The 72,089-nt window shown below is 40.9% G+C and overlaps 1 protein-coding gene and 2 long non-coding RNA genes across 3 annotated transcripts; 2 read left to right on the top strand and 1 right to left on the bottom strand.

The window, feature by feature from the left end:
- Positions 1-1,314: 1,314 nt before the first annotated feature.
- On the top strand, positions 1,315-3,375 carry LOC127552460 (uncharacterized). Its single transcript, XR_007951393.1, has 2 exons — positions 1,315-1,626; positions 3,222-3,375. It is a non-coding gene; the product is annotated as an uncharacterized LOC127552460 (long non-coding RNA).
- Positions 3,376-35,395: 32,020 nt separating this feature from the next.
- Positions 35,396-65,610, bottom strand: RBM38 (RNA binding motif protein 38). The gene is made up of 4 exons (XM_051976642.1): positions 65,301-65,610; positions 63,860-63,983; positions 63,026-63,080; positions 35,396-36,841 (listed from the first exon to the last, which is right to left on the bottom strand). The coding sequence occupies exons 1-4, from the start codon at positions 65,523-65,525 to the stop codon at positions 36,541-36,543; spliced, it is 705 nt and encodes a 234-aa protein (XP_051832602.1). The 5' UTR covers positions 65,526-65,610; the 3' UTR covers positions 35,396-36,540.
- A 288-nt stretch (positions 65,611-65,898) lies between these two features.
- LOC127548952 (uncharacterized) lies at positions 65,899-67,775 on the top strand. Its single transcript, XR_007950487.1, has 2 exons — positions 65,899-66,022; positions 66,619-67,775. It is a non-coding gene; the product is annotated as an uncharacterized LOC127548952 (long non-coding RNA).
- The last annotated feature ends 4,314 nt before the right edge of the window (positions 67,776-72,089 follow it).

Genomic DNA, 72,089 nt, shown 5'->3' with positions numbered 1-72,089 from the left:
AGAATATATGTCTTGGACAGACATTTCCCATGAGCAATGAGTTGTGATCAGAATTAAATAGGAGAAGAAGAAAATAAATTGCCTTTGGATATTGATGACCTCTAACTTCTCCCTGATCCAAAAATCCCAATTTAACATATGGCTATAAATTGTGAAATTCTAAAATCTCCAAAAAATTAAGATTTAGAGTTACTAAAAATGCAATGGGGGTATAAATAGGATATGCCACATAAGCAATCATGAATTCCATTAGAAAAAAGGCATAATGTTTTTAGAGAAATATATGACCAAAAATGGTGGACCAATCATAGACCAGTGGTATCCATGTATTATAAAGAGCAGAGGACCATCCAGAGTGCAACCCAAACCAGATTAAAATGTAGTTGGAAAATATTTAACAAAATGAATAAAAATACAATAAATCATGGATAAGATATTTTAAAATTAAATCAATATGCAACTTGCAGAGATCCTTATATAGAAATTAATGGCCTCCATAACTATGAAAGCTTGACATCACCGATAAGGAGAACTAGAGGAAGATTCCCCCAATGTGTTAGGTAAACTCACTGGGGAGGCTTTATAGGTAAAGATAAACAGAGGTCATAGAGGAATAGAAAGGACATATGAGTTAAGATCTGAATGGCTGTAAGGGTAACCACATCAATGACATCACATCTAAAACAACAAATGTTCTCTGCTATAAAATATGATTTGCAAAACCTACCTGTTCTTGTTTCCTCAAGGATATTCTGATATGTGTAGTAATCATTATGATGAAGATTTTTGTAGCAACTAAAAATATAAATTTTGGGGTGTTAGTCACTGTATTTTCTTAATCCATTTTATATGTCTGGAGAATTAACTCCTCTATGTCTCCAAATTGTACTGACTCCTGCATGGACCTTCTCTGTGTTGACTTAATTTTATCTACTTGCTCCTCCTAACTTTGTTTCCTTTCATTCCATTTCTCCTTCCTCTTATAGTACATTGTAGAAGATATTTAAACTGCATCTTTTATAACTGTATCTACTAAAACTTATTACAGTAATCTTTATTTTTTCATCTTTTTATTATTTGCATTGTTCATAGTGAGCAGTGAATGAATGTTTCCGATTAAACAAATGTATCTGGTAGGGTGATTGAGACAGAATTGCCAAGAGTCTTCACAGTTCCTTCACAGACCTGGAATTCTTTTCCCACCTCAGGACTAGTTTCCTGTTGGTATTTATCCTTGCTTTGGAAGAGAACTAATGACATCACAAGGGTCATTGTCTTGACTTGTTTCAAAAATGTCAGTCTCAGGCTCTCTTCCAGAATCCTCCAAGGCCAATGGTGAGAAAAGTCAGCACACCTGATGAGGACCCGGGGTGCGGTAGACGTCCTTGCCATTTTTGATGACTAAGCTCGAAGCACTCCATGGCACCTGCTTCAGTCATCTTCGTTGTAATTGGAACAACTTGTTCTCTTCTGCTCATTCTGCCCCAGGAAGTCTTCACACACTTGCAGCAGACTCCCTCCTAACTCACTGATAGATTTGAGACCTGTTGCTACCCTCAGAGTGATTTAGCTCCTCACACCTTATCGGAGTGTGGCTGCCCTTATTATACTTTCTTGGAGTTACAGGTAAGAGTTGGGTAACAGGTCACCTCAGAGGTAGATGAGTAGCTGGGCAAACCCTCACACCAGAGGTGCTAGTGCTCTTTGAACACTCCATACAAAATTCCCTGTACAGGGAATAGGAAGGCAGCCTCTGAAACCAAGAAGCAGTGAAGTGGGATGAAGAGGTGGGATGATTAGTGTTTCTACTTGCTAGTTCTCATCCAGTGTTGAGGGCCACCACTCACCTGTCACCCCAAGAGCCAAAAATGGCTTTCTCCAATCAAGGATGAATTGTTGAGAGAGAGCAAGGGGAATCCCACGCAAGCTGGCAGCTTACTATTCTCTTGCAGAAAGCATCCTAAAATCTGTCATCATTAGCCACTTGATCAAAGCAGCAGGAGTGGGGAGACAGCAAGCTGCTATTGAGGAGTTTGCCACAGGTCAGCTCCTAGTCTTTGTCCTTGAGTCACCACAACAGCAGCAGCTGCGGCAGGTTCTCCAGCTCCTGCCTCCCCCTTAAAATTGAGGAATGAGACTCATTTGTTATGCAAATGGATCCTAGAAGTTGGCAGCCAACCATAGTATATTTTGCCCAGGGGAGAACTCGTTTTATTTTAAGCAAAAAATGGGTTTAGGAAGATAGGCACTTCTCCCTAGCCAGACCATGGGTCATTTCCTGGGGTACAAGAAAAGGGACCAAAAGAAGGCTTGGGAGTCTGCTGCATTGCCCAGGCCTTGTTCTGTGCCAGTCGTTTGACAGTGATGGTTTCCTGGCAGGGGCTCTGCAGTATTTGAAGACACGCTGCAATAGAAAATAGGATAATTGGGAAAGAATTCTCTGGCAGAAGGTTTAACTTGACAGTAAGCGAGTAAGCAGTCTCTTGGGGCGTTCTCCCAGTTTCAGCAGAGCTCAAAACCTGGTTCATTTTAAAGGTCTCTGGAGCCTACAGAATGAGAATCACTTCCTACTCACAGAGGATCTCTAATAGCTAAAATTAGAGATTAAAAATTAGAAATAAAATTTCATAAAAGATCTATCTCCTCTGAGTAAATTGGTGAGAAGCATTTCTGTTCTTGTCTGCTTTGAAAGGCTCCTTTCTTATTCCCCCTCACTGTTGTGTCTCCTGTCACCCTCCAGAGATAGCATTCTGCACCATAATGGCAGCATCTCTGGGCCAGGGTCCTCTGCATTCATGATTTTCTGGAGAGGTTACACGAATGTAGACATCTCTTCAGTCCTCCAATGCTACTCAGCATCTCCATCCCTTCTTTAACCCTTATTATATATATATATAATATATATATATATATATATATATATATATATATATATTATATATTATATATTATATATATATGTATGTATATATGTGTGTGTTGTATATATAATACATATATTATATATTATATAACATATAATATGTATATTACTGATGATAATGATTCACATTTAAATAGCACTTTACATTTTGTGAGTTTTCTTAATTATGTTATTATTGTCTGTCCTGTGTCCTCAAAGAGAAACATGACATCAGGGAGATGATGCCATGCCATGAAAGTAAATTGGAGTTAAGTGAGGGAGGGCTGGTCAAGGTCACTAACTTTACTTTCTCTTTCAGGGCCATCTGGGTCCAGGGAACAGAACGACTGCAGTCATAATCTATATAATCAGCATCTGAATTGAATGATGGCCTCTGACCCTGATGCCCCAGACAAAAAGAATGATTTAAGACCAAAGCAAGTACAATGAAATAAGAGAAAATACTCAAAATCTCTATGGCTTACTATCTGTCCTTGAGAAAGATATTATCTGATTTTTTTTTGTTCTCCAGAAAAAGATTTTTAATTCTCTGCAATCACTTAGGTTAATAAGACATCAAATATAGACTTGACCAAACACACCCAGAATAGGCCCACATTTGAGTTTTTCAATGATTGGAAAACTCTTTTTCTCCTCCTCAGAAAATAACAAGCAACCCTCCCCCTGCATGGGTCCCACATTCCCTGGAAAAGCATATAAAGTCAGAGGGTTACAGATGCCTTTTGTAAGCCACAGCACCGTATTCACAATACCCTATGATGTAGGGAGTATAAACATCATTCTCTCTGCTTTACATATGAGGAAAATAAATAACCTCCAAATGAAATTACTTGTCCAAAATAGATTAGCTAGTGTCACAGTCACAAGAGACATAAATGTTTATTAATACATAATAATATAATTGTAATGAATATGAGCATAGCTTTAATAAATGCTTACTAAAGTTAAATTAAGTGACAAAAAAAATCTTGACCAGGAACTTGGCTAAGTCATGCCTTAGCCATACAAATTACAGATGCCTTTACCCACTGTCCCAGTATGTATCATCCTCCTGACTTCTTTACCTTTCTGAGCTCAAGCTAGAAAGATTCCATTTCCCTTGTTTCAGAGTCCTGGGAAATGCAGCTCTCCATCAAGGTTTCAGGTTCTTCCCATTCTTCCTGATGTCATCATCTCCCCAAAGCAAAACTCAGGGAAGAGTAAAGCCAACTGGCCCCAGATGGTTCCAGTGCTTAGGCCCAAGTCCCCAGAGCTTTGGGTATTCAGTTTGCAGAATTAGGAACCCAATCCAGTGACCTTTCCTTATATTTTAATTTGGTGCCTCTTGGGACTCACAGGCTTATTCTGTGTGTTTGGATTCAGTATTTCCCTATCTATGGCCTTGACTATTTTAGTTCAGAAGTTCTGAATGTTAGCAGAAATGCCAGCAGCCTCTAAATTTTGAAGGGTGAAAGTGGTGGTAGTAGGATTGTATGGGACTCCATTTTTATAAGCAGAAAGATAAAGAAGCATGATTGGACTCATCCAAAATAAGTGATACATGGGAAGAAGCATATTTGACTACAGAAGACAGTCACATGAATAAATTATAAATGAGTAGGACTTCAAAAATAATTAAGGGCACTTCAAAAAATGGTAGAGAAAGGAACTTGTAGCTGGATCCCAGTCAAAGGACCTTGGTTCATATGCCCCATTTGAAGTTTACTAAATGTGTGAGCTTGAGCACATCTCTTAATCTCCCTGATCAGTTTTCTTTAAAATTAGGATGTTTTAATACATGTTTTATGAGATCCCTTCTCACTCTTCATCTCTGATCCTCAAATGGTGCATTATCACTTGATGCCACAGTATACCTTCTCTAGTAACTAATTTTTTTTTCTGAGGTTAAGTGACTTGCCGAGGGTCTCACAGCTAGGAAGCGTTAAGTGTCCAAGGCAGATTTGAACTCAGGTCCTCCTGACTTCAGGGCTGTGCTCTATCCACTGATCACCTAGATGCCCCTTTAGTAACAATTTACATATAAGCAGTCCAGATTGAGAAGGATTCTGAAGAAACATGACATCATTTGGATTTTTTAAAATTTAAGTAAAAGATGTCTTCTTCCTATACTTCCTCATGGCTCACAGTTTTCCCTGAATCCCCTAAGTCTTTACCAGCAGAGCTCAGGCTCTAGAAGATGCTAAAAGATGGAAAAACTTAACCACTCTGGCTTGTTGATGAATTGTGTATCGGTGATCTGAAGAGGACCAGAGAAAATTTGAGAAAGATACAGAAAGAATTCATTCTAAGCATGGGGAACAACCCATCAAGAAAAATGTAAATCCTATGGGAAATGAAGTCTAACATGTGGGGCACAAGTATGTTGTTCATTTGGCTGAATCACAGATGCATGAAGAGAAGTAATGCACAAAAAGCACGAGAAGTTAGTTTGAAATTAAGTTGTGAAGGTTTAAATGTCAAAGAGAGGGTTTTGTACTGGATCTCAAAGGTAAAAAGGAAATCATTGGATTTTTACTAAGCAATGAAGTGATGTTTAAATGAAAGCTTTTTAAATTGTGGATTGTTTATAAAGATATATATTATACATATATATAAATAGGGTCTTATAACTGAATATAGAGGGGTGTCACAAAACTATGATTTGCTTTCAGTAAATGTTTTGTATGCCTATTTTATACATCAATATATGCAGGGTTGCATAAAATTTCCTGGAAAAAATGGTTTGCAAATGGAAAAAGTTTAAGAAGTCCTAGTCAAAACCAGTGCTTTAGGCATATCAATTTAGCAGTGGTGTGAAAAGCAAATTGGAGAAGGGAAAGACTTGAGTTAGGAAAGATAAGTAGGGGCTGTAGTTCATCCTTTGTCCCCAAAAAGGACCAACTGCATCATGAGGGTGATGTCTTGACTTGTATGTGATTTGGATTTAAGTGAGGCAGAGATGTACAACTCAATCTCTCCTCCACACTCAACGCTATCCAGTGAGAAGACATAAGTCAAGACAATTGGCATTGGTTCAGAGAAGCTATTGAAATAGTCAAAGAAAGAGGTCATAGAAGAGTAGCTAGTTTAAATAGGGAAAAGGGGGTGGAGGTGAGAGATATTGAGATGGAACAAATTAAAGTTAGCAAAAAATTGGATATGTGGGGTGAGAAGATGAGAATTACTCCAAGGTTATGAAGCTGAAAGTTTACAAGGATGGAAGTACCCTCAACAGCAATTAGGGAGATTCAAAAGGAAATAGGGCTTTAGATTTGTTGAGTTTGAGCTGTTTGTGAGATATCCAGTTCAAAATGTTTAGCAGACAGTTGGTGATGTAGGATTGGAGCTCAGGAGAGAGATTGGAGTGAGAGGAAAAGAGTTTAAATCCATTTGCATAGAAATGAAAAAATCATTGGAGCTAATAAAGTCATGAGAGACAAAAAGGAAAGTGAAGAAGGTCCATGTTTGAACCTGGAAATATAGTTACCCTTTGGGGATGGGATGGAATGGGATATGGATAATGATTCATAAGCAGGAGTAGTCAGAAGGAGAACTGAGGGAGAGCACTGTCATGAAAACCCAGATTGGATAGTGTATCTGGGAGAATGTGATTAATTAACAGTGCCACATACTGCAGAGAGATCAAAAAGGATCAAGAGTGATGAAAGCCATCATATCTGACTACTAAAAAATCATTGGTAACTTTGAAGAGAGCAATTTTAGAAGTCAGAAAGCAAATTGCAAAGGGCCAAGAAGTAAGTGAGGGGAAAAAGAGAAAGTAAATGAAAAGAGGGTCCATCTTATTTTTCTGGGAGTTTGGCTGTGAAAGGGATTGTATTGATTTATCATGCAAAATGGCTAAATTGTTTATTCCACAAGTTTGCATAATAGGATATATTTCAGTTTTTCAGGGATCTGTGATTTCATCAGTATTTCATTCACCAGTGCAGATCACAGATCCTCTTTGGATCTATTAATGATTTTTAAGAGATAGTCTTGAAAAATTCCTCACGCAGGATCCAAACTGATGAGCAGTCTCTCAACTTTGGAGACTAAGTTTCAGGTTCTACCATCTTAGGGAGACATGGGAAAGCTTGCATCCCAGGATAATCTCAGAACCAAAAGTCATCTCTATCCACAAGGACACATCAGAATAGGACTTTTGGAGAGAAAATAGTAATAATAACTAATTTTTATAAACTTTTTTGTAGTTAGAAAGCACTTTCACACACATAACCACATACAAGACAGATAGGGCTTATATTAATGTGATATTTTACAAATGGGGGGATTAGGGTCCAAAAATAGTAACAATCAAGCATTTATTAAGTACCTTTTATGTACTAGAGACTGTATTAAGCTCAGGGAATACAAAGAAAGACAAAAATAATCACTGATCTCAATGAATTTATATTCGAATGAGAGAGACAATACATATATACATATACATATGTTGATGAATAGGGACATATAAGATCTATATATGGTATATAGAAAATAATTTCAGAAGGAAGGTACTAGCATCTGGGGAGAATGGAACAGAAGGAGACATTAGGAAAAGCATCTTGGAAAATGGTCATTGTTTTGTTCAGATGTATATGACTCTTTATGACTCTATTTGAGGTTTCCTTGGCAAAGATCTTGGAGTGGTTTGTCATTTCCTCTCTAGCTCATTTTACAGATGAAGAAACTGAGGCAATACAGGATTATATAACTTGCTAGTGTCTGAGATCAGACTTGAACTCAAATCTTCCTCACTCAGATCCAGTACTTGATCCACTGCACCATATAACTGTCCTAGGAAAAAGTAATAGCTAATAATTATAATAGTAATTAGCATTTGTCTAGCACCTTAAAATTTATAGAGTATTTCACATAGGTTAATATATTTAATCCTCACAATAACCCTAACAGGTAGGTGCTCTTATTATCCCCATTTTACACATGAGGAAATTGAGGCAGGAGGGATGAAGTAAATTGTCCAGTGTCACACAGCTAGTAAGTATCTGAGGCTAGCTTTGACCTCCATCTTCCTGGCTCCAGTTTCAAAGATCTATCTGGTTCCACCGAGCTGCCTCATAATAAATACTTGATTGATTGATATGCCAAATACATAAATATGCAGGAGAAAAGATACAAGGGAGCCATCCCCAACCTCCACATGAGGAAAGATTACAGACCTATAATCATTTAGTACTATTGAGCCTTCATTTAAGCACACCTCCCCCACCCTCACCTCCTCTTACTCATCCATCAGGAAGCTTATCTCCAAGACTATTGATAGAGAGGGATTTATGTTAACCTCTTGTCGCGGGAAAACACTGAGTGACAGTGAGAAGTTTAACAGATGTTCTCACTGATAAGACAGAGAGAGATGGGAAAGTGGAGGGGAGGTGAATGTCTTCTGATATTGTCAGCATTTCCACTTACCTCTCTGCTTATTATCTGCCCCCTCCTTTATTGTCTGTGTTTTAACAATTTCAATTCAACACACACTTAATAATTGCCTACTTTATTCAAGGCTCTGTGCTAAGCGAGGGATCTGAAAGGATTATCTTTGCTCTAATAATCAGTGGAGAGAGCTCACTCTGAAATGACTACTTTGTGGGTAGGGGTGGGGGGCTCAAAGCCATGACTATCTTTTCCATGGTACTTCTCCCAAGGACATTCCCTCATAGGAGGGACCCAATGACTTTGTCTCCAGGTCCCTTCCAGATCCTAGAGGGCTATTCCCAGAAACAGAATCACATTCCACTGGGAAATATCGCCTGGATTTTGGAGTGGTTATCACAACAGCTGCAGGCGTTGATCACCCCACACCTTCCTTTCCTTTCTCTCCTCTCATTCCTTTCCTTTACCCTGTGAGCACCCCTCCTCACTTCTCCTGTTCTTGTCACACATAATAAAAATAGCATTGCCCCAGCCCAGATTAAAGGTGAAGTTATAGGGCAGGAATGCGTTCACATGGTGAAGTTTTCGCAAGCAGGAGTGAAAGCCCAGAGCCCCAGCAGGCCTAGAGGAAAAGAGAGCCAGGATTTCAGTTCCTTAAAGGGGGAGACCAGGGTGAAAAGCCCAGATCACAGATCCCTAGACCAGTGTGGGGGACCCTGACAAAGGTTGGGCTGTGATTTGTATGTCTCCACCATATAAGTCAAGGGACTACTACCCCATGTGGAGTGCTAGAGGCTGCATTCACTGACACAGAAAAGGAGACCATGTTGCTGTGGCAACTGCAACTTCACCCCCACATAAAATCAACACTAGAGCCCAAAGCCTAAGGCTAATGCACCCTACAGAGCTCCCTGGCCAACTGAACAGAGAACTTGAGCCTACCCCATCCTGCACTGCCACAAAGGAATTAAATGAAGGGGTGGGAGGCAGCTTAGGGCAAGGAACAATAAATTAACTCTAAAGCAGAGGGTCTTAACCTGGGGTCTGTGGACTCCCAAGGGGGTCAATGGATAGATTTCAAGGGGCCCATAAATTAGGACAGGGGTAAATGGCATTTTTCTTTTCACTATTCTCTCATTGAAGTTTATCATCTCCTTCAGTTACTTAAAAACACTTTTCTGAGAAGTCCACGGAATTTCTAGGTCTTCCAAAGAAGTTCACAAGATAAAAAATGGATTCAGAGCTAGCATTATCTAATGCCAGCAAATTTGTGAGTTTGAGTTCTGCCTCCTACACTTCAACTACAAATCCTCTAACAAATCCCTTATTTCATTGAACCCTCATATTTCCCCATCTATAAAGTTAAGGTGTGGGAGGGGGTAGCTCTGCCATCCTAGGACAGAATATCCAAGAATTTAGGATTCTTCAGGAGCATTGAAGTTTGCTCTGAGAGTCTGAAATTAGAGTTTATAAAATCATGAAAGGATTGGAGAATGGAAATCACCAGCCTGACAGCCCATTCCTAAAGTACCAGAAAGAAGGTTCTCCTTCAAACCTTGAAGAGAGATGCTAGAACAATGGGCAACCACTTGCCAAGTGTGCCTAAGCCCATCACTTCCCTTCTCTAAGCCCATGAAACCAAGATCCCTGGTTCTTATGAGAATCAAATGAAAGCATGAATATACAAGTGCTTCAACATTGTAAAATGTCATTTTAATGAAAGGGATTATAGGCAAAAGTAAAAAGGAAATAAATATATAAATTGATATTCCAAGTGAGCCAAATCAAAAATATAAACATTTCAAAGGGGGTTAAATTAACAAATTTATAAATATAGCTGAAAGGGACTTCAAGAGATTATTATTTAATCCACCTCCTCCCCATTTTTATAGATGAGTAAACTGAAGCCCAGGTGGTCATAGAACTTGCCAAAAAAAATTCATTCATATTGACTTGTTGTTGTTCATTTGTGTCCAACTCTTAGTGAACCCTTAGACTATCACCATCCATGAGGTTTTCTTGGCAAAGATACTGGCGTGGATTCCCATTTCCTTCATCAGTACATAATGAGTAGAGCCTTCTAAAGGTAGAAAGGGCTGCCTCCCGTAACAACCCATCCTTGAAAATCTTCAAACTTAAGTTGGATAATCACCTGTCATGGAACCATAGATTTAGATCTGGAAAGAAATCAAGGTCCGGAGAACAGCATATTACAGAGGAGGCAACATTCAAAGAGATTAACTAGTATATGAGGCGAGATTTGAACCCAGGTGTCTGACTCTAAGCCTGGGGTCTTATCCACTACATCGCACTGCCTCAATATGTCAACGATGTCCAGATCTCATTTGGATTAAATAACATCAGAGTTGCCTCTGAGATTCAGAGTCTCTGCATTTTGGGCCAAGGAAACTCTTCTCTGTTCCTTCATGATCACCCCAGCCTCTGTGCTCCCCCATAATTAGAATGGACTCTCTCTCCCCTCCACCCGATTTCTGAATACTGAAGGCTTCCTTTTCTTCAGGGCTCAAGTTAGACTCTAGCTCCCCCAGTGAAGCCTTCTCCCCACAATGGCTCCCCTCACCTAAAGTCATCCTTCCCTCCTCAAACTTCTTATACAACTTTACCTAGATCTCCCCTCTCTGCTTGCTTTGTGTCACGTGCATTTGTGAACTTGCCCTCCTTTCCTTACTGTCCCCCAAATAATAGGTCATGTTCCTGAACAGGGGGACATCACTCTCACTCATATCTCCCACTGCCCAGCAATGCCTTATTATCATTGGTACTTAGTTAATAAATGACTAATAAATAAATCACACAACTATTGAGGGGTAGGGCTGTGGCTTGGACCCTGGTTTCCAGACTGCTTCTAGGATGGCAGGTCCAACACAGGTTGATAAGGGAAAGAAGAGGAAGCTCAGGTCTAAGGTTAGGCTATCAGTAACAATAGCCTCAAAAGGTTAGGGGAGAGAACCCCACAGCTCTCACAAATGATTCCTCAGCGTGGGCCATCAGAGACACGTGTTGGCAGGGCTGTGGGTCAGTTCTGTGAGGCACTGTTTATGCTGTTAGGAAGATCACGAGGAAAGGCACAGATGCAGCTGTGCTTGCCCTGTTGCCCAGCTCTGTCCTCCAAGGCATCATCCCTGCTGTTCCTTGGGATGCAGAGTGAATATGATACAGCCTTCCTGAAAATAAAAGCAAACAGTACCCAGACTCTACCCAGACTTTGCTGAGTGCCGATCAGTTCCAAAGGAGACAAGGCCTTTGCTGAATAGTCACAGGCAGCACATGAAACCAAGGGATATATTGCCCCCTCCCAGTCCCCAATCCCCCCCATCTGTCTTCATCTTCAGAGATACCCTCCCCCATAAAGGAAATTGGTCTACTGATACCGGATTCTGATTGGAGCTGAAACTAAAAGGAAAGGGTGGCCCTCAAATGCACCTTGAAGCCCTGGTTAGTAGTAACTCATTGTCCAAAGAGGGAGAAATGCACATTTCTATCAAAATCTATCAAAAGATCTATATGGAACACTGAATATTTGGGAGAACAATTATCTCAAAGGAAAACAGGGTATCCTAGGTCTTTAATCACCTTAGTGTAGATAGAGCAATGGATAGACCACCTGGAGTCAAAAAGACCTGGGTTCAACCGTGGTCTCAGAAACTTACTGATTGTGTGATCCTGCACAAGTCATTTCGCCTCTGTCTTCTTCAATTTCCCCATTTGTAAAATGGGGATAATAATAGCACCTATCTTTTATGAGATATCAAGTGAGATAATATTTGTAAAGTGTCTAGCATAGTGCCTGCCACATAGTGAGTACTTGATAAATGTTAGCTATTATTATTATGAATGGAAAGAGCTTTAGATTAGGAAATGAGAAACCTAGGTTCAGGTCCTAGCTCTATTACTCAGAAAAGTCATTTCATTTCTCAAATCCTCAGGTCTCTGCATCTGTAAAATGAATGTAATGGCTGAGATGATCTCTGAGGCCCCTGACACTGTTGATATCCTCCAATTCTAGTAATTATTTTATCTTCACTCATTTAGCAGAATCTGGATTGACCGGAATTCTCTACTGAAATGTTGTTCAAAGAAAAGGGAAGGGCAAAAAGAGAAAAATAGTCTGGGACAAGCTGGGTAGATTTTAGAGTTTCTGCCAGATTCCACTGGGCTGAGCCAATATTTATTGTAGTACTGGTAAAGCTGAAGGCAAGTTGGATATCCAATCCAAAGGGATGGCTTTGTTATAAAGAATTCTGGAGTCAGGAGATCTGGGTTCACATGCTAGAAATGACTCAATTGTGGGACAACAGAAATGTCACGTTAGCTCTCTGAGCTTTACTTTGCTCATATGTAAAATGCAGATACTGGTGTTTGGGATATCTGTAACACAGGGTAATTGGGAATAAAGTGCTTTATAAACCTTTAGTCTTATATAAATGTTAGAAGGGAGAAGGAAGAGGAAGAGAGAAGAAGAAATGAAGAAGAAAAAGAAGAAAAGAAAGAAAGAAAGGTGGAGAGAGAGAGGAAGGGAGGGAGAGAGGGAAGGAGGGAGGAAGAGAAGAAGGAAGGAAGGAAGGAAGGAAGGAAGGAAGGAAGGAAGGAAGGAAGGAAGGAAGGAAGGAAGGAAGGAAGGGAGGGAAAGAAGGAGGAAAAGAAGGAAGGGAAGGAAGGAAAGAGGGAGGAAGGGAGGGAGGGAGGAAGGGAGGGAGGGAGAAAGAGAAAAAGAAAGAAAGAAGAGGAGGAAGAAGGAAGAGGAGGAGGAGGAGGAAGAGGAGAAGGAAAAGGAAGAAGAATTCTGGATTAGGGAGGGAAGATTATTGGAGATATATCTTGTTTGTTCATAATTATTTGCAAATTGTCTCACCCACTACAATGTAAGATCCTTGAGGACAGGGGCTGTTTTGTATCCCAAACACTTAGCACAGAGCCTGGCACACAGTAAGTTCTTAACAAATGCTTGTTGGCTTGTCTTGAGTTACTGCCAATATCTGGTCAGTATTCAGGGGACAACAGCGCATGACTCCTTTTGGCTGATGGGAAGAGGATGGGCAGGTATTTGGGGAAGAGGGAAAAAAGTGTTTCAGCCAGAACAGACAATCTCAGTTGCATGTCGGCCCCAGATACCACTAATGTCTTTCTAAGAGTGTGCTGCAGATTGGAGGACAGACCCAGTAGGGACTATTTTAGTCACCAGGCTGACAACAAGCTTCTCCACCTTCAGTGGCTGTGATAAGGTGGAGCCAAGTCACAATCATCTTTCCTGAGGGCCCCTGAGGGGGTAAAGGGGTGTCTTAACCCTCTCTAATTCACTCATTGAGATAGATTGTCCCAAATGCCTGTTATAGGCTCAGACCACAAGTGTACATGGCACTGAGTAACCCTGGAGATTGCAGCACCTATTGCCTGTAAAAAGCTATTTTTACCCCTCTGGACTGAAAGGAATGCCTGATTAACCAATCCAGGACCAACCACCTTTGCATTTGGTCTAGTACTGTGTGCCCAGAGTCCAAAAGAGGACCTTCCACATGATTACTTATTACATGTTTGTTCATTTAAATCAATCCATTGTTTTCTCAGCAACATTTTAAAGCACAAGAGAATCAGCCTAGAATAGCACCTAGAATAAGGGTCTGAGCATAGTGGGTGCTCAGCAAATAATTGCCACTGATTTGGGAGAGCAGACTCATATACCAGAGTTCTTTCAATATTAAAGTGCCACCTCTTCTAGGAAGTCTTCCCTTGTTCCCTCTCCCTTATTGTTCTTGTGATTGAGTTGTGCTTGATTCGTCATAACCCTGTGGGGTTTTCTTGGCAGAGACAATGGAGTATTTTTGCCATTTCCATCTCCAGCTCATTTTACAGTTGAAGAAGTTGAGGTAAACTGGGTTAAATGATTTACAGCTAGTGAGTTCTGAAGCTACATTTGAACTCAGATCTTTCTGACTTGACTTCAGGCTCAGCACTCTATCTACTGATAGGTACCTAGGTACCTATCACATACTTCATGTGTAATAAAGGATTTGGCACATTATATTCATGTACCAGCATTTTTCCCTGTTGGTAGGGGAATCCAGACTTGAGATTTCATTAATGTAAGTAACTCTTAGTGTGCAAATTTCCTCCCACAATGTAGCTCAGCAAATCATGTGCAGTTTAAAATCTTACAGAATTGCCTGGAGCTCACAGGTGCAAACACACATACCACATTCATACAAGAAATATAGTCTGTAAATAAAGAAGTAGGTTCTTCCAAACCTCATCATACTGACAGCATCCAAGAGAACAACAGGCAGACAAAAATACAGAGCACCTTTTATTAATCATTTGCTATGTGTCAGGAGTGCCTGCAGGAAAGATACAAGCAAATAGGACCCTGGACTCAGAGCTCTCACATTCTAATGGGAGATTATACATAAAGTAAATCTGGAAGGGAGAGAGATGGGTGGAGATAACTGTCTTGGTGGAAAGGGGAGGTAGTTGTAAAGTGTTGTAGAAGAGATTTGGGTCTGGGCAAGATGGTCTAGGGCAATGAGAGCAGCCTATGTCCCCAGGGGTCCCTGACGCATTCTGTCTTCCTCTACCCCTTCTTATCACATAGGATCTTGGAATTTTAGAATCACTGGAGGGAATTTCTACAAGTCACAGGACTGATATTAGGAGTTAGGAGTTGCAGTGTGAAATGGTACAAAGAATGATGGATTTGGAGTCAGAGTACTTGGGTGCAAATTCTGCCCTTGTTATTAAGGTGACTTGGACCTCAATTTCCTCATCTGTAGAATAGTTTGAACCAAGTGTATTCTAAGGTCCCTCCCAGCTCTAAATTTCTGAGTCTAGTTTAATCCCTCATTTTATACCTGAGGTTTAGAGGAATTGATTCTTCCAATGCCTCCCAGGTAATTTATTAGGCTGAATACATCACTCCATTCTTTTCCCTGGCTCCTTTCCTCTTCTATATTTCTTCCCCTTTTCTTTTCCTTTCTTCCCTGCTTATCCCTTGGGCCTGCCAAGGGCCTTCTTTAGTGACCCCTCCCCCAACACCTGACTATTGCACTTGAGGCGGCTCAGACTTGGCCCATGGCCTGGGCACAAAAGGGCTTACTTAAACACACACATGCCAGAGCCCATTCTTAAGGGATTGGCTTTCCCCAGGGGCTGGATTCTCCTGGACACATTTCTTGGACACTTAACTCTCAGGCTTGGAGCAATTTGGGCCTTAAGCACCCTCCCCACAGACAAATGGCAGCTCTGCACTTGAGGGAGCTCCGATATGTGTGTGGGGGAGGGTGGGAGGGAGACAGCAAGGCTCCATGCACTTTGGGTGAAAGCAAGGATACTTTTCTAACACTTCAAAATAAGAACCTATAAAAATCTGTCTACCCCTCTCAAAAAAAATCCTTCCACCCTCTCCACAGCAGCCATTCCACCTCCCCTACTGCTTGTTGAGAGCCCTTTCACAGCAGCTATCCCTCTTTACTACTTGCTGAGGCCCCTTTCAGAAGCCACCCAGCTCCCTTACTGCCTGCTGAGGGCCCCTTTCAGAAGCCACCCAGCTCCCTTACTGGCCCTTCCACAGCAGCTACCCCTCCTTACAGCTTGCTGAGAGTCCCTTCCACAGCAGCTACCCCTCCTTACAGCTTGCTGAGAGTCCCTTCCACAGCCGCTACCCCTCCTTACAGCTTGCTGAGAGTCCCTTCCACAGCAGCTACCCCTCCTTACAGCTTGCTGAGAGTCCCTTCCACAGCAGCTACCCCTCCTTACAGCTTGCTGAGAGTCCCTTCCACAGCAGCTACCCCTCCTTACAGCTTGCTGAGAGTCCCTTCCACAGCAGCTACCCCTCCTTACAGCTTGCTGAGAGTCCCTTCCACAGCAGTTATCCCTCCTTACAGCTTGCTGAGAGTCCCTTCCACAGCAGCTACCCCTCCTTACAGCTTGCTGAGAGTCCCTTCCACAGCAGCTACCCCTCCTTACAGCTTGCTGAGAGTCCCTTCCACAGCAGCTATCCCTCCTTACTGCCTGCTGAGGGCCCCTTTCAGAAGCCACCCAGCTCCCTTACTGGCCCTTCCACAACAGCTACCCTTCCTTACTGCTTGCTGAGAGTCCCTTCCACAGCAGCTACCCCTCCTTACAGCTTGCTGAGAGTCCCTTCCACAGCAGCTACCCCTCCTTACAGCTTGCTGAGAGTCCCTTCCACAGCAGCTACCCCTCCTTACAGCTTGCTGAGAGTCCCTTCCACAGCAGCTACCCCTCCTTACAGCTTGCTGAGAGTCCCTTCCACAGCAGCTACCCCTCCTTACAGCTTGCTGAGAGTCCCTTCCACAGCAGCTATCCCTCCTTACTGCTTGTTGAGGCACCTTCCACAGTAGCAACCCCCTTCCTTAATGCTTGCTGAGGGCCCCTTTAAGTCTCCACCCACCCATGGATTGGGTAGTCTGTGCTTTGTTCAGTCTCAGGGGAATTGGCTGAGTGGCTTGAGGGGAGAGGGGAAGAAGGGAGCTTCTAAGGAGAGATGAGCAGAGCTGTGACAGTGGGTAAGAGCCCACTTACCTCACCTCATCTTGCCTCTACTTTAAAATAAATAATTAAATAAAAATAAAGGAAAGGAAAAAGAAAAAATCAAATATACATGTCCATGTTCTTTCAGAAGGGAGGCCTCAAGTGGGCCTACTTATTTATCTCAGATTTCTTTGCCACACAATTCTAGATTATTTCTTACAATTCTCCACCTTTCTACTGTGTCCTTGTTCTGGAGCACAGAATATGACCAACAAGTTTGAATGGCTGAGAGTTAGTCACTTTGCCTTAATGGGCCTTAATTTCACAATACAGAATGAGGGCACTGGACTAGAATGAGATGATCTGTGATAGAGTGAAAAGCCATTCTGATTTTGGATGTTAACTGCTACTACTAGCTATGTAACTTTGGGCACTCTTATTTCTCAGGTTCTCAGTTTCTTCATTTGTAAAGTAAGGAAAATTGAACTAGAGACTGTTTAGCAGTATGGAAAAAAGCCTTAGCCCTGGATCTGGAGTCCCTAGAGCTGGACTTGAATCTTGGACCTTGCTACTTCTTCCTAGCTGTGTAAATATGGGGTTCTCTTTCTTCCTCTGTAAAATAAGGCACTAGATGAGCTCTAAGACCAGCATTAAGTCCTTTGTTCTCTAGGTTGTGACTCAGAGGGCAGTTCACCTTACACAGGGGATCCAAATGAGAAGAAAAATAAGGAGAAAAAGAGCTTCATAAGTTATCAAGTCACACCCCCATCCCCTCATACCCCACAGCACCCCTCCACTCAAAGGAAAAACAAATCAGCTGGCAGCTCATCTTGCTGAAGTTGCCACCGCAAAACAGTTATTCAAAACTCTGCAGCTGGTGACTCCAGGGCCCTCCCAGAGAGACCTAACCTCCCTTAAGGGCTTTGACCATCCTGCCTGAGAAATGTTAGTCTGGAGGGAACCTCAGTTGTGAAATCAACCATCCTCCTCCAGGCAGCTCAGAGACACAGAGAGGGCCTGTCTAACCTGTAGCCACACACTGATTGTTTTTCTTTCTTTCAGAAAGGTTACCACAACTACTATTTTAGCTGTGGTTTCCTTGCTCAACCCATCGTCCTGAGGGGTCTGTATCAATCATCTGTCCCAGCCCACTTACCTCACCTCATCTTGCCTCTACTTTAAAATAAATAATTAAATAAAAATAAAGGAAAGGAAAGAGAAAAAATCAAATATACATGTCCATGTTCTTTCAGAAGGGAGGCCTCAAGTGGGCCTACTTATTTATCTCAGATTTCTTTGCCACACAATTCTAGATTATTTCTTACAATTCTCCACCTTTCTACTGTGTCCTTGTTCTGGAGCACAGAATATGACCAACAAGTTTGAATCTGACATTATATGGGGAACAGGGGCCCTAAAGTTGGTGTCAAAAGACTTGGATATTACTTCAGAAATAGTACTCAGTAAATACTTGTTTCCAATTGAAAGACTCTTCTTTCAAATCCACTTCCTCCAGGGAATCTTCCCAGGTTAATTCTTGTGTTCTTGCCCATTCCCCAAACAAGATCAGAAAGCTCAGAAAGATCTGGGTTTAATTATTATCTCTCACATTTGCTATGTGACCTTGGTCAAGCCAGTTGACTTCTCTGAGTCTCAGTTTACTTATTTGTAAAAATAGAGATAATAGTGTCCTAGCTATCTTGAGAAGAATCAGGGAAAAGTAGAGTCAAGAACACTGGGGTGGAGTCTAACCTATGCCCTGGGGGGATGTGGTCATGGAAAAATCACCTAACTCTAAAAATTATCTAATCATCTGAGATGAAAAACTATCCCAGTGTTTCCAGAAACTTACAAAGATTTATGAATTACAGTCTGCCTTGGTAAAAGGAATTCCTCACCATGAGTTCCAAATACTGATGAAATCAAATGACTAGACTTTTTTTTAACCTTCTAGAGTCATTGTGAAGATGAAATAAAATAGTGTATATGAAATACTTTGCAAAGTACCTTAAAATTAACATTTTTACATTAAAACTTTAAATTTAAATTTTAAAGCATTATCTAAGCATGTTTATTGGGATGTGACTGGTAACAATTATGTATGTGTCTATGTTTCCATAGCATGTGTGATTTTATGGGTCTGTGTATCTTATCCCTATCATTAGATTGTAAGCTCCCATGGTACAGGGATCCCTATATATTTATAATGAGCTGCACAGAGTGAGTGTGGAATGGTAGTGATTCTCCCCTGCCCTTCTGGGAGCCACAGATGCCTCTAAAAATATAAAGGAAAAAGCAAGGGATTTCAAATTGGGGAATCTAGGTTCTAAAACTTTGCTACCTTGAGCCACTCCATTATCCAAGGAAAGGAAGTAATTTAGCTATTCTCTGCTGTCAAATGTTGGGCCAGATGGTCTTTCAGGTGTCTTACAAGCTGCAACATTCTGAGAAGCAGCCTTGTGGGTTGGAGAGAACTCTAAGCTTGGAAATAAGAAATGTAGGGTTCCATTCCTAGCTTTTCTTATGACTATCTGTATGACTGGACAAATCCCCTTTCTAGATCTCAGTGTCTTTGTCTGTAAAATGTGGGGGTTGGATTAGGACTAGATGGTCTCAATGGTTTTTTATTCATGAGATGTAGTACCATATACTCCTGAACCTGGAGAGAAGATATGGTTTCCTGTCCTGGCTCTGATGCTCAACAACAATGTAAAACTGTAGACAACTATTTGGAGTTTTCATTTCCCCAAGATAAAAGTTTTTAAACAGCTTACCTCCTGTGATTGTTGCTAAAAAGGTACTTTGTAAAACATAAATGTTAGAGAAATGTAAGTGGAATTTGGAATTGAGAGATGTGGATTCAAATCCCTTTTCTTATTTACTACTTCTGTGGACTCAATTTCCACATCTGTAAAATGAGGGGATTACACTAAAGGATCTTTAGGGCCCTTTGTGGCTTTAAATGCTACTGTTCTCAATGAGCTGTGGTTCATACTTTGGGCCTTAATACTGAAGTGTTTCTGGTCTCTTATGAGAACTCTTCTTAGTCTGCTAGAGGCCTTCAAACAACTCAGACAAGAACACTCAAGCAAGGCAAAGTCAGAACTGCCAAGGGTTCCATCCTCCAGTCAAGGATCCCAGAATCTGTGTGCTGCTGGGACTCCCAGAAAAGTTGTTTTTCCCCATACTCAAGAACCCCTTTGTCATAAGAAAAGAGCTTAACAACAACCCTAGATCATAAGAGCATATATGTAATAAATGTTAGCCTGGTCCAGGCCAGCCCACACTGAGAGTTAAGGGTATTGGACCTTATCACTGTCCCACACTGGGTGGCTGGGGCTGAAGATTAGGAGGCTGTGAGCTGGCTAGTTGACAGACCCTCTTGCCAGACCTACTGATCAGTGGCTCTGGAAACCTGAAGCTTCAGTTCTTGGTGGTCTTATTACCAAAAAAAGAAAATAAGTTGTAGAATGAGTCAGGCCAGCCTTTCATTTTCACTCACTGGCTGACTTTTTGGAGGCTGAACCTCCTGACAGGCTCAAAAGCAAGTGAAAGGGGCAGACACTGTGTGTTTGTTTTTATTTGTTTTTTTTTTTTAAAGATACATGTTTGATGGATTTTTTTTTAACTTTGCCATCACTTTCTAATGACATCTTTCCCCCTTTTGTAAAGGCCTTCTCTTGTTTTTTTTTTTTTGTTTTTTTTTTTTTTTTTTTAAAGGGAGAGTTAAAACAAAATCAGCACACTGGCCATATTTGACAATTTATGCCTCATTCCATGCCTATAATCCACAGCCTTCCTATAAAAAGAGGGAGCTATGCTTGCCATGGTGCCTCTGAAGTCACGATTGGTGACTGTTGTGATCAAAATTCTGAAGTCTTTCAATACTGTTTTTCTTTATATATTTGTTGTCATTGTATAAATCATCAGAGGGCCTGGTCACATAGTAAGCACTTAATGTTTTACCTATGACTGACTGACTTTGCTTATTACTCCTTGCATCTTTTCATACAGGTCTCCCTATGTTTCTTTGAATTCTTCACATTCGGAGCAGCTAGATGGTGCAATGGATAGAGCACCAACCCTGAAGTTAGGAGGACCTGAATTCAAATCTGACCTCAGACACTTAACACTTCTTGGCTGTGAGACCCTGGGCAAGTCACTTAATCCCAATTGCCTCAGAGAGGAAAAAAAAATAACTCTTCACATTCACATGAGGTGGTTTGATCATATTCTCTCTCTCTCTGCCCTGAGCTCCCTCAGTTTTGCTGAGCTGCTGATAAACAGATTCATAATTTGCATATCTTAATAGAAGCACACAACATGATGTATCAAGTAGAATACTAGATTTGGAGTTTTGAAAACATGGTTTCAAATCCTGTCTCTGATACCTAAAGTTACTAAGCCTTTTTGCCTTAGTTTCCTCAGATGTAAAAGGAAGGGGTTAGACTAGATGACCTCAAAAGCCCTTTGAAGATCACAATCCATGAACCTATGAAACTAATTAAAACTTTGATTTTCAAAAATATCTAAGTCAAGTTGTCTGCAAAAAAAGAAACACTAGAATCTGTGATTGAAAAAGACCCTAAAAATCACATAATGATCATTGCTTTTTATATTATTATTTTATGGATGATTACTTTTATCTGTGAAATGGGACTATAAGCTATAGTACCTAAGTCCCAGGGCTGATCAAATGATCAAATGTAAAAACACTTTGGAAATCTTAAACGATTATAGGATAATAGATTTAGAACTAGAACAGACCTTCAAGTCATCTGTTCTTCTTAGATCAGCCATTGCTGTGGGCTTAGAAGGAAACATAAATGTCACCTAATCCAAACTCTTCACTTTTGTTGTCGTTAGTTGAGGCATTTAGTGTGTCTGGTTCTTCATGATCCCATTGGAGATTTTCTTAGTGGAGATACTGGAGTGGTTTGCCATTTCCTTTTCCAGTTCAATTTACAGATGAGGAAACATAGGATGGAGTGACTTCGCAGGATCACACAGCTAATGAGTATTATTTTTACAGATTAGGAAACTGAGACCTAGAGAGAAGGGCATGTTCAAGGTCATGCAGTGAGTCAGTGACTATATCAGAGTTAGAATTCAGGTTTCCTGTTTCCCAGTCAAAAACTCTTTACACAATTTATCCTTCCCCATAGTTCCTTGTATCTCCTTCTATCTTCTTTTCCCTACTCTGTTTCCAAAATTTTTATTGAAGCTTGAATTAGAATCACAAAATGTCAGAGCTAGAAAGGAACTTTAGACGACCTCATTTTACTGGCCAGGACAAGTGGCACCAAAAAGGGGCATTTAGTGTACTTGAAAAAATTCTAGGTTTAGAGTCAAATCCCAAAGAGCCCTGCTATTTATTTACTACCTGTTAAGTATTTGGTTTCAGTTTTATCCCCTGTAAAACAGGGATGAACAAGATGATCCAGAAGGACCCAGTTAATTCTAACATTCTATAGTTATGTGACTCCCAAGTCTCTTACTACTAAAGGAATGTTGTACTTACCCAATAGGGTCTAACTAGCCATCTAGGTGTTTTGAGGTTTCATTATGATAGATAGATCCAGAAAGCAGGTCAGTGGTTCAAGAACTGAAGGCAATAGAGCCCTAATACCTATTCCTCTCTCTCCTTAGGGCTTCAGCACAAAAAAGACAAAGCTAGAGGAATGTACACTAATGCTGGGATGTTAAATTGAATGCTTCTCTGAGCACACATTTAGGGCAAAGGTATGACTAAAGGTATGATTCTTGTCCAGGATTTGATGACCAGACAAAGACTACATGGAAATCTTTTTTTTTTTTTTAGTTTTAATTTTTATTTCTTTTTAACATTATTTAAAAAAAATTTTTTTTGAGTTCAAAATTCTTTCCCTCTCTCCAGCCTTTCCCCCTACCCACTTGACAAAGGAAGCAATGTAATATAATGTATCAATTATACATGAGAAGTCATGCAAAACATATTTCCATATTAGCCATGTTACCAAAATAAATGCAAGAAAATAAAGTGAAAAAGTATGTTTCAATCTACACTCAGAATTCATCGATTCTTTTTCTTGAGATAGAGCATTTTTCATTATGGATTCTTTGGAATTAACTTGTATCGTCATATTGATTAGTAACTAAGTCTTTCAAATCTGCTCATGGTTACAATATTGGTGTCACTGTGTACAATATTCTTCTTGTTTTGCTCATTGCACTTTGCATCAGTTCATGTAAGTTTTCCCAAGTTTCTGTAGGGAATTTCTATTGAGAAGTAGAAAAAAAAACTTAGAAGATTTTTTTAATGTCCCGTTTTAGTAGAATACCTGACATATGGCAGATATTTAGTAAACATTTAACCATTGAATGAAAGGCGGGATCATGTCTACATGAAAGCTTCCAAACAAATCTTTTAGATCCATCTGGATATTCAGATTCAGCCCCAAGATTTCCTGCCTTTGTCATTACTTCCTTCATTCATCCCTTCAATGAACACTCATTGATCACCCACTATGTACAAATGACTATACTAGATGCAAAGGGAGAAAAGCTACAAAGATGAGTATGATATATCTATTCCTCACAAAGCTAATAGTCTGTAAAATTTCTTTTCTGTGCAAGTTCTATGTCTCTACCTATTGATGTGATACTGGGCCTCAGTTTCCCCATTTGCACAATAAGTGGGTTGGACTAGATGATTATTAAAGGCCCTTCTCACCCTTTACTTAATATTTACTTAACATCTTGCTTCACTTGGATGACTAGTACTAATTTGAACCCAAAATTATTTTGATTTTGGGGGAGTAAAACAGTATAGACTGGGAAAGTCAGGTGGAGTTGGGGGAAAATCATAAAGAGAAAAACAGAAAATTCACAGTGGGATGAGAAAGATTGAATGTAGCTGAAGATCCCAGACAATAGTTTTCAGAAGACTAGAAAATAGAATACATTTATATCTTCAACATACAAGTAGTCTTTTTCCACAGAGCATGAAACACAAGTATAAAGATGCCTGCTCAATATATATTGGGTGAAACAGTCCAGTTTTTTGGCAAGTAGAAAAGACATTTCAAATAGTAGGGGTGGGGGACAAAAGCAAGTATTTTATGAAAAGTAGAATATAAGATCCTTGAGGGTAAGAAATGTCATTTTTAATCTTTGTATAAATACCAAGGATATTTATAATGCTTACTAGATGCTGAAAAATCTAAACATTACATTTAAAGTGGAAATGGATTTAATTTTCAGGCTCATGGATTTAACAGTAAGTCATTTGGAGATGACTTAACTTGAGGGAAGCTGACTTTTCCTATTCCCTACAAACACTTTTTTTCAGACAAGATCATACTATCCAAATTGGGGAGAGGCAGCTGGTGGCTGCTTACATACTCCTAAGTCACCCTTAAATAAATAGAACCAGAAATCACACTCCCAAAGGAGGCAAGGAAACTATCAACAGCTGCCTCGGCGCCAGGAGAATGTCTTGATGGATGAATAAGAAGAGAGAATGTCATGACTGAAGTGTGAGGTTTGCAGGAACTACAGTTAATTGAGGACCAAAGCAGAGAACATTTCTCTAATGGGAGCTTGGTCCTCAGTAGAAATCAAGACATCTGAACTAAATCACATGAGAAGAAAAGTATTACTAAAATATTATTTTAAAAAATCTTTCAGGTTATGGTCTCCTGCTTTCTGGAGAGGGAGAGAAAGAGGTAGAGGGAGGGGGAGAGAGAGAGAGAGAGAGAGAGAGAGAGAGAGAGAGAGAGAGAGAGAGAGAGAGAGAGAGAGAGAGAACACAAGGAGGGGAGGAGGGACAAAGAGGAGGGGGGCGCTTTTGTTCTTTCTCTTTCCCAACCTTTAAAAAATGTTGACATCAATATTTCAAGAATCTGTGATTTCAGAGATATGGGTACTCCATTCCCAGAGATCATAACTTTTTTTTTTAATTTTATTTTATTTAATAATAACTTTGTATTGACAGAATCCATGCCAGGATAATTTTTACACGACATTATCCCTTGCAATCACTTATGTTTCGTTTTTTCCCCTCCCTCCCTCCTCCCCCCCCACCCCCCCAGGATGGCAAGCAGTCCTATATATGTTAAATAGATCATAACTTTTTAAAGATTTGATAGTCTTTGAGAGAGATTGTGATGGAAAAATATATTCCCTTGAGCCCAAACTTCTGATAATGAACCTCTCTGACTTTTTTATTCACAACAAATATGGTTGGTCATGGTGCCTGTAGGAACTACTAGAGCTTATGTTCTATGGCAGAAAGGCTTCTTTGGATAATAAATAAAAGTTAATATAGTCAGTGCTATTCCCAGACGTGACTAATTAGAGGGTGGTCATGAATTAAACACAGGTGGAGCTCTGTGACACAAAATGCTCTTTAAAATTTTACTGGAAAGGAGATTCTATCAGGTCATATCTTAAATGGCATACTTAATAAATGCCCATTGAATAATTGACTGAATATATGAACATATATCTTTGCATAAATTATGAAGAGTGAAATCTAGTTCTTTGTTGGGTGGCATACAATGTATAGAACATCAAAATATGAAACTGGCACAAGGAGAAATTTATTTTATTTTAGTCACTTGAACATCATGCATGGGCCACCAAATCACAGAATCTCAGAGTTAAGAAAGAATTCAAAGCTTCTCCGATCTGATTCTTGATCTGATCTGAAGCAGGTATCTCCTGCTATATTCCTGACAAGTGTTATTTACCCTTGGTCATTTTGATGGGTGACTCACTTTCTCTCCGGAGCCCTCATTTCCTTCCTGGTCAAATGTAGCTGATAGGAAGCTTTGCTCTCTCCCAAATGCAAATCTTCCATTCACTTTTCCTAGTCCTGGCCTTTCAGACCAGGCAGAAAAGACAATCTCTCTTTGCAAATAGCCTTTAAGATATTTAAATATTGCAATCATGTCCTCCTTGGTCTTCTCATCAGGATAAACAGCTCTAGTTCATGGGATCCCAGGTCATGGGGTATGGAGAAAACTCCCAAAAAACACCTCAGAGGCCATCGGATGCAACACTCTTCACCTTATAGATGTGGAAAATTATGTTCAATGGGGCAAATTATTTGCTTAAAGAACTTCTAATGGATTCTCATATGACATGAACTCCAGTCATCACTGTGGCTGTTCTCCTTTGGATTTGTTTCATTTTCTTAAAGTGTTTATTAAAGTGTATTCCCCAGAAAATGAAGATTCCTGAAGAATTCCCCAAAAAGTTAAAATATAAAAAAATCCTACCATTTAAAACTACACAGAACATAATTTACTTACCATTTGATGATTCAGTAAGCACTTTAGAAAGAAAAGACCTTTGGTTGCTATAAACATGAATTATCCTTGTTCAGAAAAAGTAAATGGAGAGGTCTGGTAATGAAAGCTCTACATAGCCAAAAGCTTTTGGTAATTAGATCTCATACCTTATATCTGCTCCTCACAAACCTTATCAAAAACCAAGACTTCAGTTTCCCAAAAATTTGAAGAGAAATGATAATTGGGTACCATCTCCATGGAGCCAGCAATTGGCTATATGAACTGCATTAAAAGAATATCCCAACTGCTGCCTGGAAGCCTCCCTGTTCAAACAATGAGGGGATCCTTTAACTTTCTTTGTTTCCAATCAGCTTACAGTAGCATCATGGAAAATATCTGACTGTATGATAATAACTTCTTATAATCAGAGGCCTCAGGGTTTCTTACCCTGGCCAGGGAAAGAATGAAGAGGGACAAGTCCTCTGATGTGTCATGGTAGAAGTAGAACTCAGGAGTCCCAATTCCTCCCCCTGTGTCATTTCTAACTGAGATTTACATGGAGCGATCCAGGATTTTATTAGCTAACATAATTATGTCTAATGAGCAAGTGGTATAAAAAATAACCCCTAGGGGATCCTAGCAGAATCCCAAGGGATCTCTATTTTCATTGTAATCACTACAGAAGGCTTTAAATCAGCCCAGGCGGTACTGGGCATCCACTCAGGCGTGGATGAGACATGCAAATGTTTCCTGTTAACCCAGCCTGGGAAGGGGCTGGTAAGTCCCTCTGATCAGCATTCAGGTATCACGATCACGGGTCCCAGGTGACAGGAGAAATTACTTTGTCCCAGGGCCTTCCTGTTATACTTTGAGGGCTTAGGCTTTGCCCCATTAAACCTGCTGGGGAAGCCAGGGAGAAAGAAAGGAGGCTTTGGCCACCTCAAGGAATGCAATGTGCCTCTGCTTTTAATAACAAGCATTAAAATAATCATTCTAAAAATGTCATCTATCAGGCCTGGAAAGCCACTCTGTGGATGGCAGTGCCTATTTTTAGTTGTTTACGATTCAGGTCACAGAATGAACCAATTTCAATTGTTCAATGGGGGAGGGTGGATGTTGGGAATTAGGGTGGGGGGGATAGAGATTTGTTTTTATTTTTCTTCTCTGCCTCCAGAGTTTTTCCACTGGCTCCATGGTTACCAGGCAGATGCCACAGCCATTTTAAGGTCAAGGGGGAGTAGATAGCAGCATAGCAATCTATCAGTAAGAATAGGAGGCTCCAGAGGAACTATCTGGTTGGGCACGGGGTACCCAGGGGCCAGTTGGGGGCTGATGCATGAAGGCCATTCTCCACCATCAGTTGACTGTTGTTCCAATCCTTTTCAGGATGCTTCTGAATCTGGGATTAGGGCTTTTTACTTATTTATTTATTTGAGAAACAAAGAAACTCCTGCCTCAGCAGGATTCAATTGGGCCATGAAATAAAGAGAGAAAGGGCCCCAGAGTTGGGGGTGGGGGAGCCAGGGAAGAGATTGGAAAAAGGGACAATTAGCACACTCTTTAAAAAAATTTGTAATGTGAAAAAGATTAAAAATAATTTGGGTACCTCTTATCCTTCTACTTCATTGTCCCCCTGAAAGTAAATAACAAAGGGGGAAACAGTTTGGCAGAAAGAGCACAGAATTTGGGGCCTGGGTTCTGCCACTGACTGGCTTCATGATCCAGAACAAATCACCTTGCTTCCTGGCTCTTGATATCTTCATTTGTATAGACTAAAATACCTCCAAGTTCTCATCCAAAATCAGATCCTTTGAACCTGTGCTTACCTGGATCATTGAGGATATTCCTCAATATTTTCTTCTCTCTCATTCTAATCCATTCCAAAAGGGAAATTTCCAAATTAGAGAAAGCTGAGAAAAAAGACATTTGGAGACAGGAACAGAAAATTCATCAAGAACCTTTGGTTCTGGGGCAGCTAGGTATGCAGTGGATAGAGCATCAGCCCTGAAGTCAAGAGGACCTGAGTTCAAATTTGATCTCAGACACCTAGCACTTCCTACCTGTATGACCCTGGGCAAGTCACTTAACCTCAATTGCCTCAGCAAAGAAAAAAAAAGCAGCAGCAGAGGTCCTCAGCTCCTTCCCACCAGTCTAGCACTAAATCCCTCTGCTGGCTTAGAGGTAAAAAGTCAAATTTCCCTCTTTTTAAGGCAGAAAAATGACTAAATTGACTATTGACTAGCTGGTGGCAGAGTTGCTCTTTTGGAATTTTTCTCTCATTTTGCTCTGTGCAAGGATCTAACTGACTGGGACTAGCATTCCCCTCTTTACTCCTTATCCCAGACTCAGGTTACCCATTTCCAATGCTGATCTTCTCCTGACCTAATCATTTCCTGTAGGGTGAGAATGTTTGCCAAGGCTACACCTGCCTTCCCAGTATTCTTCCTCCTAGTTCTGCCCGCTCTACCTCATTCTACCTGCTACTAACAGAAAAAGGCTTATTGTCAAAAATGAGCATTCTATCCCAGAGAACTGGAAGTTGAATTAGGGTCAGAGTTTTTGCCTTTTTCACATATCTTCTACTCTTCCATTCATCCTTCCTCTTTCCTTTTTCCCTCTTTTGTTCCCAGGGCTATGGTTGTGCTTATTCTTGTAAGTTGGAATTGTTATTGTTGTTCAATCATGTCAATCATGCCTGACTCTTCATGACCCCATATGACATTTTCTTGGCAAAGATACCGGAATTATTGGCCATTTCCTTCTCCATCTCATTTTACAGATGAGAAAACTGAGGCAAACAGGTTTAAATGACTTGCCCAGGGACACACAGCTAATAAGAGTCTGAGGCAGAAGTGAACTCCAGTTAAGGTCTAGTGCTCAATCCACAGCACCATCTAGCCTCTCTTTTCTCCAAATTCAACTCTGTTCTTCAAAGCCCAGTTAGAATCCCAACCCATCGATGAAGGCTTCCCTGAAGCATTTCAAATCCTGTGTGGTTCAATTCCTTCTCTGAACTCCAATCCTACATATTATTTTAGGGAGGAATCTAAAAAACTTTCTCACAAGCAGAGCTATGAAAAAATGGAATGATGGAGTGGAGTTCTCTTCATGAGAGGTCTTCACTAGTCAATAATGTTGTAGACTATCAGACAGCTCTTCTATCTCTGAAATCCGGCAAGGCTGTAGTATCTACCATTCAATTTGTTACCAGCATCATCTGCTGCTTTATTATTCTCCTGTATTGTTTTGTTGTTTGACTTTTTTTTATCTCCAATGGGATCTCCAAGTGGGCAGAGATGGAATCTTTAGTCCTTTGTATTCATCACAACTCCAAGCCTAGAAATGGTCCCATATAAGATGCTCCTCACTTCAATATTCCAAAGGTCCACGATTTCATCAATGGGTTCATCCTATATCAGTACAAAGAGTCAGCCCACCATTCCATAGCAGAAAGCCTTTCTCAGTTGCTAGAGTAGAAAAATTGATCATCCTGCTGATCAAACTGCTCATGAGTCTTTTCATAGATATTTTAGCACATTTAGGAACCTCATCATCCTGCAAGAACAAATCAACTCTGCTACTCAGATTCCATTAGTACCCTTTGCTCCACTGATTTGAGAGTAGAGTTTAGAGTTCCTCCCTAAGTCTCTATTTAAGGAAGGTTTCTCGGCCAGCCATTGATTTGCTTCCTATCTGGTTATATTCCTTTCTATTTTTCCATCATGTCCCAGAACAGGGTGTCTTCCTCCCTACCCCTTTTTTATACCTGTTGTCTTCCACATTAGAATATAACTTCCTTTAAGACAAGGACTGTCTTTTTTATATTTGTATATCCAGTATTTAGCACAGTCTCTGGTACTTAGTAGGTTCTTAACAATATTTATTGAATAACTAACAACTTGTTTGGGACTTGGCAGAGGGTACACTTTACCAGTGTGGCCTTTGAAGAGTACAATCTCCACAACACAAGAAGCCATGAGCCATCATAGAAGGTGGTTTGGAGGCATTCTCTAAATAAACTATGCTGGGTGGTTGGATGGCTGATTCATTGATTGATTGGGCTAGCCTGCTTTTAGGATTGGATATGGCAACAAAAGATCTCATGGAATGGAAGTACCTTGAGAGTGGACTATTTTGTTTTCGTCTTTGCATCCTTTATAGCCTTACACTTTGTGGATATTTAATAAATATTCATTGGCTTAATTGGTCAACCTGTATTCATGGACATCTATCTGAAATTTATGCATCATTCTTTTTGTACAATGTAGTCAGTGGTCCAGAGGCTGAGTGACTATGAACAGACCACAGATCAATTAAACTAAATTCTTGATGCTTGGTGATGTCACTTGGTTGAAGGTAAAGCCAAACAAAATATGTTTTTTCTTGTCTAAAAAGATTTGACTAAAAAGACTAATTACTGAAGTTTTTTTCAAAATTGCAGACAGGTGTTAACCCTCCTAAAAGTTACTGTCCAAGTTTCCCTGACTCAAAAGCAGCTGGAAAGTTTTGATTTTATTTTTGTTTTAATTGACCTGAATGATCTGTTGAATACTCTTGCCTGGCATTCACTAAAACCCAAAAGTACAGAAATCTTGCTTTTGTCTCAGGGGAATTTAAAAAAGCTATTAAAGTCCTAAGAGCAAATAATTTCTCCATGCCTTCTTGGTGTTGCTAGGCTGATAGTAACACACCCTGAGGTTTCCAACAGGAAATATTCAGTCCCCACAAGTGTCTTAACAAGATAAGTCACATCAGAGTGTCTGGAGCTCGTGAACAGCACCCTAAACTATCCTCCCCTCACTCACTGATACTTTATCGGGACAGTAAATGCTTTTTGAATGGCTGGGTAGAGAACTGTAGGTGAACCTTGTTGACCCCCATCAGTGTTTTCAAATTTAGAAGCACAAGGGAATGGGATGGTAGGGATTGGCTTTCTGTAATGAGAAGTAAAGCCCTAGAGAGGCTGGCGTCTAGATTCAGACCTCGGAAATCTGAAACCTCTCTCAGTCAAATGTTGGGACATTCCCTATATGTTGGAAACAGGAATTTTCCATATATAAAAATAGTAGCAACTGGGAAAGGCTAAGGGATGAGTGATGTTGAACATACTACAGCACAAAGCCCTTAAGAGAAACTATACAAGGTTCACCTCTTCTCTTGGATCAGTCCTACCACATACTATGAAAGGTCAGGCACTGGGGTCTTGCTCCAATTTTCTCATGGGTACAGCAAAGCAAAGAACTTGAGTGAAAAAACATTTAGGAAGCTGGTCCTACTCAAAAGACTTAGCTCAGGTGAAAATGATGTGTTGGATATGTGTGGTGGAAACAGACTGGCCTTTGGAACAAGAAACTTGAGTTCTGAACCCAGTTCTGTCCCTCCCCTGAACTAGGATCTTCAGCAAGTTCTTCAAGTTTCTGGGTAGCTTGACAGGTCCTATTCCTAAATTCTCTGTGTTGACTCATGAGGACATTTTTCTCCTGGGCATCAAGACATAAAACACTGACGTTTTATGAAGTCCTATCTATCCTTTCTTTGCAAAGTCTCTCCCATTGGTAACAAGTATATAGAATCAGAGTTGGAAGAGGCCATACAGGTAATTTGCCTCTATCTCTGATGTTATGGCAGCATCCAAAGATAAACTGACCTTTTTATTGACTATCCCACTGCCACCATCCTAGCTCACTCCTTCATTAACCTTGTCTCTAGGCTGTTGAAATGACCTCTTTAAAAAAAACAAACTTTTCATTTATTTTTAAATGTATTCATTCATCTTATTTCAATACAACATATATTCCCAACAAACTGCCTGGAAAAAAAGCACAATCTCCTTCACCTTTCTTCTTTTAGCTGTCTTACACAGCCAGGGAAGTACAGTGTAGTGTACCAGCTCTGAGGTCACAAAACTTGGGTTCCAATCCTGCTTATGACAGTTGTTCTTAGTTCTGAGCCTCAATTCCCTCACCTGTAAAATGAGGATAGGAAGGTCTCCCAGGTCTTTTTAAGATCTACAATCCTATGCCACAATATATTGAGCTTCCTGGAATATACGTTTCATTCTGCTTTTCTCGGGCTCAAATGCCTTCAATGTGTCCCTGTTGCCCATAGAACAAAATCCAAATTCCTTAGCATGGAATTCTCTACAATCTTTCCCCCTGCTCCCTACCCTACTATTTTCCATAAAGCTTCTGCTCCAACCAGATTGATTATAAACTGTGTTTTCCTGCTTCCATCATTTTGTCCCATTTGTTCCCTCTTCCTGGAATATTTTCTCTCCCTACGTTCCCCATCAAAATCCTAACCTTACTTGAAGACCACCTGTTCTGGGAATCCCTTTCCTTACTTAACCCTGAAGGCCAAAGGTGAGCTTTACAAATTCTCTTGAGGTCTCGTAACTCTTTGGATATTTAATATGGTATTTGGCATTTCTAGTTGAAACCACAGGCCAGACATCTGAAGCCTCATTGTCTCTTTCTTTTAAAAACTTCTCTTTACTACCAGGTCACTTAGGTAGTATAGTAGATAGAGCCTTAAATTGAGGAAGACTGGAGTTCAAGTACTTGTTAGTCTCTGCCTGCCTCTGTTTCCTCATCTGTAAGGGGACTATAATACTACTTCCCTCCAGGGTTGTTGTAATAATAAAATTAAATAATATTTGTAAGGTGCTTTGCAAATTTCATTACTGTGAAATGTTAGTCATTATTATTATCACCATCTGTCAGGTTTGAGGCTTAGATCAATTAAACAAATTATTTATAGAACTGAATTCATGCCTCCTCATTATCAAATTTGCAAAATACTTCATATGGGGCTATAGCAGGCTAGCAATATATAGCAGGTATTTTAACAAATGCTTGCTCCCTTCCTTCCCTTGCCCCTTTCCTCTGGGCACATATGGATTCCTGATCATGGGATCCTACTATCAAAAAATCTGGATTCCCCTGATCTAAATCTCAGTACAATGCTATACAAATATCAGGCACTTGGTCTTCATGGGAATAGAATAAAAATGGCATTCCACTGGGATTCCCATGAGGAAAACAAATGTAATTTAGAAAAACAGAGAAATAATGCATCTAATATATGATGCCTGTATATGATGTTATACATAATTGTCTTACACATGTATCACATATATACAGAAAATACATACATGCATACAGGTGCATGTCATATATCATTGTGTAAACAAAACACATCATTATAATATATATTATATATATAAATGCATATATTAAATAAATAATAGCTGATTGTGATATATAACATATGTAACACCTATTACATATGTGTAATATATAAATATACTAGTACTATAATTTAGTTATTAGAGTATAATTATCACAATTTCATTATGTAATACATATGTGCATTTTACACATGTTATTATCGCTCTTTCTGCTTTTTAAAACATATGACAAGTTCTACATAACATATTTCTCTCAAATAAACTAGAGTCTTTCTGTTTTGCCTTAACAAAGCCTGAGTTTGGAAGGCTACACTGTCAGAGCCTAAACTCTAGCAGGCCCCAGCAAACCAGAAAGACTTTGAGTAGAGGTGGAAGAAGCCATATTTTGTCCTCAGACCAGCCTGGCCAAGTCAAGATAGGCTCCCTATTGGACAGGCAGACAACATTTTGAAATACAGTTTGCATTTTTAAAAATTCTTATTTCTATATTGTACCTTAATACTATCATATTTACCACCTTAATAAACAGGCGTTTGTCTACCTTGCCAGAATGTGAAGTATTTTCAGAGGAGTAAACTGAGGCTCAGATTAATCATCTGCATCGATTAAGCACTTACCAAGTGTCAAGTACTGATGACACAAAAGAGAAAAGCAAGACAATCCCTGTTCTCAAAGATCTCATGCTCTAACTGGAGGAGTAACATGTATAAGTGAGTTCTGTAGGGCAAAGAAAGTCCTGGTGATTCTTAGGGTGAAGGTTCAGATAGGTAAGCTGATGGCAAGTAGAATAATAACATTTATATGGTACTTACTATGTGCCATGAACTTTACAATTATTATCTCATTTGATCCTCACAACCCTGGGAGATAGGGGCTGTTATTATCCCCATTTTACAGATCAGGAATTGGAGGCAAATGGAGGCTTGCCCAGGGTCAGAAAGTTAGCAAGCATCTGGGTCAGATTTGAACTTCAGGCCCAGCACTAAAACCACCCAGTTGTCTCTAATGAGATAGAAAACAGGCTGTGGTCATTGGAGGAAGGCACTAAGCCTCCAGTGGAGGTTCCCCTAGCACAGCAGTGGGGTTTTGGATTGAAGCATTAGGAGATGACAAACAAAAGTGATTTTCCTAAACTCAAACAGCTAGTTATACCAGTCTGGCTCCTTGGTTCTCATGAGTGGCCATTTTGCAAGGCTGAAACTACCAAGTTTCTTTCATTAAACTGAACCGTCTTAGAAATCCAGTTCAAATTAAAGCTCTCCACTTGTGGATTTTTACTGGCCAAATGCAAGAAGGCACTGTTTAAAATAGCTTCTGTTACAAGTCACTGGAGAGCTGACCATTCTTTACTCCAAGCTTCAAAAAAAGAAAGAAATCCACAAGCACCTCCACCAGGCCTCCCCCCTTGCAAAATGAGTTCTTTAGTAGGTTCTATGCTTATCAATAGCAACTCGGTTTTCTCCAGTGCTCCAACCTCCCTAATAACTAGGTATTAAAGCCCAGCAGGTCCCCTGAGGCCTGTGAAAGCCGGATCACCCACAGGTAAACCCAGCCCTGACTGCTTTGTTGGAGGAATGAAGCAGTGTTAAGTATTTATATAACTTGGCTACATCTTCAGAAACAGCTCTTAAAACTCAGAAACCAAGAAAGCCAAAAAGGCCAAAACTCAAACAGGCTCAGAGGGACAACAAAATCCAAACGGGCCTGGGCAAAAGGCACCAAATATTCCAGAGACCCTGCCGAAGCAATGGGTGACGGTCCCTTGGAAGAGTAACGCTTCTGTGGGAGGATTTCGGTTTCTACCTCTGGAAATTAAGATCGGCCTAAGTGATTTTCTCTCCAGATCCCTGACAGCTCTGAGGATTTGGGGTTTGGAAGCTCACCATAAAACTATGGGCAGTGTGGATATAGATGGACAGATGTGGCTAGAGATTGGAAGAACAGATTAACCAATCCTAGAGAAATCACTCTACTAATATTAGAATCTTCCTGGCTCTCTCTTGGGGATTCCCCACTCTGATTCCAAGGTCAGAATAGATCCCATTCCATTCCGTCGTCAGCTTAGTTTTGTGTCTTAACAAATACATCTTACCTTCTGGGGAGGGTGAGAGGGATGCACAACATACAATTATCACATAGAAGAACAATCTTAAACAGTTTATTGCTTTCTTTGTAAAAATCCACTTAACTTATATAGACTGTTTTCTTTATTTAGACAGCTATCGTACCACAGGCATAAAATGTCCTTTTTTCTTTTTGTTCAGATAGGTTAACATCATTAATCAGTTCTTGGGATTTTCCTTGGCTCTGCTGGTTCCCATTTTACTGATTTCATTTATTTTACATAAATACTGTCATCATTTTCTTTCCTTAGGTTGCAGCAATAATAAAAGAGCTTCTAAAGTATACAATAAGTTCTGTATTCCTGGGGTGATAGGGAGGAGCAAGTGGTGGGTTTTTTCCCCATTTAAAAAATATACTTAAATTTTGAGATCTGAACAGTGTAACAATTAAAATAAGAAAAATATTACAGTGCGTTGTTTACTGTAGGAATATTTTACTTTCCTCAAGAACAATATTCCCTTTTGCATGTTGAAGTGATTCAGTCATTTTCTTAGAAACTTACCTACATACAATAATTTAGTAAATGAGAATTAAACGAGGCAGATACTTACTACCAACCTTCTGTCTGCAATTCACAGCTCATGCGAGTAAAATCGCAATAAATATTCAAAAAATAGTTCTTTTTTTCAGTAAGGCATCTGAGTATTATTACAAAGTTTTTGTACAACCAGAAGGGGAAAGGGGGGAGAGAGAAGATTGTTACGCTGGTTGGCCGAGTATCTCTGTGTACCTCATGGTAAAGAGTAGGCTTGCAGGCTGGCATGACAGGAGTGATGGGAAGGAAGAGAGACATATTGGAAGAGGACCACAAAATTGTGCAAGTAATTGTATGGTTTTCAGTTAGATTCTTCCATCATTTTTAGGCCATCATCAAGACATTATTTTCCGATTAAAAAAAAAAAAGAAACAGAACTCTCTCTTCTTCCATGAGTATAGTAAAATCTGAAAGGGTTTTTGTCTACCCTCAATACTATATAAATAGCTTAGGTATTCATATGCACCTAAATAAGTTTTTCTGGTATTTTTTGTCATTTTATGGTAGGTTATTTTTGTTGTTTTATTTTTGCTGGTTTTTTTGTGTTTTGGTTTTGTTTCGCATCATCACTGAGCATCTTGCTGAATCCCCCAGAAGTCAGACTGTCCTTCCGTGGGTCTCTTCACTGCATCCGGTCAGGCTGCAGCTGTGGGGGCTGGTACTGCACAAAGGTTGTGGTGGCGGCTGCAGGGTTGGTGGTGGCGAGGGGAGCCTGCACGGCGCTGGTGTAGCCGTATCCCACGAAGCCGGCGGCGGGAGAGGAGGCGTAAGGGTATTGGTCGTAGGCGGCCGTGGTGTACTGGGTATAGGCTTGGCTCGCTGTAGTGTAGTCTATGTAGGGGGATGCGATGGACTGGACAGGAGCGGGGATCACCACACTGGGCTGAACAATCGCTTGTGGGTAAATATAGTGCGGGGTAAGCCTGCAGAGACCGATCGAGGGGGGAAAAAAAGCAAAAGTTAAAAAAAGCTGAAAAAGGAAGAAGGGAAATCTGTCAGGTAAATTCACAGAATGATAGTGGCTGCTGTGGTCAACACTCCCCAAGACCCAGTAGTGTTCTAGATAGACAGTGTCATTTAGTGGAAGAAAAGTGGGACTTAAGGGATCACGAGTCCCAGCTCCGACACTTTGCAGCCATAACTCCGAGCAAATCTCTTTATTTTTACAAGCCAAAGCTTCCTTACCTGTAACATGAGGATGATACTAACAGCAGTAGTAAAAGAGGAAGCATTTTGTAAAGCATGAGCTGTTCCCAACAGCCCACAAACGCACCATCTCCTCTGTGAAGTCTCCCCACAAACCTAAGCTGTGCTGTGATGAATTCCTCCTTTTTACTGCCTGTATCAATCATTTGGCACTTAGGGTAATCGCTTCCTTTTTCTGCCCATATCAATTGTTTGGCACTCAGATCATGCTGCCTCCTGATACTTCTTGTAGCTGCAACCCTTCCAGCTGTAAAACATTTTAATTCTTCTATGACAGCCTATTTCTCCAATTCCCAAGCAGACTGTAACCTTCTCGGAGGCTAGAACTGGGTGGATATGTGTGTATAGGTCTATATTTAACACATGGTCTCGGATGTAACAAATATTTGTTGAATAAGTGAATGCCTACAAAGTTATATATTGTGTGCATACCAATTACACGGGAAAGACAAATAATATAAAACACAACCCCTGCTCTTAAGAAGCTACAGTCTAATGAGGGGCATACCTATATCATACCATACCATAAGAGAGGAAGACATACAAAATTTATGTTAGGAGCAGCTAGATGGCACAGTGGATAGAGCACAGCCCTGGAATCAGGAAGGTCTGAATTCAAATCCAAACTGAGATAATTATTAGCTGCATGACCCTAAGCTTAACACCAATTACCTCAAAAAATAATAATAAAGTAAAACCTAATGAGAAAGAAAATATGAGGAAAGTGTACAAAAGAGGTCCCAGCAAAAGTATTATGGGAGAAAAAAAGAAGTGTTACATATGTGAATCAATGAATGACTGGGACACTTAGGAAAAGAGAAGCTAAGTTACATTGTTTAATTTAGAACAAAAGATGGATGATGAACTCAGATTACTTTTGGAGACTGAGCCAGCCATTCTTTTCTTCTTCATTGGTGTCTAATACTGTCAGGTCTTTCTTGTAGGAGATGGACTTTTTACTTTTCAGTCTTGTTGGAAATCAGGATAGGACTGAATGAAAAAAAGGCTAGAGAGAGGGACAGACAGACAGACAAAAACACAGAGACCTAGATGAGGAGAGGGAGAGAGAGGAGGGAAAAGGAGAGAAAGAGGAAAGGAGAAAGAGAGAGAAATAAAGGGATAGGGAAAGGAGAAGAGAACGAGAAAGGGAGGGGGGGAGAGAGAAAAAAGAGAGACAGAGGCGGGGGGGGGGGGAGGGGAGGGAGAGAAGAGAGACTGGGAGAGACAATGGTAAAGAGAGACACAGAGACAGAGACTCACAGAGAAAAAGAACTAGATCTAACAAGGTAGAGAGCCTGACACAGACACTAAAGAAAAGCTTGTTGATTGAGCAGAAAGAACACCAGACTAGGCATTGGGATATCTGGATTCTGGTCTCAGTTCTGTTCCAAGCTCAGTTTAACAGACCAAACTGCTGCTGTTATTCCCCACTTGTGATTTTGCTGGTGCCGGCAATTACGGCAAGGAAATCCTTACCAGGGCCAAAATTGTTCTACAACTTATAGTCAACTGAACTGCCCAAGATCCTGAGAATTAAGTACATTAAAGCCCCAACTTCCTGTGTAACTCTTCAGCCTTGGTTTCCCTCTATTCTTGGCTTGCCTACCTCAAGAAATTGTTTATCCGGAGGAAGGAACAGGCCTTCATAGAACACCCACTATGTGCCAGACACTTTATGAATATTATCTCATTTAACCTCACAACACCAGGAGGACAATGTTATCACTATCTCCAGTTAATGCAGTTGAGGAAACTGAGGCACGCGGCAGTGAAGGACACTTACAGCTAGTGTCCCAGGCTGGAGCTGAACTCAGGTCCTCCTGGCCTTGTCCCTCCTCTTTCTGCTCTCTGTGCAGTGAGCCATTTGGCTGCCTCACATCACAACACAATGCAAACAGCACTGGCTCTGCAGTCAGAGGGGCCTGGGTGCAATGTCACATTGCATCTCCCTGAGCTCAGTTTCCTCCCTTGGAAAACAGAGAGGTTGGGCCAGATAGTTCTAGCCCACCATGAAATAAATGGTTAAAGGTACTTTGGGGGGGAAATGTAATGCTGAATAAAGATAGCATTTATAATCAAATCCATGAAGGCACTTTGATGATTACAAAGCATGATGGGAAACCTAAAAAAAGTAATGACTTTATGGGTCAAACAAGGTGGGGAGGGGAAGAAGTAGATCAAAAGTTCTCTGGGCCATAAAACTCTATGGGATTCAAATTTTGGGCTAAGGTTCAAGTCAGATTTTATTTTATCCACATTTGCATGTCTGTCCCTGATCTGAGTTAGACCTTCATTTAGGCTCCAGCTGGCTGCAAATCGCTCCTGGGTGCCTGAAGACCACAGCCTGAATTTCTCACTTAGGGATACCTTTAAATTCCCTGCCTGCCTCCATACCTCTCCGAACGCTGGTGATGGCTGTGGTAGAACACAGCACTCTTTCTGTTTACTTTCCTCAATGCGATATTCTTCCTGCAGTTACCATGTCAACACACCCAAGCCCTTTAGAAACAGGCAGTGACTTGCATTATATTCTGCAATGGTGACCTTTGAGGATGTTTGTCTTTCAGGCCCCAGAAACCCAAGCTAGGGGGGAAAAGAGGGAGAGATTTTCTCCCTCTCTCTGGCCAGCCCTACCAGATCAAAGAAACAATGAGGGACTCTCACCTTTTCGGGGAGAAGTCCCGCTGGAAGACAGAAAAGAGTTCTAAGAACTGCATTCTTCGTGTGTGTGTGTGTGTGTGTGTGTGTGTAATTCAAAGGCTCTCCTCTGTTGGGATCATAGGAGAGATTCGAGAAGAGACTTCATAAGCCTTCTATTCTGATCTTAGATGAGGAAAACAGGGACTAGGGAGGTTTAGGGAGCTTGCACAGATAAGGGTCGGAGTTGGGATTTGAACCCAAGCCCTCTAACTGTAGAGTCTTACACAGTATTATTGGTCACCTCTGTAGCCCATCCAGAGAGCCCCAGTTCTGTCTCTTGGTCAGCACTAACAACCCCCTCTTCTCAGGCAGGAGTCCTACTTCCCAGGACTTCCACAAGGAGGAAACTAGCCACATAAGAGAACGAAATATAGCTGTCATTCTCTCCATGCCCTCCATGGCAATTCCTTCAAAATTTCAAGAAGATACAGTACAATAACAAAGGGGAAGCTACAGTCCTAGTGGCCAAAGAGACTATCAATTTCTCTTATGTCCTCTCCTGGCATCTCAGGAGATTAGATTAGTTGATCCCCAAGGTCCTCTCCAACTATTACAACTAAGGTTTCTTGAACAGAGTTCAAAGAAAATCCCCCTCTGATGTGAAGAATAATGGTCCTTCTCCCCTTCCCTATACAGCCTCCTATTTTTTTCCTCTCATTTTGTACCAGAAACATCCTCCTCCATTGCCCTCCAGTGAATGGTGGAATCTGAACTTCCATCCACTGCTCAGAGCAGGGAAGAGCAGCTGTGGTCTCCCACTACCCTTGAGCAGGGAAGGCAAGTTTTTCCTTGGGCCTCCACCAAACCACAAGTTTATCCCTACAGTGGCTAATTTCTGTCAATATTTACCACTCCAGCCTGGCCTCAAATAGGGTTTAAACAAACAAACAACAACAACAAGATAACCCAGCTTTCCCCATGGCCTGCTGGGGCAGGGGCTTGCCATGTGTCTGGGTTACTTTCTAATCAGGCTATCCTCCTTTGGTTCTGAGAAGAAACTAGAAGCTTATCTGCTCCAGTCACTGCAGGGAGAGGTACTGGGTGGAGGGTGGGACTCCCTGGTAGAGAGGGCAACCCTTACTCTATATGGATTCTCTGCCCAGTTCTTCAGCATCTGATGGTGTGGGCAAGCTCCCTGAAGCTGGTTAGGAAAAAGTCCATGGAACTGAATGTGGATCACAACATAATATCCTCACTCTTTTTGTTGTTTTTCACTTGCATTTTGTTTTCTTACTCATTTTCTTTCTTTTTTTTATCTGATTTTTTTCTTGTGCAGCAAGAGAATTCTGTAAATGTTTATACATATTGGGTTTAACATATATTTTAATATGTTTAACATATATTGGATTGCTTGCCATCTAGGGGAGGGAGTGGGAAGGAGTGGGAGGAAGGAGAGAAAATCTGAAACACAAGGCTATTCAAGGGTCAATGTTGTCAAATTATCCATGCATTTGTTTTGAAAATAAAAAGCTTTATTTAAAATAAAAAAGGAAACAAAAAAATATTAAGTTCAGAGTCAAGTCCAAGTCAAGATGACTGGAGATGGCCCAAAACGTACTGGATGACCTTGGGAACTTTGATTTAAAAAAAAAAAAAAAAAAAAAAGGAAAAAGTTCCATGGTATCAAGCCATGTGCCAGACAGAGAAAGTCTCAAGAGATCCCATTATAGGTGGGAAAGAACAGCTTTCCTTAAGGAAAATGAAGTTAATAATAATAATAACATAAATAATCAGCAAGCATTTAAGTACTTGCTAAGTGCCAGAACTTAGACAAAAAAAATGAAATTATCCCTCATTGGAAACAAGGGGCAGGCAGGAGAAAACAGCGTGTGTGTGTGTGTGTGTGTGTGTGTGTGTGTGTGTGTGTGTGTGTGTATGGTGGAGGTGGGAAGTAGAAAGTGCACTAACAGCTGGAGGATCAGAAGTCTCATGGGGAAGCTGAAGTTAAAGCTGAGCTTAGAAGGAAACTAACAAGAGGATCATTGTCCAGAGCTATCTGGTCCAATCAACCCCATTTTAGAGATGAGGAAATTGAGACTGAAAAAATAAGATGACATCCCAAGGTCACATAGTAGCAAAAAGAAAAGCTGAGATAGGGTGTGTGACTTTAAATCCGTGGCTCCTTATTGTTGCTATTAACAAGTCACATTTGTATTGTGTGAAGCAGAAGTTTTGGTCTTTCCTTTTATTCCCCCAGATGGGGAGAGATGGACAAAGGAAGGGAGAAAAAGGTTTTGTTGATTGAAAAAAATATAGATAAAACAATTTAAAAAATGTTTTCTAATATGTATAGTACAATTGTATATATTTAACACATATTGGATTACATGTTGTCTAGAGGAGAGGATGGGAAAGGGAGAAAATTTTGGAACACAAGGTTTCGCAAGGGTGAATGTTGAAAATTATCTTTGCATATATTTTGAAAATAAAAAGCTATTATTAAAAAAAAAAGTTTTCTGTTAAGTTTTCTGTGTCCCAAAAGTCTGCAGTATAACAATGTCCTCAACAAGTGGTCAAACAGCCTCCCAAAGCAACCATTCCACTTTTAGATGATTCTAATTGCTAGCAAGGTTTTCTTTACATACAACCAAAATCTGCCTCCTCTGAAACCTCCACCCACCACTTTTCGTCAGGGATTGGACAGACAAATAGAACAAGAGCGATCTAGGCCTAGATGGAGAAACTAGAAGAGTGCTCTGCTTCTTGTGTGATCCTGAACACTTTCCCTCTCCAGGACTCAAGTTTTCTCAGCAATAAAATGGTATTTGGACCAGATTATCTCTAATGTTGTTTCTCATTCTAAATTCTATGATCACATAAATCTAAACCTTCTTCCACACTTTTCAGATAACTCTGAACCTCTCTTTCTTCTATGAAATTAAAATCAATAGTAACTACAATAGTAATTCAATGACCAAATAAGATAATGTATGTAAAGCCTTTTCATGGTCTTAAGGCATTAAGGAAGAGCCAACAGTTATTATCTCTATCTATTATCATAATCCATCCACAGCTACCCCCCCTTCTGGAATACCCCCAGGAGCTTTTCTGGGCTCCAGGTTAACTATTCCCACTTCCTTCTAGTTATCTCCAGTGGCCAGCCAGGTCACCTTCCTCAGCCCATAGCAGGAAGGGGCCTCTAAATGCTAGTCTGCACCTCCCTTTTACAAAGGCCTGAAGGGAAGCCCAGAACTGAAACCAAGCCCATAGCTTTCCCCACTGCACCCGGGGGTGCAGAACAAACACGACATTCCAGATAGAGTCTGCCAAAGGCGGCCTATAATAGGACTGTCGCTTTTCATCCTGCGTACACTATGGGGCTTTCTCATATGACATTAGCTTTCTTGGTCGGCCATGTCAGGCTGGTGACTCATTCTGAGCTTCTGAAACCCCCAGTCTTTTTTTTTTTTTTTTTTTCCATTCAATGTTGCCCGGGCTCCAACCCTTTGTGACTGTGAAGGTGATTTTTTTGGGAAGCCAAGTACAAAACTATACAAGGTGTTCCAAAAGTCTTGTGCACTGAAGCATTAACAGTTGAAACTGCACTAAGACTTTGGGGACATCCTGGCTATTTCTCTCTTAAATTTCTTCCTGTTGGATTTGTTTCTTTCTACCTAATCTGTCAAGATTTTTTTGGATCTGAATTGTCATCCTTCTCAAATATCACTCATAATTTTATCTTTGCTACTACTAATCCTTCAATGAGCTTTTAAACTGACCCATAATCTCCAAACAAGGAAGAAAAAGCATATGACTCAACTGTGTCAAGATACTCAATATTTCTGGAAGTTTTTATGATGTGAGTTTTATATTAACCCACCCCTACTTTTTTCCTAAAACTTGAGAGGCAAAGGAAGATGTAGGTTTTGTTCCATGGGAAATGGACATAAATCTTTATAATCCTCACCTGAGATATCATCCTAAATGCCTCAGCTGGGTTCTCCAGCACCATTTGGACCTAGCAGTTCATAAACAGCTTAGCTGATAGTTACCTCTTTACTCTTTTGCAAAACCTTTTTTGGTAATAAATTCATGTCAGAAAATTTGGAAGGGAAATGTTTAGCCTACTTAAAGAAAAAGTTTTCAAGAACTAGACCTAGGCAGGACTACTCACCTGAATTTATTACACTAATTATAAACTTAAATATTGAAAGAATTCAAGATTTCCTAAGTTATGAAATCTGCAACTCTCCTTTCAACCTCTTTAATGATGGACTTTATGACTTACTGCGCCTGAAAAATTCAGCCAGTGATTTAATGTGATGAATTCAGCAAGAGTCCTCTGACAACAGACATATAGCTAAATTCAGAAGCCTTCCTTGAAATCTTTTCAGCCTGGAAGGACTTGTCAAAGCTTCCTCTGCTGGTGCAATCTTCAGGAACCCAGAATCACTTCTGAGCCTCAATGAGGAGGAAAAGCTTAATGGAAGATTTAAAAATTGTCCTTTTCAATTGTACATGTTTAACCCAGGGATTGCTTGATAGGGGAGGAGAGGGAAGGTAAAAGGGCAAAAAGTTAGGAACACAAGATTTTCCAGGGATAAATGTCAGAAGGAAGGAAGGAAGGAAGGGAAAAAGGGAGGGGTGCAAGAGAGGGAGGAAGGTAGGAAGGAAGGGAAGAAAAGAGGGAGGGAGGAAGGAATTCAAGAGAGGAAGAGAGGGAAAGAAGGAAGAATAGAAAGAAAGGATAGAAGAGAGGGAGGAAAGAAGGGAGAAAGGAAATTAGATATAGATACACATAGAGTATATGGAAGGTATCAAGGTATCCTTGGAGGAAAGGCACTAACAATAGGGCAAGTGAAAAAAGTCCTTCTGCAGAAGGAAAGTTTTGAGCTAAGTCTTGAAGGAACCCAGGACATCTTGGAAGTTAGGAAGGAAGAACATTGCAGGAATGGGGGAAAGTCACGGCAAGGTACAGAAATGGGAGATGGGATGCCATATGCAAGAACAGTAAAGAGATCACTATTGCTGCACATGGAGGAGAATGATGTATAAGAACACTGGAAAGGTGAGAAGGGTTTTAAAAGTCAAAATGCATTTTTTTATTTGATTCTGGAGGAAACAGGGAGCCAATGGGGTTTAACAAGTAGGGAGGTGATGTGATAGTTTAAGAAGATCTCTTTGGCATCTGAATGAAAGATGAACTGGAGTGGGGAGAAGTTTATAGCAGGAAGACCAATCAGGCAGCTATTTAACATCATAGACACAAGGGAATGAAAGCCTGAACCATGCTAGTGACTGTGTGACTGAAGAGAAGATATATCAGAATGGTTGTGAAGGTAGATAACATTTAGTAACAAGTTGGCTATGTCAGGTAAGTGGGAATGAGGAACTGAGAATAACAAAGCTGCAAGCCTGAGTGACTAGGATGATGGTGATCCTTCCAGCATTTAGAACATAGGGAAGCACTTGGAAGAAAAGACAGACATTCTCTGACTTCAGACATCATGGACTGGTCTCATCTATAGTTGAATAAGGGAAGAAAAGACTATCGGATTGATTCATTGGAAAGTTCATTGTGGACCTTTTGATAAAGAGAAATAAGATGTGTCTTCTTTTCAGCTTAAAAAAAGGGAGAAAAGACAAGAGTTCTGTTTTGGATACGCTAAATTTGAGATGTCTACACAACATACAGTTTGAGATGTTCAAGAGGCAATTTGGTGATGCCCAAGAGAAAAGTTAGGGCTGGATAAAGAGATCTGGGAAGAATCTTGATAACTGAATCCATGGGAGGAGATGAGGTCACCATGTGAAATAAGGAGGAAAGGAGAGGAAGGCCCAGAACAGAATCTTGGGTAATCATAGTTAGTGGATGCCCCCCCCCCCCGAATGAAGATCCAGCAAAGAGTGAGAAGTCATATTGGAAGAGAAACAAGAGAGAAAAGTGTCACAAAAACTTAGAGAGCAGAGACAATACCAGACAAGAGGAGATGACAAAGTCAAAACACTGTGGAGAGGCTAACAAGAAGGAGCGCTGAAAAAATGCTATTATGTCTGGTGAGACAGCCTAACAAAACAGGAGGGGCTCATCACTAGACCATTAGCCTCCATGTGATGATTTATTTTCACCATGGCAAGTCATGAAATCATGCAAGAAAAGCTACAATGGGCAAGGAGAGAAGTAGCTCTAAAATCGTGGACCTTTGGAAGTTAATGAAGTCATTTGTTAAAGCAGGTTCTATAAATCTACGTTCAATAACACTTTATTTTTATTTAATATTCTTATTTTTACCCAGTTACATTTAAAACAATTTTTTACATTTCAAAAAAAACTTTTGAATTCCAGATTATCTTCCTTATCCTTACCCCCACCTTCATTAAAAAAGTACATGTGAAGTTATGCAAAACATTTCCATAAAAGTTATGTTGTGAAAAGAAATAGATCTTCCCCCCACAAAAAAATAAAGTAAAAAAAAAAAAAGAGGGATAGGATTTTTTATAAATTCTCAAAGCAGTTGTGGATCAATGTATTGCTGAGAATAGAAAAGTCAATCACAGCTGATCATCCCAGAACATTCCTATTACTTTATATACAGTACATTTCACTTCCCTTAAGTTCATGGAAGATCAGTTTTTCTGATAGTATTCTACTCATCATTTTTCATAGAACAATAAACCATAATAACATACCACAATTTTTTCATCCATTCCCCAACTGAGCGGCATCCTCTCAGTTTCCATTTTTTTTTTTTTTTTGCCCTCAGAAGAGAGCTGCTATAAATACTTTTGTACATAAAGGTCCTTTTCTTTTTTTAGAAATCTTTTTTGGGATTCATACCTAGTAGCGCTATAGTTAGGTCAAAGGAAATGCGTGATTTTATAACCTTTTGGGCATAGATCATATCTTCTGATCATTTATCAACTGGGGTATTGCTCTTATTTTTTTTTATAAATTTAACTCAAAATTCTTTTTACAATTACTACTTCTAACAGTATTTCCCTAATTTGTTCTATTCTCTTTCTTTCTGCGTTGTTCCTCTTCAAAAGTGTTTGCTACTGACCATTCCTCTCAAAATGCCCTCTCTTCTATAACTCTACCCCTTTCTCCTCCTACTTTCCTGCAGGCTAAGATAGATTTCTATGCTCATATGGATGAATAACATTTAGTTTAGCCTTCAGCTTATCTGTTATCTATGTATTTGAAAATAATCTAGAATTATTTATTTTTAAATACAGCTTTAATTTTCCACTGGTTTGTTATCAGTCACTTTGGACTGAGCTCTGTACGGCTATTGTGTAGCTATGGCCTACCTAACACCCAGTGATGGACAGTTCCTAATTCAGAGCTACAGGCTACTAAGCTCTTACCCAAATGTCAGAGAATGAGCACATCAAAGTGAAAGCTATTCTCTGCTAGAATGAAGTAAAAGTAACTAAGAAAATGATATATATATATTAAAAAAAAAAGTTTGGGCCTGTAATTTCAATAGTTCAAGGAATTCTCAGTAAGAAAATAACCTCTACAAATGTGCAGCAGGCTGGTCTATCCACACTATCTCTTTTTTGGGGTAAGCAACTGGGATTAAGTGACTTATTCAGGGTCACAAAGCTAGTACTTGTAAGAGGCTGGATTTGAATTCAGGTTTCCCTCTGGAATCAACACCTCACTTCCCCCAAAAATATATCAAATACATCTTTTGCATCCACCTTCTCAGTGCCCCTCTTCACATAACGAATTTCCCCTGAACATGTTCTCTCTATTTATCTAAATCCTATCCATTCTTGAAGGTATAACATTTAACTCCTGACTCTTCCTTCCAAATCTTCCTTGAATTCCTGAGCTTATAGGAATCTCTTCCCTCCTCTGAACTTGTTTCCACTCTAAGTCTGTAACTTACTTGTTTTTTTTTTTAGCATATTCTACATTGAGGACAGTCCTGGATCTATATAATGTTGTGGGAAAAGTCCCAAGAACAGTTCAAATCTTTCATCTATCATAATACTAGATATATGATCTTGAGCACATCATTTGCCTTTAGAGTATTAATTTGCAGAACTTTCCTTACAGTGTATGGTGAAAAGTCAAAGGAGCACCTTGTCAATTAAAAAGTACTAGTTAAAAAAAAAAATCTTGGCCAAACTATCTAATCTCTCTGAATTTCCCTAAATTTCTGCATCTATTAAATGTAATAACTTACACTTAAGGAAATAATAACTTATATTTCCTGATTTAGAACTGCTGTAAGAAAACTCCATTTTATAAATCTTTAAAACATACTATAGAAGTAGGAAGTATTATTATTAATTTCTATAATATCTGTTGTATCTGTTTCTCCAACTAGACTACAATCCATAAGAGTGAAGTTTATCTTGGACTTCTATGTATCACCAGGATTCACCAAAGCAGACAATTCAATATTTGCAGATTTGATTAAAAGCCAAAAGATTGCTCTGTCAGGGGAAAAAAGAGTAATTAAGCAATGTGAGTTTCTGTGTGAAAAACAGCGGGGAAGGGCAGTTTGGGGGATTCCCAGTGACTAAGCTCCGGGTGAGACATACATCAAATCTGAGAGGAGCTCAACGGGCTCCCACTGGGGACCAAGAACAACAAATGTCCGATCCGACTCCCCCCACAGAGCCTGAGTAACAGAACTGAAGCTATCCTGAATCACCAAGATTAGAAATAGAAAGCACAAGGTTGTACAGATCTTATCATAAAAGTAATAAAGAACAACTAAGCGCCAGATATAGGGCTTTACAATTTACAAAGGATTGTCCAAGAAGCAACCCTGTAAAGCAGGAAGTACATGTTTAGCATTGGTTTCCTCTTCTGGAAAAGGGGGGATAAGAAAGGTTAAGACTTGCCCCAAGAAAGGGCTTGAATCTACATCTCACTGGTCAAAGCACTGCCTTCTTTCTACTGACTATGAGGGTTTTCCTTTCCATTTTGGACAGTGGGAACAAGGAGTCCAAAGACCTAGATTTTAGCCTTGGTTCCACCTCTAATTCATCCACATCTTAATTAATAGCTACCTCTTTCTGGACTTCAGTTTCCTCAACATTAAATGACTAACTTTGAAATTCTATGGTTCTATATCCAACATGCCTTTCCCTTTCCGGATAAACATTTAATGAGTAGCTATATAATTAATTTCTTATGGATGACAATTAAAAAGAGCTCTTTTTTCACAGGCTTGAAGGTCATAACACACATCCTCCTGTCTGATTAAGACTGTAGTTAGCTCCTCCCAGTCATTTGTGCTGTTGTCTAAAATTAAGAAGCTTTTTTTCCCAAAAAGGGGAAAGGGGAGAGGATGGGATTAATATAATAGACTGTCATCCACAGTTGCTGGGCATTTGAGGGATGCTATTTTGAATCAGAGGTCAGCAAGGTCAGTTAAAAAGGAGAAAGATGACTTGGAATAATGTTCTTTCACACAAAACTAAGACAGCTTTTTGGAGGACAGATTTAGCCAAAGAATGGAAGAAGCTGGAAACTAGCACTGAGGTGGAAGGGGTCACTCGTTTATTTTATTTGTATCCCCAATGTCTAATAAATAGTAGGTACTTAATATGACTGATTAAATATAAGACAATGAGAAGGAAGAGATCACTTAGTATTAGGAAGCTGAGAAAAGGTTTCCCATAGAGATTCTTTGCAAAAATCATGGAAAGAGGAAAAGTCAAATTTGGAGAACATCAAGCAGAACTTTTTTGCTGGATGTCAAATATATACAAGAAAATAAGATGAAATAGGCAGGTAAGAGTCATCCCATGGGGGGTTTTGTTGCCAAAGTTAGGCACTTGTACTGTAGTCAAGAAGCAGGAAACCCCCGAAAGTTCAAGAGCACAATAAAGATATATTCATGGCTAATGCTTCAAGATTTTTTTTTAGCAGTTATATGGAAAGAGAGAAAGGAGGCATTTTAGATACCAAGAGTTCTACCAGGAGACTTGTAGCAGCTCAGGTGAGGGGTAATGAAGATTCAAGTAGAGAGAAGGGAGCACATTTTTAAAATGTTATGAAGACAGAATAGATGAGGTTTGGCAAGAAACTGAATATTGGGAAAGGGTCAGTGAGAAAGAGAAAAGAATCAAGAACGACTCTAAGGGTTCTGAATCTGAATGATTAGAATAATTTTGGTACTCTCAATTGAAATAAAGATGTTTGGAGGAAGGGTAGATTTCAGAGATATTAAATAATGAGATTTGTTTCAAGTATCACTGAATTTTAAAAACTGAAAGGGATCTCAGCAGTCAACTTGTTCAATCTACACCCTAAGTAATTTCCAATATGACAATATAAGCTTTATAACTCATCTCTGCTAAAAGGCCTCCAATGAAGGGGAATCCGCCATCTCCCAAGGGGACCCATGCCATTTTGGTAAAGGCTTCACTTTTGAGAAAGTTTTTTCTGACATTAAGATCAAATTATGCCCTTTGTTATCTCCATTCCACTTGTTTTGTTTTCTGAAGCTAAAAAGAACAACATGACAACCCTTTCAAATTCTTGAATCTATCTTTGCCCCATTCCCAAGTCCCTACCATGACTGGCTTTCTCTCTCCCCGCTCCCCCCAGGTTAAACATCACTAGTTCTTCTGGCTTGATCTTCAAGAGTTTGAGATGCCTACAAAACATTCATCTGGAAATATCCAACAGGCGGCTATTGATGGAGGTTTGGAACTTAGGAGAGAGGTTAGAACTGGATAGATCTGAGTCATCTGCAGAGAGATGACTAAATCACTGAACCCATGCTAGAAAGGGAGAGAGAGTGAAAAGAGAAAAGAGGGAGAGAGAAGGAATGAGAGTAAGAGAGAAAGAAAGAGGGAGAGATAAGGGAGAAAGGGAGAGAGAAAGGCAGGAGGAAAGGAAGAAGGAAAAGGGAAGAGAAAGAGAGGGTCAAGAGAGAACAAGAACAGAATCACACAATGATGATAAAAATGACATTTATTTGAAAGGTTGAAGGGAAATGGCCACCACATGAATTCAATAGGCTCAAAGAAAAAAGAAACCTTAATCCACTTGGATTTGAAACTTCTGGATATTTGGATACTCTTCTAATTAATAAAAACCCTTCCCAAGTAATGAGAATGACTGGCATTTGGGAAACGGGGAGCATGAGATGAGGTTTGGTAGCTCTGTATCCCGCCTACTCAAGAGATGCTGAGCCCAGAAATGTCCATTTTCCTATCTTTCAAACATTCGGGTGCAAAGGCCTCTGGGAACTGACTGCACACCCAACAGACAAATGCCACCCTCTGGCAGTGACCTCCATTAGGAAGAGAGAAACAAAGTCCTTTATGTTCACTGGCAAAGGCACGCACACCCAGGACGCCGGGCAGGAACTTGGCTCCCAGAGGCTGCTCCAAGGGACGGCTTTAAGTAAATAAGCACGATTCCAAATACTTTGCATTCCCTGCTCGGGCTGAAGGAACGTGTCGGCGTTTGGCACATTGCGCCTCCGGTGACATGGAGGCTACTGCTGCGTCACAGCCCGGATATGATGACAGGCCTCCACCGCGCCTGAACGACGCTCCCTGCCTGTCGGTCCTGGGCTGCAGAACAGGACTTCTCTCTTCTGCAGGCAGAGGCAGCTGGGTGGATGGAAAGCCCCCATTGGGAGCCAAACTCTTCAAAAACCTGAGCCTTCCAGCATTAGAAGCTAGCAGATGTCCAGGAAGGCATGCGGTTGGGGGGATAGGGGGAACTCTACCACCGGTTCACCAGAGAACTCCATTTTCCCTTTCTATACAACAAAAAATGTGTAGGGACAGACCCTTCTTGGGAAGTCAATTCATCAAGGCCACTGCTGGAGAGCAAAGGAAGGTTACTTTCCTTTCCTGAATCAATCCACAGGTACATTGGACTTGATCACAGGTTTTGTAAAAAGGGGATTATATCTAACCCTTAATTTTACAAATAAAGACCCCCACTGCCAAAAGAGGAATTACTAAATCCCAAGGATCTTCTACAATAGATGAGATTTGAAGTCAGGTTTTCTGCTTCTGAATGCTGGACCTGTTCACTTCACAGGATCTTCCTAAGGTACCCTCTAGCAGTGATAATCCACATTTGGATTCCACAAAGTGGTTTAAGGAAATCTAAGGAGTTAACCATAAAGCTCCCCTTTAAGACCCTCTCAGCAGGAGTCATTCAGGTCATGACTAGGGGACTGAACATGAGGGCCACAGGATTTAGAGTTGAAATGGACCTTAGAAGTCATTTAATACAATACACCTCATGATAGAGAAAACTGAAACTTGGAAAAATTAAATAGACCGGCATGAGGCTACAGGCAAGAAGCAACAGGGCCAAGGTGGGAACGCAGCTCAGATCATGACTCCTACTGTAGAACTACCATAGCTATCTATCTATTTTCTGGGGACTAAAAAAGAATGGACAAATCCAAGCAAATCATTCTCTTAATGTCACTGCTTTAGGCCCCCAAAAGGGCCAAGGATAACTTAGAAACCAGTCCAACAATTCAGCAAAATTAATTTTCCTAATGAGTCCCCCACTCTCCAAACTAAGTTACCTTTATATACAACCTCCTTCCCATCGCATACTATGACCTAGTATCTAACCTGCTGGGAAGTTTTGGTCGAGAACTTATTTGCCAATTAGAAGATTTCTCTGTGTTCTTGGTCACTCCCTAGAGAAAACTTTTTTATTTTTCCTTTGCCAAGTTAAGGGCAGGCTTAAGGAATGTGTTGATCTGGGTCCAAACAGAGTCTGCAGATTGCTCTACCACAGTACTTATTAGAAGGAAGTCATCCCCCTTAGGGGAGAAACCAACGCAGATGGGCAGAGGACAGATGTTTAAGTGGGCAGATGGTGCTGTAAATTAACAGGGAGAAGGGCCCAGCATCAATAATCCTCAGAAGCTACTCAGACTCTGACAAGTAGAAAAAAGTAAGCCCTGTGTACTTGACTGTCTTTTGTTGAACCTTGGGAAAGCACTGGGGGGTTTTGAAAGGAATCTTCTGCATTCCTCTGCTCATGAGGATCACTTAAGAAAATATAGGAAGCCACACCAAACTACAGGGAGGCTATGGTGTTATCTTGCTAACAGTCGGACCTGAACAATGCCAGGAGAAGGGGTGTGATCCTGTGAGCCACACAGTCCAAACACAAACAGAGCTAACCCTGCCCTCCTCCCTTGTTCTCCTCCAGGCAACAAGAGAGCCACATTGTCCATCACCCTGGAAACCCTGAGCACAATACAACGGAAAAGATGCTGGAGGTTCAAATCCACACGCTTTCCTGAATATGTAGGTTCAGACCCTTCTTGGGAAGTCGATTCATCAAGGCCACTGATGGAGAGCAAAGGAATGTCATTTTCCTTTCGTGACCATCAGATACTTGCTCAGTTCAAACAAATAGCAGAGAAAAGCATCTTGGATCTGGTCTATCTTCCCCCAAAAAAAATTGAAACAAAAAATAAATAAAGCCAACATCTGTGTACTTCCTTCCTCCCCTTCCGTGTTCCCCTTTCCTCCCACTAATCCACACTAAAGACAGATGTAGAAACCTGATCTTTTAAAGGCTAAAAAAAAAGCCTGATAATATGACTGGGACCAAAGTAGTATCATATGGTGGAAAGAGCAATGCCTTAGTGATTAGAAACCCCAACTAATTGTGTGACGGCAGGCAAGTCACAAACTCTCTGAGTCTGGAGTTTCCTCTCACCATATGAGAACGACATTGTTGCAAAGGAATAAATAGGCTAATACACCTTGACTGAGTTTATAAAGCTTAAGATTCTAGACAAATTTGAGTGATCATTGTTATTAAGTCAGAGAAATCAGATCCCTGAGACTTCAGCTAGGACCCCAGAGGAAGAACCCACAACAGTATCACAATGACCAAGAAGCTCAACACTGAGCAAAAAATAGTTCAGTCAAGGCAAGAACAATATTCATCTCTTAAAATGCAAAACAGCCTTAAACACATATGCACAGTCATATGAATTCATTTCACTTTTCAAAAGCCCCTGGGGACCTGAGCTGCTGGGTGGCTGTCTGGGCTTTGGAAGACCAAAGGACAGCAGAATTAAGGTCCCAGAATTAGTAGGAATCCAAGGGTCAAATCAGGGTTGCATACCTGATCTGGGTTCCATCAGTAACATTCTATATAAGTTGTTCCCCTCATTAAAATATGAGCCCTTTGAGGAAAGACTTTTGCTTTTCTTTGTATTCCTAGTACTTGATACAGAAAGTACCTATTAAATTTGTGGTTGTTAACCATGACCTTTCAGTGCCTCAATTTTCTCATTACCTTTCCCTGAATACAAAGAATAAATAAATGCAAAGAAGAATGACACCCCCCTCCCAGGGAGGCCCAGAACTTCCTGGGTCAGTTCTACCCCATCTCCCACTCGCTCTCCTAACCCTAGATATGGAGGCAGTGGTCACTAAAAGTCAATATAACTTGATCAAGAAAAAGTCACTTTGATTACTTGACCGGTCCATCTGGGAAAACTCTATTAGGATTTTTCTAAATCTCATCTGAACAAAGCTATTATGGTAGAAAATGGGAAGATGTGAGTCAGATTATAGTAAAGTTACATAGATTTCAAAGTGGTCTTATTTCAGGACCTCCCAGGGCAATCATTCATGGTGTGATGAAATCTAAAGAAGGCAGTGTGGTGTAGTAGATAGGCAGCTGGCCTCAGAGACAGAAAGATTTGGGTTAAAATTCTATTTTATGACTGGGTGAATCTCTCTGTTCTCTAGGCAACTCAAAACTAAATCACAAAATAGCTGCTTATTAGCATTGTTAAAGAGCAGCCAGGTGTTACAGTGGATAGAGCACCATGTCTAAAGTCAAGAGAACTCCTCTTCCTGAATTCAAATCTGGCCTGGGCAAGTCACTTAATCCTATTTGCCTCAGTTTCCTCATTTGTAAAATGAGCTGGAGAAGAAAATAAGAAACCACTTTAATTTCACAAAGAAAATCCCTAATGGGATCACAGAGGAGTTAGACACAATTGAAATGACTGAACAATCAAAAAGCATCATTAAAGAAAACGTCTTCATTGGGAGGCTCCTGGTACCATTAAAAACAGTCCAAAGAAAAAGTCAACCTTGAAGGAAGTTTCTACTGTTATATCCCAGAAATCTGTGAATTTTAACATTGATATCTATGACTTTGATTAAGCCATAAATGACACGTTTATACACTTATCAGAAACATTAACTTAAAATAGTATTATACAACACAGTGAATGCCAGAAGTCACAAAGTCTTGATAAGCTTGACTCTATGATGAAATTTAATAGACAGATATAAAGTCGTACTTGGGTTCCAAAATCAATGTCACGGACAAGATGGGGGGACACATATAGCTAAATGATTCAGATAAAACTACCTGGGGGTTGAGTGACCTGTAAAGTTTTACATGAGTCAAAGTGAGCTACGGCATCACAAAGCTAATTTGACATTGGGCTGCAATTAGAAGGGGATCAGGGCTAGGATGAGGGAGATGATGGTTCTGCTATAACACGGCCTGCTCAGACCCCACCGGGAGTACTGAACACCATTTTAGAGAAGACAATGGATGAAATGAAGGGAGAGGATGGTGAAAGGCCCAAAGATCATGTCTAAGATATTGAAGGGAAATGGGAATAAGTCTGGAGAAGGGAAGACAGGGAGATGGAAGAGAAGGAGAAGGAAGCTTTTTAAATGCTTGAAGACAGCTGCCTCATGGAAAGTAAAGTAACAAATTCCCTTCTTAAATCTACTGCAAGACTTTAGGTTAAGATATTTTAACCTCTCTGTTCTTCCATTTCTCAGTAACCTCCACTGAACGCCTACTGCTCTGATAGACAGACGATAGACAACAGACATAGGCGGAAGATTTAGTAACCCTCACAGCTAGCATTTATACAGCCCTTTGATGTTTGCAAAATGCTTCTCAGCATAGTGCCTGGCACATAGATGGCACTTGATACATGCTTGTTGATGTGACGTGCCTTATTTGGTACTGTTTGATTTTGTGTCATGAGTGACAGAACCTTAGAATTGAAAGGAACGTTAGAGTCCATGAAGTCCGGCCTCCAAACAAATGTGCCCTATGATATTCCCAATAAATGGTCATCTAGCTTCACCACTTTCCTAGGCAGCCCTCCTTGCCTTTCACACTGAATTTTAACTTCCTACTAGTCAAGACTTAGGAAGGAAATTTGGTATCATAGGAAAAAAAAATCCTGGACCTAGTTTGAATCTCAGCTGCAATAATTACTAACATCACAACTCTGGGCAAAGGCCCTTTAACGTGTCTAAGATTCAAACACCTCATCTGTGAAACATATCCTTCCTGGACTTAGACTACCTCTCAGAATTAAAATAAGGAAAATTGCTTTGTCAACTTTTGAAAAGTGTGAGATGGTATAATGGTTTTTTTCCCCCTACAGTCCTCAACTCACCTCCAGCATTAAACAAGAACAAATAAATTACACCATTCAATAATAATAATGGCACCACAACCATACCTCGGGTCACACTTGAACCCAGGTCCTTTCACTCCAACTCCAGTGCTTTCCTTACTACATCCTATTTCCCAACAACAAACACTTGTTGGTTTTTAGAAGAGGAGAGAATAAATATTTATATAATGTTTTGTATGTGTTGGGTACTATGCTAAGCATTATTTCATTTGAGATTCATAACAATCCTGAGAAAAAGGTACTCTTATTATTGCTGAGAAAACTGACAGACATAGATCCAATGACTTTCCCAGAATCACAAAGATAGTAAACTCAGGTCTTCTTGACTCTAAATACAGTGTTCTATTCATTGAACCACTTAGCTGCCTCAGTGCTTAACAGTAATGCTTTTTCATTCATCCATTAAACAAATGTTTAATTTAAACAGAATGTTTAATACATATGAATGCATGTTTACCCAAGTGGATCTAGATTGGGGGGTAGAGAAGACTGGTTAAGCCATTAAGGGGATGATTCTGCCAGGGCCTGGGTAGTTCCTCCTATCTCATTGCAGAGATGCGGCTGTAAAAAGTACAGCCAAGGAAAGGACCTACATCCCACTGGGTACCAGTAATCATCTCAGAAGCAATAAAATGGACGAGCTACAACACATTATGGTGATATTATAGTTTAAAACACACACACACACACACACACACACACACACTTCCAAAAAACATTAGATTTGGAACCCGAGGCCCACAGCTAACAAATCTCTAAGATCTAGCTCAAAATTCTAGGTTATCTTCCCAATGACCTATTTCCTAATTACCTGGGATAGCTTCTCCATGATCTCTGTACCTGTCACTAACCCTTAACCCTAATTCCAATGATTTCCTGCTGGCTCTAAAATGCCCATTTTCAGATGCTGAGCCCTTCTGCCTCTCGTTCCTTCACGCCTCCCTATGTTCTACCATAGCCTCCACCATGGTGAGTGAGTTCCAAGTGGCCTTTGCCAAATCTTTACTCTCTGGGGTCTGGTGGGAACAAGGCGGCGGGCCTGACAGGTTTCCCATCTGTTGCCAATGCCCAATGGTGCCTGAACGCCAAGCAACTCCTCCACCACCCTGTGTGCAGGATTTCTAAATAAAACTCCCTATTTTGCGTGTCTAGGGCCAAGCTGGAAAGGCAGTCTCCTGAAGCTTCAGGCCTGGGTGTTCTTTCACACCCAGCACAAGAGGAAATATTTCTGAAGTGCAAGCGTGTAGGCCAGTAGGGGATGGGGAGGGGCCTGGGCTTGGGAACAAGCCCTTGGAAAATACTGCTGAAAATAACTGCAAAAGAAAGGGGAAAAAAAAACCACCCTCTTTTCTGTTACTGGGCCTGGCAAACAGCAGGTGCAGGGTGAGGCTGCCCCCAAGGGTGGCTCCTGATGGAGAAGGGCTGTGCCCCTGGCCCCCCACCTTTGCTTCGGATAAGCTGTAAAACAGGAAACTGGGGGGCAGGGTTGGGAGGAGGAGGAGAGGCGGGGAAAAGGGGTACAAGGACACTGCTTGTCAAAGGCATCCTGAAAGTAAAAACAACCCATATGACTGTTTTGAGAGTGTCACCACAGAAGAGAGATAAAAGTTGATTTCCTTCCATCTTTATTTTTCTCCTTTCTGCTCCAAGGGAGCAGTTTTTACAGAGAAGAGGAAGGAAAGACCCTGAGCTTTTGAGAGGAGCTCCATATCCTGCTTCTTCCCCCCAGCCCTTCAGAACAAAACCCAGGGGGATCCACTGCTGGCTTCAGAGTTGGGAAAGGCTTCCTGGACCCTCATGAGCAGAACTCCACTTTTTGGAGAAAACATCTACAAATATATTTCTAAGAGCTTCCAGGCCAAAAATACACCTCATGCTCCTGAGGCTCCCTTTGTCTCTGACTGCTGATGCACCTGGGAGAACTTTGAAGGACTAAGCCTATGCCAAGTACAGCCCTCCACCTGGATGATTACCCTATTCACGGAGCTTTGGGCTTCTCTCATTTTATGTTTTTACTGCATGGCAAAAGAGACTCTGTGGGCCAGTATTCTATACTCTCTGTGGTCTTAGAATCAATTCCAGCCTCAGTTCAGTTATTCTGCTCAGGGTTGTTCAAGACTCCTGGGCTTTTACCCCAGAAATACCTGTACTAAGTTTCACACCCAATAGAACTCTTTAAAAAGTGTTTAAAAAAAAAGTCAACTTAGAGCTTAATAAATTAATAAACTGGGGCAAGATATTAGCTCTCTGGGATTCATCTCCAGATCAGTAAAAATGAAGGAGCCTGATAAGATACTTAATCTCTAAAGGCCCCTTCTTTTAACTTTGTAAACAAACCAAAACTTAACCATAACTTGATCTCTTGTGATCACAGAATCACAGATCTGGAACTGAAAAGGACTCTATCACCTTTCATTAATGTCAGAAGTTTTGAAAGCAAAACTTTGATGGCAGAGTCTGTGCATTTTCCACTGTACCACACTTGTGTTGATCAAAAGGATTATGATTTACATATTAACAGTTTTTCTCTGTTGTAAAAAGATCACCTATCCTAGTAAGTCCTACCCAACTTAAATGCTACCTTCAACAGTACACCTTCCTTGATGCCCTTAGGAGAGGAAAAGTACCTTCTGAAGGGTAGGGGAAAGGAAGGAGGCATCTGGTAAAACTAATGGATAATACATTATTTTTTAAAAATTCATACTTGAAGGAACTTTTCTTCTGCTCTCCCGCAGCCCTTTCTCCCACTGGTGAGTTCTCCTCGGGCCTCTTTTTAGAGGAAGAGGCCACAGATAGCCAGTCTTCATCACCTTCCCAGCTGTATGACTTTCTGGAGATCAAGCTTCATCCATAATCTCATCCTATCCATCTGACCCTGGAGCCTCTTCAGCCCTGCCAGCCCCCTTCTCCCTTTGGTGAGTCCATTTGGGGGCATCTGTTGGGGAGAGGGGCCTGTGTCAGCCAACCTTCATTCTGGCTTTCCTTGCTTCAACACTTGCTGCCTCAGCACCTACCCCTTTGCAGCTCCCTTTTGTGTATTGCTTTGCCCCATTAGATAATAAGTTCCTTGAAGGCAGGGCTTGCCTTTGTTTTTGCTTGAACATACCTCAATGACTGGCACATAGTGAGTGCTTAATAAATGGGTGTTGCCTTGGTTTCCATTTCAGTTAGAAATCAGTGAAAATAAAGATGCAATTTCCTACCCATTCAAGTTTATGGGCCCTACCCTAATAATAACACTTTCCCATTTGGATCTCAAATTTGTAATGTATTTATGTATATTTTGTATTATAACTACCTTATAAGCATAATACAGTGACTTATGTATTAGAAATGATATAGGAGAGATCATTGAGAAAATATGATCAGAAAAGATGGATTGGTCATGAAGTGAGAATAAAAGATAACAGACAGCCTGTGCACTTACATATGGAGTTAAAGCGTTTCCTATTTGAGGGGATGGACTCAGAATGCAAGGAAAGGCAGGTCTACTTTTTAATACAGCTTAGTAAAAGAATGTGTATTGCTTTACTATACATATCCATTCTGAGTTTTGTTTTTCTTTCTTTTTCAGCAGAGGAAGACAGGGAAGAGAAAGAAGAAAGAAGATAGATTCTAGTTAACTGGGAAAAATTTAATTTTTAAAATGACCTGCAGAATCAATCAATCAACAAGCACCTACACCAACCATGAAAGCTATTAAAAAAAAAAAAAGAAACTGTTCTTGTCTCCATGGAACTAGTATGTTTTGGGAATAAGGCAGCATGTATATGCCTAAAATATAAACTTTTACCTGGCTCCAAACCTTATTTCACATTCTTTCCTTTCATGGACTCTCAGGCAAACTAGACTAACTAGTCACTGAACTCAATATATCTTCTCCTGCCTCCACAGCTTGACAAAAGTTGTCTCCAGCACCTAGCATGTATTTTCATTTCCAACTTGTAGAAATGTATTTTCCTTGAGTTCTATTCAAATGCCACTTTCTTCCAAGAAGCCTTCTCTGATTTCCCTAGTTGTTACTGCTCCCTCTTTCCTCAAATGTTTTTATGTTACCTTGATTCCATTGATTCCCAGCTCCTCTGACTCTGAAGTCACTATCATTTCCATTATATCATATGGACTTTGTAAAGTTATATCTTTTTATTGGAGGGATCTAGTGGTTCAGTAGATTAAGGGTAAGAAAGACCTGAGTTCAAACCCAGCCTCAGAAATTCACTAGCATTGTGACCCTGAGCAAGTCACTTAATGTTTGTCTTAGTTTCTTCAACTGTAAAATGGGGAAAATAATAGCATCTATTATCCTGAGTTGTTGAGAGGATGAAATGAGATGTTTGTAAAAAGCCTGGAACATAGTAGACTCCATATAGGTGCTTATTCACTTCCCCCATAAGAATGTAGTTCATTGAGAGCAGAATCTATTTGGCGTTTTTTTTTTCCTTTCTCCTTGCACCCTAATGTATTCACAAACACACACACATACACACACACACATCTATACATGCGATCTACAAATGTCCACATAGGCCCTATACACACATATAATAGATACTTAATAAATGTTCATGGAACAAACTGACCCAGACTCATACAACAAAAGAAATAGCACTGAAGTCTTAAAAAAAAAATTCAAGGATTCTTTCAAATATATTATTAACATGCTCTACTTAACTCAGGGTAGAGACTGAGAAGTTATCTGAGAGGCACCCAGCACAAGGGGCAGCCGCGAGCGGTTTATTCACTTGCCCGAGGGTCGGCCCAGACTGACCCAGTGCCAAGCTACCCCTCACCCCCACACCCATCGTCAAATTATCAGACCTTTTCGTTCAGCGTGTAGCTTTTCCAGGCAGACAAAAGCAAAGCTGAGTCAGACTGCTTTCCTTTCCCCAATTGTTTGGGGAAAGACAAAAAGGGCGCTGACTCTTCGGGCTCATCGAGCAAACACCTGATCGCTTGCCTAGGAAACCAGGCATGGGGTTATTAGCAGCTCAGGGTCACACGGACAGACACACGAACTCTTCCTCCCCCCGCCCCACCCCTCTCTAACTGTACTTTCAGTGACTGAAAAAAACCACCAGAGCAGAAGGCAGCACAGTTCCTGATTTACTGATCCTTGCAAATAAAGAGCCAGCTGATTCTCCATCCACCTACTCAGTGCTCAAGCCTCCTCTTCAAATTCACTCCTCCCCTTATTGTCCCTTGGCAACTAATATATAATTTAGAGTCCACGTTGTCATATGCAGCAAAAGGCAAGTGCCCATGAATTAGTAACAAAATGCTGGTGCCGGAGGACAGGGACAAAAACATATCAACAGTCACTTGCACAATTATACAAGGTTAAATCCGTAACCTACTTTTCCCCCCTTGGTTACCTAAGGACAGAACACTATGAGATCAGAAACCCAAAGGAGAAGGGAAAGGGCTTCCTCAGTCTCCCCTCCATTTCATAATAACCATCCTTCACTTCATTTGATCCTTATAATAGCCCTGGGAGATATGCAGGGAAAGAATTGTTGCCTCCTACTTTACAGATGAGGAAACTAAGGTTTAGAGATTAAGTGGCTCACCAGTTGAGCCTGGGCTGAAATCCTAATTGAAGGCCTAGGGCTTTTTCCATGACATAGCATTATCTCAACTCCTACTCTCTACCATTCAACCTATTTCCTTTCTAGATCATTTTAAGTCTTATATGCTAGGGATGCTATATAATATATGGTGTATATGTGGGAGAGCAGCATATAACACTATGGTCTAGAAGGCAGATGTCATGAGCTCCCTATTACAAAAAGTCTTTAAATAGAAATTATATGAGTGCTTATCAAGAAGGTTATGAAAGAGCTCTCAGTTTAGATATCGGCCGAAGTGGATGAACTCTTCCCAATATGAGTACCCGTGATTCATTGGAACTGAAATGACACTACTTTTTCCAAGGATATGATACGTGGACTCAGTTGGAGAAAGGTAGCCTGGTGCTCATAAAAAAAAATAAAAAAAAAAAGCCTATTTTGCTCTGTAAGCCTTGACACACACACGCCCCACCCCCGACCAACGTCCCTCAAAAAAGAAAACCCCTATCAATATTCTCTTTCTGCAATGGTACAAAGAGACCTACATCAATCATTAGGCACTTGAATGAAAGTGGTATGACAGGGTCTATTATTCTCTTGAAGTACACTCGTCCTTTTTCCGAACAGCTGCCAGACCCTATTAGATGTACAGAATGAGGGCTGAGCAGGGATGGGATCTGCTATTGAAAGGGGGCAGACAATAGACCCCTTTACATAGGGGATTCAGTCTCTGTATAACATCTGGCCAAAATCAATTTTTGACCTAATGTTACTTTCATTTACTATCAGACTTGGTTTCATATGTAGCCTGTCATCTCACTGAGCATTAGAACCTGTGCTGAGGCTGCCCTGAAAAGGCTTTGGGGGTGTGGTCAGCCTGCAGTCACACATGGAAGAAGCACTTCTGATCAAGGAGTCTATTTTCGTAGTCTTGGGCTCTGCCTGGATTTTTTCCTCCCTAGTTCTCATAGTTTCAAATTTCTGAATCCTTGAGAAAGTGGTCTTAATTCTTTAGCAGAGGGAGTTAGGCAGTTTGTGAATAAAATGAGAGTAAATAGTTTTTAAATCACAATAAAACCAGAGTACAAATGCACCATTTAAACTGGAGAATTTCAGGATGAATGGATTGCTACCTTCTTTAAAAAGAAAAAAAAAACAGAAAATAAATGGATTTGCTCCTACTCTGTAAAAATTATTCTGTCCTCCTATCCCCTCCATTCCCATAAAAAAAGTTATATTCACTTACCCATAAGATCTCTGGATAAAAGCGGGGTGTAACTGCTGAACACCAATTGTAAAACCTAGAAAAAAATAATTTTGGAAGTATAAGAGGAAATACTGAAGGTGATTATTAAGTTGCTTGCACATGTGTGTATATACTCACTAGATTTAAGCACAAGCTATCTTACACGAGTCCTTTATTAACATGCCTTTCTCAACTCAAAAGAGAAATCTAGACAATGTCCCAATCCAGCCACAGATCTCCTCTAGGTAGAGCTGGTCACACTATTTAGCTTCCGAGGTAGGTATAAAAAAACTCTCTCTTCTTTCTCTTTTCATTTTCTAGAGGAAGTAACACAGCTCTGGAGAACAATAACAGCAACCACTCATGCTTCTACACTACATACTCCCCAGCAACAGGCAGGGGAATTATTTTCTTCCTTTTAATTCTTAAGGATACTTAAGGCTCAGAGTTGCCCTCTAGTCACATGTCTCATAAATGGAATATAGGGATTTCACGCTAGATTTCTGCACTTCTCATTCAGCCTTCTTTCATATGCTCCCCTAAAAGTTCAAGTTTTTGGTTCAAGTTCTGTTTTGGCTTCAGTGGGCTTTTCCTAAATGTAGGGCTTACTTTTCAAAAAGAGTTTCTGACTCTGACCTGAGTACAAATGCCAAAGTGACGACTGGGCTCTCTGACTTTGGGGAACATTAAAATAACCAAGCTTGTTCAATGGCAACATGAGGCAGAGCCCATGAACGTGCATTTTATACTCTGCCATCGATAAGTATGTTGAATATAGTAATGTGAGTAGAAAAAAATGGAGGAAGAAAAACAAATCAAGGTTGTTCCTCTCACCAGTGTGAATACTCCTTGGCTTGGCTCCCAGGTATGCCAAATTAACGTTTGCTTTCCGGCCATCTATGATGGGGTTGGGGTCTTTACAAGCTCTCTCTGCTGCAGCTCGGTCTGCCATTGTAACCTGGAATGAAGCACATGAGTTCACAAAGGTCCTACCCACACAGGTCTTCTCTGTAATATAAAATCTTTCCATTTTAATACTCACTCTCAAGTGGGATGAGTAAGCAAAGAAGGAAGCTCACTCCAAAGGGAGCTCCAGGTGTTTTTCCTTTCCACATCAGCTTTACCCAAGGCCCACTGGGATAGTTCCTCAGACTTTCCTACCTGCCACTGAGCATTGTCCACAATGCAAAAAAAAAAAAAACAAAACAAAACCCAAATCCAGCCCCAAACCCTTAGTTTGGGGAGAACAAGGACAAAAAGAAGCACCTTGGTTGTTCATCTAACAAAAGGCACCAGTGGGACAAGATATTTGGGTAATTCTGAAACTCAAAAGCATCACAAATAAGGAGAGGAAAGAAACCAAAGTCAGCAGGTCTCCAAATTCAAGTGAGAGGCTGCTCCATCCCACCAAGTCTCCCAACTTCTCCCACAGGGAGGGAAAGGCTTGCCAGCAAAACACGGTGTCATACAACACTTAGGAGGTCGGCTTGGGAATAAAGAATAAACTTGGACATGGTGTCCTTTCTCTTCCAAGTTCTCTGGGAGAGAACACTGGGGTGGAGACCATGGAGGTGACAACTCTTCCCCCTCCCTCCAAGGGCCTCTCGAAGAACTAAGAGGGGTGACTGCATATAAACTAAAAAAAAAAAAAACAAACTTTCTTCGCAAGTCTTGAGTTTGTTCTGAAAGGAAAATGTGCTGTGAGCTACCTGCAGGTGCAGGGAACCAGGGAAGATACTCAGCCCCAGAGCTGCTCACCGCCCAAGGAGTCACGGGAAGGGTCTCCGTGGTTGGGCTCTATAGCGTTCAGGGGGAGACAGGCACAGTGGGGGTGGGGAGGAGGAGGGGGACGGCTGAAAAGCTGGGGTCTGCGTCGAGTTTAGAGACGGAAGGGCGAACGGCTCACTAGTTTACAGAGACGCAAACAGAGCTCCAGCTGAAAGGTTACAGATAAGAAGGTGGGGGAGGGAAGAAGGGAGGTAGGGAGCGGGTGGGAGGAAAGTAGGAGGGGAGATAGAGACTGGGAGGCCCAGTCCGGATGACAGGTACTACGAGGAGGATGCCAGTACCCTGGGGCAAACGGCTGAGAGTATAAATGTATTTGTTTAAAACCTTCCGAAGTTCAGTCTCAAAGGAAAGGCACGCGTGACCAGGGAGGTCGAGACGGCGAGAACCAACACACAGCTTGATCACTTCCAAGCCTAGAGTTTTCGGCTTCCAAAGGGAGGTCGGGGAGGGAAGGAATTGGTATCTAGCGGGGGCGCGGGTCACTTACAAAGCCATAGCCCCGGGACTTGCCCGTCTGGCGGTCGGTGATGACTACCGCTTCCTCGATGTCCCCGAAGCCCTCGAAGTACTTCCTCAAGGAGGAGTCCGTGGTGTGGTAGGGCAGCCCCCCGACGAAGATCTTGGTGAACGTGGTATCCTTCTGCAGGGTGTGCATGGTGCCGGCCGGGGGCCGCCCGCCGCTCAGCGAGCACGGCGCCTGTTGGAGGAGCATCCGCGCCGGGGCCGCGGCCAGACGGAGCCCGGGGGCCCCGGGGAAGCCGCGCTCGGGTGAGCCGTGCGCACCCACCACCCCTTTCGCCCCCGAAAAAAGTCTTCCTCCAAAGTGCGTCTGCTTCCTCTTCAAGAGGTAACGAAAAGCCGACTGTTTTCTCCAAGTTCAGTGCATCGGGGAAGTGAGAAGCAGGTGGTGCGAGGGGCCCCAGGCACACGCAGCGAGGAGAAGAGAGACGTCCGGGGCACCGGCGCAACTCGCGAACACAGCCCTCGCGCAGCAGGGGTATCGCCACCCCGGTGGCCGTCCCGGCTCTTTGTAGGCAGCACCGCCCCGCTCCCGCCCTCGGACACGCCCTCGCCCCGCCTCCAGACCGCCCCTGGGCCCAGCGACCGCTGGGAAACGTAGTCCCTGACCCAGCCCTGCCCTGCCCTATCTTGTTCTGTCCAGTCCCTTCGAGGCCGGTCCAAAGAACACAGCTTTCTAGAGGACACCAGGTGAATGACGGGGTTTTGCAGCTTGGGATCTAGTACACATGATGAGTGAAAAATGAAAGTCTGCGGGGAAGTGGAAGGGAGCCCTGGGTTTTCAAAGGGAGGGATTCCTCAAATTTGGAGTCATAGAATTTTCCATTGTAAGAGGCGTCAAAGATCATCTCCTGTCTGACATTTTACAGGGAAGGCAAGTGAGGCACAAAGAATGCCCCAAAGGTGTTAGTGCCTTTTTGGAAAATCTTGTGGAACTAGTGTATTCCAAGAAGCAGACACAGGCCTGGGACTCGGGTCTTCTTAGTTCAGGTACACTAGGAGATAGATGCACATCCAGAGATGGAAGAGAGAAAGAAGCGGGGAGGGAGGAAGGAAAGAAGGAAAGAAGGAAGGAAGTTATAAGAACAAAAGAAAAAGAAGCTACACACACAGCTCTAATGAAGAAAGAAAGGTACATGACACATAGTACCACGACTTAACACAAAAAAGGAAGAAAGAGAAAGGTGATACACATACATAGATAGCTTCAATACTCCTAAGAAAAAAAGAAAGAACGGAAGCGTTTGCAAGTTGTAATGAGTATAATCACGCTCCCCTTTCTGCAGCCGGATCATCCATGAGGTAATTTGCGAACGCTTTGCCTGCTTCAGGCGGCGCGAGACCCGGCCGTAGGTACTGGGCTCCTGAAGAGGCGGAGAGATTTCCGGGACCCCCAGCTCTCCATAATCCCCGCTTTGCTACAACCAGTCCGAGCGGACGCTGACGGCCAAGAGCCGAGCTCGGGGAGCACCGTCGGCTTCCCGGACACGCCAACTCCAGTAGTCGACTACAAGTCCCAGGCGCCTCGGCAGATGCCCTGGCCCTTGCCAGCTTCCAGACATGCAAAAGAGCTTTGGGCTGGTGACTCGCGGGCTCGGAGTTGATTTGCTCTGGGCAGTCGGGGTTATTTGCCTAAGAAATGAACGTTTGCTAAACAAAACAAAACAAAAAAGTTTGCGCTCTTGGAGCTCTCGGGAGAAAGAGGCTTTAATCCAAGGCTGGGGGTGGGGAGGGAATACATTGTAATTCCTCGCTTCGTTTTACCTTTAATTCTGATATTTGGGTGCTATGAGAGCCTGTACCCGGGAAAATAGGGTTGAGAGAAAGAAATCGTGGAGAGGCGTTTGGGATAAAGTAGCCACCTTGGTAGACACCGGCGAGGGCGGAGATTGGGGGAGGGAAGGAGGTGGGAAGGGAGTTCGGGATAAGGGGAGATATGGATCGCCAAGAAACTGAGGAAAATAAGAGGCACAGGCACCTTCTCTATTTTTTCAAATTCCCTCCCCCACCCCACCCCCCTTCCCCAGACCGAGGGGGAAATCTGGACTGAAAGTAAGAGAATCTGACTTTCTTCAATGATGTTGGGCTGAGGAGGTACATAGGAAGTGATTTGCTCAAATTCACACATAACAGGAAGGGACAGACAAGGAACCAACCCAGTACACCTATTAGGTATAGTATATGCCTGGCTCTTGTATTTTTAATATAATCACACATTGTCAGAGTTGGAGGAAAACTTATAGATCAAGGCCATGAAATATAAAGAATTCTTATTAAAAGAAAAAAAAAGGAATCCTTGAACTTGAAGACATGGGACTTTATGGAACTTCTTCAGTACATTTTACGGATGAGGAAACTGAGGTGAACAGGGTTAAATGACTTGCCAGAATCACAAGTGTCTGTGGCAACATTTGAATCCAGAAAATAAAACTTTCTAACTCTACGTCTGGCATTCTGTATCCATAACTGCTACCTAGCTGCTCCTAAGCCTGAGACCTGAATTCAAATTCTGATTCCAAGCTCCCTATTAAATAAGGGCATTGCCCAGGAGGATCTCTGAAGACTTTCCAACCTGGGTTCATTTCCCATTTCTGAATGTGGAAAAAAAAAAGAAGAAGAAGAAGAAGCCCACAGAAGGCAGGAAATGAGCATTTGTTTATTAGGTGTTAACTATGTATCAGGCATTTCATACCATTCGGTCCTCATAACAACGTGAGTGTTGGTGTTATAACATGTCCCTTTTACAGTTGAGGAAACTGAGGCAAAGGTTAAAAGGTTCACACAAATAGAATTTGAGGTCAGATTTGAAGTTTTTCTGACTCCCAGCCCAGCCCTCCACCTGCTCTGAGGCCCAGCTGACTTGCCCAACATCCCACACCAAATGCCAGTCTGTTCTATTTCCACAGGCACCTCCTCTAATCTACACAACCCATCTAAATTGAAAACTGGCTAATGGCCACATCAGTTTGATAATCCTTTAACCACAACGATTTGCTTTGATCAGAAATGCTGCAGGATACATTCAATCTAGAGATTTGCCAGCCAGGGTAATTATGAATTACCACAATAGTCACCTCAAGGAGGAGAAACCTCCCTAAAGAAAAATGAGTGAGTTACCTGACCATGTTTTGAACAATATCCATCCCAAACAATTGGCAAAGAAACTCTCTAGTTATCATGACATTGGCTACAGCCCAAATTTAAACATACTAAATAGGCAACACCTGTCTCTGCAGAATCTTGAACAACTACCAGGAAGTTTAAATAATCTCGATTTTTATGTGCAGACATACATCTCTCCTGAAGGGTCATTGGAAAATCAAGAAAAATCCAAGTATCTTTAGTGATGTTTGCTAGACATGAATTTTATTATCTTTGAAAATTCATTAACTTGGGTATGGTAGAAATGTTACTGATGATGCTTAGATCCTCTTAGGGTCTTTGAGAATTCTGGGCCTTTATACCAAACTGAATCTTTAAAAACAAAAGCTTTGAAGAAGGAACTCTTACTTAATTGGATCGTGTCCAACCTGCGTTTGTACCCTGCTTTACATCTGTGCAGTACACTATCCATTGTCAAGAAAATTCAAATCAGTCTAAATAGTAGGTATGAAGAAGCCCAAGAATGTTACCAGGAAGAAATTGCACTACATAAGCAGCATGAAAGATGTCACCAAACAGATGTATAACCAGCAAAGGACATGGATCAGTCATGTCAAGAGAAAGTGGTAATAGCTACAGGGCATACCACATGTCAACAGATCTGGAAGAAGATCCCCAAACCTTGGACCCTCAGCAGATAATTTTGGAGACAATATGGACAAGAGTCACAAAATGAGGAGTGAATGATTTACAGCTGGCTCAGTGACTCAGTGGGATCCTAGAGCCATGGAGTATTATCAGAATGCAAGGTACTCAGTAGGTATGCAGGAAATATTACTCTTCTGTTATGTGGATTAAAAGAAGAGCTGGTTTTAAGTCTTGCCTCTAATATAGACAGATATTTAACCCCTCAGTTCTCTAAGCACTTCTCTCTGACTTTAAATTGCAGAGAAGGGGAGTAGCTGCACTGGTAGACAGAATTCTCTCACTGGGGAATTTTCACTATACCATTTAAATCAAGGGTCTAGTGCCTTCCCTCTATTTATTAATCAACTCCAGTTTGTCCTATATGTTTCTTATTTGTACCCAGCTGTTGGCAGTTGTCTTCCCTATTAGATTGAGCTCCTTGAGAGCATAGACTGTATTTTGCTAATTTTTTTATATCCCCAGAATTTAGTATAGTGTTGGGCACATAGTAGGCATGTAATAAAAGCTTAGTGACCAACTGATATTCTTCTCTTTTACAACTAAGTCTTCTAGAAGATAGGGAGTAAAGAATAACAGGAAAACACTTATATATAAAACATATATCCCTGAGATTCTCAAAGCATTTTCATGTAAATAATGATGATGATGATAACAATAATAATAAATATCTATATAACAGCATTTAGGGTTTTTTTTTTTTTTGGAGGGGGCAAAGTTACAGGAATAGTTTGCCATTTCCTTCTCCAGCTCATTTTACAGATAAGTAACTAAAGCAAACAGGGTTAAGCGGCTTGCCCTAGGTCACACGTGTCTTAGGCTAGATTTGCACTCATAAAGAAGAGTTTTTTTGATTCCAAGCCCAATACAGTATCCATTGTGCCACTGCCATTAGCAACCTATAATGTGCATATAATACTTTGAAATTTGCGTAGGGTAAAGGGCCTTAAGAGGGCAGGGGGCAGTGCGGAGAGAGAGAGAGGGTCTGGGATGAGAAGGCTGGTCTCGGGAGTACGAGTTCGATTCTTTGTAAATTGCAAAGTACTTACTATAGAGCATGCATTTGATGAGTACTTAGTTGGTGACTAACTAAAACAGAGAGTTATCCCAATCTTTAAAAAATAATACTTTAGCATGGGAGGGGACCTTTGAGTTAAGCTAAAATTAAGCATGATTCCACTTGTCAATAATTACACAAGTCAATAAGCATTTATTAAGTGCCTATTGTCACTGTGTCAGATATTGTGCTAAGTACTGAGGATACAAGAAAGCCACAAGACAGCTCCTGCGTTTCAAGAGTTAATAGTCTAACGAGAAAGACAAAGAGCAGACAAAATACCTCTTGGGTAAATTGGAGATAATCAGCAGAGAGAAGGTATTAATATTTTTTAATTTTAGGTATTAGTATTAAAGTGGGATCAGGAAAAACTTTTGGAAGGCAACATTACTGTTGGAACTTGAAGCTAGGGAAGCCTGGAGGTGTTGATGAGGAGAAAGAGAACTCCAGGCTCGGGCATAGACGGCCAGTGAAAATGAGGGAAGATTGAAATTGACCTGAGTTGAAAATGGTCAGTCAGGAAAAGGAATGTCTTTGGCCAGATAAAGCCAGGAGATCAATGTCATTGCATCTTTTTGTGTATTTGGGAGGAAGAAAGGTGTAGGAAGACTGGAAAACTAGTTTACTTTGGGCTGTAGGGCATAATTTCTTAGAATAATTGCTCTATCTTCAGATCTTGACTGGAATGTTACTGGGGGCCCCCTGAGAAAGGTAATGAGGGCCAAACAAAACCAGTCAGGCCAAATTAGTGTCCTGCGGGCTGCCAGGCCTGGGCGTGCCCTGCCTCTCCTTGCCAGGCTGAAGCTTCTGTTCCTCCCCTTTGCGCTGTCCAGACTCTTATTCAGTTCATCCACCAACCTTTTCCTAGCAACAGGAAAAGAAAGAAAACTTCCTTAGGTTGCTCCTTATTGGAACACTGACTTCCACTCTGTGAAACCCTAAGGTAAACCATCTTTTGGGTGAAACAGTGTGGAATCCATTAAAAGGTTCACTCCAAAATTTCTCCTGAAGAGTAACAATTAAATTTCCTTCCCCCCATACTAAAATCCTGGAGCCTTTGCAGAAGAAATGTTGCTGTCAAAGAGAAGATCTAACTCAATTCCAATTGATCAATGATGAACAGAAGTAGCTACACCCAGAGAAGGAACACTGGGAAATGAATGTAAACTGTTTGCATTTTTGTTTTTCTTCCTGGGTTATTTTTACCTTCTGAATCCAATTCTCCCTGTGCAACAAGAGAACTGTTCGGTTCTGCATACATATATTGTATCTAGGATGTACTATAACATATTTAACATGTATAACATGTATAAGACTGCTTGCCATCTCGGGAGGGGGTGGAGTGAGGGAAGGGAAAAGTTGGAACAGAAGTGAGTGCATAGGATAATCTTGTAAAAAATTACCCAGGCATGGGTTCTGTCAATAAAAAATTATAATAAAAAATAATAATAAATAAATGAATAAAAGTTAAAAAAAGAAATGTAGCTGTCATTTTTTTTGGGGGGTGGTTGTTGGGTTGGGAGTTTGGTTTTTTTAAACACTTTCAGATTTGGGAAAGTTGACATAAATGTAAAAAAGGATCCTATGAATTAGTTTATTGGATCTTTTCTTCTCTGAGGCAGTTGGGACTAAATGATTTGCTCACATCTAACTGTCCCTTCTGGATCCTTTCTAACTTGACAGCCAGGTGAGAGCAGTTTTGATTGTTGGGGGGCAAGACAGAATTGGAAGAAATATGAAGAAACAAGATATCCTGGTTTGGAGAAGAGGAAGGGAAGTAGATAATCTTGTAACTTTGAGTAAATCACTGTAGGTGATAATAGGAATAATATAAAGGAGAAACTGTAAGGAAAACTTTCATAATGCTGAAATGCAGTGACCAACCATTCTTCC

Source organism: Antechinus flavipes, chromosome 2 (genome assembly GCF_016432865.1).
Source record: "Antechinus flavipes isolate AdamAnt ecotype Samford, QLD, Australia chromosome 2, AdamAnt_v2, whole genome shotgun sequence".
Taxonomy (NCBI): domain Eukaryota; kingdom Metazoa; phylum Chordata; class Mammalia; order Dasyuromorphia; family Dasyuridae; genus Antechinus; species Antechinus flavipes.
This window is presented reverse-complemented; position numbering and strand designations above follow the sequence as displayed.

Coding starts and splice junctions, on each gene's coding strand:
- RBM38 (XM_051976642.1), bottom strand. CDS start 65,525: ATGCTCCTCCAACAGGCGCCGTGCTCGCTGAGCGGCGGGCGGCCCCCG. Junction 63,984..65,300: donor AGTCCCGGGGCTATGGCTTT/GTAAGTGACCCG, acceptor GCTTCATTCCAG/GTTACAATGGCAGACCGAGC. Junction 36,842..63,025: donor TTTATCCAGAGATCTTATGG/GTAAGTGAATAT, acceptor CGGTCTCTGCAG/GCTTACCCCGCACTATATTT.